Source organism: Pongo abelii, chromosome 9 (genome assembly GCF_028885655.2).
Source record: "Pongo abelii isolate AG06213 chromosome 9, NHGRI_mPonAbe1-v2.0_pri, whole genome shotgun sequence".
NCBI lineage: Eukaryota > Metazoa > Chordata > Mammalia > Primates > Hominidae > Pongo > Pongo abelii.
Window position 1 is genome coordinate 5,190,064 of NC_071994.2, and position 69,399 is coordinate 5,259,462.

At 51.9% G+C, this 69,399-nt stretch overlaps 4 protein-coding genes across 6 annotated transcripts in view; 3 read left to right on the forward strand and 1 right to left on the reverse strand.

The window, feature by feature from the left end:
* The window catches only part of FGF19 (fibroblast growth factor 19), a 5,865-nt gene extending 4,811 nt beyond the window's left edge, over window positions 1–1,054 (forward strand). The window contains exon 3 of the mRNA XM_002821413.4: window positions 1–1,054. This exon is cut by the window's left edge and continues 287 nt beyond it. Coding sequence (XP_002821459.2) covers window positions 1–28 — 28 coding nt within the window. The 3' untranslated portion in view covers window positions 29–1,054.
* Window positions 1,055–24,198: 23,144 nt separating this feature from the next.
* Window positions 24,199–34,379, forward strand: LTO1 (LTO1 maturation factor of ABCE1). Of its 2 annotated transcripts, XM_024254835.3 has the most exons (6): window positions 24,199–24,424; window positions 26,597–26,702; window positions 28,114–28,184; window positions 31,900–32,017; window positions 32,330–32,438; window positions 33,534–34,379. In XM_024254835.3, exons 1-5 carry the CDS (start codon window positions 24,375–24,377, stop codon window positions 32,396–32,398), a joined length of 414 nt encoding a protein of 137 aa, XP_024110603.1. In that variant the 5' UTR covers window positions 24,199–24,374; the 3' UTR covers window positions 32,399–32,438; window positions 33,534–34,379. The 2 variants fall into 2 exon arrangements, with proteins under 2 accessions (XP_024110603.1, XP_063584433.1); XM_063728363.1 differs by having other exon boundaries at window positions 24,238–24,424; window positions 32,330–34,379.
* A 6,693-nt stretch (window positions 34,380–41,072) lies between these two features.
* Window positions 41,073–43,463, forward strand: LOC100935998 (uncharacterized). Its single transcript, XM_054524188.2, is given in 2 exon segments — window positions 41,073–42,077; window positions 42,080–43,463. Coding segments are annotated over 2 exon segments (843 nt in total). The 5' UTR covers window positions 41,073–41,909; the 3' UTR covers window positions 42,755–43,463.
* A 2,024-nt stretch (window positions 43,464–45,487) lies between these two features.
* On the reverse strand, window positions 45,488–59,720 carry CCND1 (cyclin D1). 2 transcript variants are annotated; one of them, XM_063727832.1, is made up of 6 exons: window positions 59,546–59,720; window positions 58,448–58,840; window positions 56,711–56,926; window positions 55,966–56,125; window positions 51,827–51,975; window positions 45,488–48,861 (listed from the first exon to the last, which is right to left on the reverse strand). In XM_063727832.1, the coding sequence occupies exons 1-6, from the start codon at window positions 59,591–59,593 to the stop codon at window positions 48,697–48,699; spliced, it is 1,131 nt and encodes a 376-aa protein (XP_063583902.1). In that variant the 5' UTR covers window positions 59,594–59,720; the 3' UTR covers window positions 45,488–48,696.
* Window positions 59,721–69,399: the final 9,679 nt, after the last annotated feature.

Consider the following 69,399-nt stretch of genomic DNA (forward strand, 5'->3'; position numbering starts at 1 on the left):
CGTGAGGAGTCCCAGCTTTGAGAAATAACTGAGGCCATGCCCGGGCCTCTTCACTGCTGCCAGGGGCTGTGGTACCTGCAGAGTGGGGGCCGTGCTTCTACAAGAACAGTCCTGAGTCCACGTTCTGTTTAGCTTTAGGAAGAAACACCTAGAAGTTGTACATATTCAGAGTTTTCCATTGGCAGTGCCAGTTTCTAGCCAATAGACTTGTCTGATCATAACATTGTAAGCCTGTAGCTTGCCCAGCTGCTGCCCGGGCCCCCATTCTGCTCCCTCGATGTTGCTGGACCAGCTGCTGTGCTGTCTCAGTCCTGCTTGAATACCTCCATCAATGGGGAACTCACTTCCTTTGGAAAAATTCTTATGTCAAGCTGAAATTCTCTAATTTTTTCTCATCACTTCCCCAGGAGCAGCCAGAAGACAGGCAGTGGTTTTAATTTCAGGAACAGGTGATCCACTGTGTGAAACAGCAGGTAAATTTCACTCAACCCCCATGTGGGAATTGATCTATATCTCTACTTCCAGGGACTGTTTGCCCTTCCCAAATCCCTCCAGGCCAGAACTGACTGGAGCAGGCATGGCCCACCAGGCTTCAGGAGTAGGGGAAGCCTGGAGCCCCACTCCAGCCCTGGGACAACTTGAGAATTCCCCCTGAGGCCAGTTCTGCCATGGATGTTGTCCTGAGAATAACTTGCTGTCCCCGGTGTCACCTGCTTCCATCCCCCAGCCCACCAGCCCTCTGCCCACCTCACATGCCTCCCCATGGATTGGGGCCTCCCAGGCCCCACACCTTAAGTCAACCTGCACTTCTTGTTCAAAAATCAGGAAAAGAAAAGATTTGACGACCCCAAGTCTTGTCAATAACTTGCGATGTGGAAGCAGCGGGGGAAGACTTAGAACCCTTTCCCCAGCACTTGGTTTTCCAACATGATATTTATGAGTAATTTATTTTGATATGTACATCTCTTATTTTCTTACATTATTTATGCCCCCAAATTATATTTATGTATGTAAGTGAGGTTTGTTTTGTACATTAAAACGGAGTTTGTTTGTATCAAAAGATGCATTCTGTTATCCGCCTAGAATGTTAGGGAGGGTGGGGAAGGGGCTGGTGGGGGGCAGCACCGTCCACGGGAGGAAACCCTCGGTGTGTCTGCCCTGGACACCAAAAGCTCGGGTGGGAAGTTAACAGGTTTGGGCCAGCCAGCTCTAGTGGTGGAGGCTGGTTTGGGCCCTGCTGTCCTGCCCTTTGCTGGTGCCTAGGGGCTTGGCTTCCTCAGACCACCTTCTCTCCAGCAATCTCAGTGGTTAGGGCAGCCTCTCTGCCAGGGGTGTTTTTGGCTGTAAGAAACAGAAACACCAAGGAACAGCGGCCTAAGTCAGGGCCTCTCGCCCTCAGCACTCTTCCTTGGCGGAAGGTGTTCCTGCGTTTAGCAGCTCCCCCACCCCAACTAGATGCCTGTAGAAACCCCCAAGTTGTGACAACCAAAATACCTCCAGAAGTTGTTGCACGTTCTTAGGGGGCAAAATCACCCTTAACGGAGGACCACTGACCTGAGCAAATAGGATTTCTTTTTGTCCAGCCAAAAATCCAGAGGGACCCAATGACCCAGCGATGCCTGGGCTGTGCCCTCTGTGATTCCCTTGGTGTCCCTGTCCTGCTGGGGCCTCGTCTCACCAGGGCTGCTGTGGCTTCAGCTGAGCGTCCTGTACTCAGGGAGAGGGAATCATTTCAGGCTGGGCCCCTTTCATCAAGAAAGCCAAAACTTCCTTAGAACCTTTCAGCAAACTCTGGCTACATCCTGTGAACCAGGTTTGCATCACAGGACCAGGCCAGCCGCAGCTGCAAGGCAGGCTGGGAAGGCAAGAATTAGCGGTCAAAGTGACCAGATGTGGGTCCACATCCTGAGTGCAAGGAGGAGCAGGTGCAACCGGACACCAACGTGTGCATGAAACGTGATTCCAAGTGAGCGTTTGCCAGGGATTAGGGATGGTGGAGGGAGTCGGGGAGGAGGGTTGGGTCGCTCAGGGCAGTAGTTCCCAGGTGCTTACGTTGGCAGCGAGGGGGGTAATGTCGTTCAAGTCTACGAAGGCTATTTCAGGTGAAGCCTCCCCGCTCTCCAGTAAAAGGGACCTCCACTTGTCATTCTCACGGATGACATGCCCAGGACATCCAGAGTTAACCCTTGGGCCGTTCCCTGTCTCCATCTGCCAATCAAGATGCCCCTCTCACTCTTTGGTGTCCTTGTCATGTAACCACGCTGATTAGAGAGTTGGCAGGCAGGGCTGGATGATGCTTGTGGACACAGCCTTCTCTACCTGTGGCAGGGGCCAGACAGGAAAGGCACTCTCCTGGAACCACACAGCCTGGAGGCAGCTCAGGGGCTGTGGGCAGGGCCCTTTGATTGCTGTGTGACCTTGAGTAAGTCACATCACCTCTCTGAGCCTGCATCCTTCTGCAGACATGAGGTTAACAGGGTCTGCATGGTAGCGCTATACAGAAATCCAGTGAAATGATGTCTGCGGGATTCCTGGCACAGAGCCAGCTGCCTATCCACAGCAACCCTCACCAAGGATAGAACCATCTATCCTGAGCTATTATGCCCACTGGTTCTCAAATTTGGCTGCACATTGAAAAAAGATGATAGCTGGAACCCACTCATGGAGATTCTGGGTTTTTTGTTTGTCTTTCTTTCTTTTTTTTTCTTTTCTTTTTTTTTCTTTTTTTTGAGATAGTCTCACTCTGTCATCCAGGCTGGAGTACAGTGCACAATCACTGATCACCGCAGTCTTGACCTCCTGGGCTCAAGGGATCCTGCTGCCTCAGACTCTCAAGTAGCTGGGACCACAGACCCATGCCCAGCTCATTTTTTTTTTTTTAATTTGTAGCAATGGGATCTTGCTATGTTGCACTGGCTGGTCTCGATCTCTTGGGCTCAAGTGGTCCTCCTGCCTTAACCTTCCAAAATGCTGAGATTATAGGTATGAGCCACGGTGCCCAGCTAAGATTGTGATTTAATGGGAATGGGTGTGGTCTGGACACTGGGCTTTTTAAAAAGCTCCCCTGTGGGCCAGGCACAGTGGCTCACGCCTGTAATCCCAGCACTTTGGGAGGCCGAGGCGGGTGGATCACAAGGTCAGGAGATCGAGACCATCCTGGCTAACACGGTGAAACCCCGTCTCTACTAAAAATACAAAAAATTAGCCGGGCGTGGTGGCAGGCGCCTGTAGTCCCAGCTAGTCGGGAGGCTGAGGCAGGAGAATGGCGTGAACCTGGGAGGCAGAGCTTGCAGTGAGCCAAGATTGCGCCACTGCACGCCAGCCTGGGCAGCAGAGCAAGACTCTGTCTCAAAAAAAAAAAAAAAAAAAAAAAAGCTCCCTTGTGGTTCTAGTGTGCAGGGAACCACAGGGAACCAGTTCAAATTCCATCCTTTGTGCTCTGAAGACCAGCACTTCAGGGAGAAAATGAAGAAACAGGCTTATCAGCACCTCCCTCTCTGGAGTCGTCTTCCTTCTGCACAGCTGAGGATAACAAGTAAATGTACGTAAACTAATTCACACTAGACTGTTGATGGTTAATATGTTTGCTCTCCAGGCCACATTTTTACCGACCTGGCAGCTGCAAAACCCTGATGACAGACTGTGGGTGATGCGGGCATTCTGGCAGGAGATGGGGAAGATTATTTTTCTGAGGCTGCATCTTAGCATCCACCCTACCCTGACTCTTCCCCTGCTCCTCATAAAGAGGTAGCCTTGCACTCTTCCTGCACCCCCGTCCCTGCTTTAGATAGCGTTGCCAAATACATAAAAATATAGCATCCAGAGCTACATGTGAATTTCAGATGAGCAATGCATTTCTTTAGTAGGAATGTGTCCCATGCAATATTTGGAACATATGTATACTAAAAAGTTATTCACTGCCGATCTCAAATTCAAATCGAATCGGGTGTCCTGTGTTTTGTCTGGCAAGCCTAGCTTTAGGCCCACACCACTGACATGGAGTTAAAACTGAGAGAGGACTGGGGCAAGAAACTGTTTCCGTTGAACAAGACTCTCTGCTGGTGAGAGTCCAAAATGGAATTCAAAAGATCCCACGGGCAGGGAGGCCTTGAGTGAATCCCACTCTTTCTTCGGGCCCGTTTCTCCATCTGTAAAGTAAGAGCCTTTTCATCGCCTCAAGGCCTGTTGACTCCTGGGGATTCTGGCAAAGTGCCCAGGGGCTGGGAAAGGCCTCTCATCCAAGGAGGGGGCTGGAACCCAACACCCCGGCATTAGGACTCTCGTGGTTGCAGGTGACAGAAAACACAACTCAAACTGACTTGAGGTAGGAAAAACAAGAGAACCTACTGGCTCACCTTTACTGAGAAGTCCAGATGGTGCCGGGCTTTAGGCATGCAGGATCTGGGAACTGGCACCACACCAGACATCGTCTGTCTGTCTGTCCACTTTCAAGCATCTTTTCCCTTTGTAGTGACAAGATGGCCCCAGCAGCCTCAGCCGAGATGATGGACAATTCTCTTCTCTTACCAACAACTCCAGCAAGAGCCCCAGATCGGGTCTCAGGGATCCTTCCTGTGTCCCTTGTTCGTCCCAGCTGGGCACAGGAGGCTCTGACCAGCTGGCTGTGTCCCCTTCTGTAGCCCGGGGAAAAATCAGCCCTCGTGGGATGCTAGGACTAAGAAGGGGAGAGACACTTCCCCAGAGGAAAACCCAAGGCACAGGTATTCCCCCAGGTTCCTACAATTCACTATCCACTGGGCGACCTTCCCTCTTCGGATTGGGAAATGACAGCCAAAAATGTTCTACAAGACCAAAGAGGAGAGGGAGTGGGTGGGGACAGGGCCACCCAGATGCAGAAATTGTCCATTCAGTTATGGAGGACATGAGACAGCATCCTGCCTGCCTTAGTCTCAGACTCCCTCCCCCATTGTCAAGGTGACCAAAAAGGAACCTCAATTAGGGGAGTGAGGAGAGAAGGTGTACCTTTTGGCACTAGAGGCAAAGAAAGAGAGAGCGAGAGAGAGAGACAGACAGACAGACACTGGGTTTTACAATACAGCCATGCACCCCATAATGATGTTTCAGTTCATGGTGGACCACATATACAATGGTGGTCCCATAACGTTACAACTCCATATTTTTACTATGCCTTTTCTATGTTTTTAGATATGTTTAGATAAACAAATACTTACCATTGTGCAACCTTTGCCTGCAGTGTTCAGAGCAGTACCATGCTGTGCAGGTGTATAGCCTAGGAGCAATCAGCTGTACCACATAGCCCAGGTGTGCAGCAGGCGACAACATCTAGGGTTGTGCAAGCACACTCTATAATGTTCGCACAATGGTGAAATCACCCAGTGACGCATTTCTGAGGACGTATCCCCATCGTTAGCATTGCATGGTTGTGTACATACATGACTGTCTGCATAACGCACCATGGTCTGAGGCTATCAATAGCTCAACATTTTGAGTGAAATGCAAGAACATTACCTTTACTTAGGTCTCTTTCTCTCTCCACTTTTAAATTATCATTAAGTCTTTCCTCTACATATATTGGGCACCACATCAGATGCCATGATTTTTGGTGTCAGGCATCAAAGATGATTGTTAAAATGCATAAGAAGGACAATCTCATATTTTTACCCCTATTTTTAATCAGTCCGATATTCCTCTTTCCTTTCTGAACTTCAAAGCCTATTTAGAGAACTTCCTTTGACCATTTTCTTTTCTTTTCTTTTTTTTTTTTTTTTTTTAAGATGGAGTCTCACTGTGTCACCCAGGTTGGAGTGCAGTGGCACAATCTCAGCTCACTGCAGCCTCTCCATTCCTGGGCTCAAGAGATCTTCCCACCTTATCCTCCAGAGTAGCTGGGACCACAGGCATACACTACCATGCCTGGCTAATTTTGTTCAGAGATGAGGTTTCCCTATATTTCCCAAGCTGGTCTTGAACTCCTGGAATCAAGCGACCCTTCCACCTTGGCCTCCCAAAGTACTGGGATTGCAGGCATGAGCCACTGCACCCAACCCTTCAGGCTGGAGTGCAATGGCGTGATCTCAGTTCACTGCAACCTCCACTCCCTGGGTTCAAGCGATTCTCCTGCCTCAGCCTCCCGAGTAGCTGGGATTACAGGTGCCTGCCACTGCGCCTGGCTAATTTTTGTATTTTTTAGTACAGACGAAGTTTCACTATCTTGGCCAGGCTGGTCTTGAACTCCTGACCTCGTGATCCACCTCCCTCGGCCTCCCAAAGTGCTGGGATTACAGGCGTGAGCCACCATGCCCGGCCCCCTTCAACCATTTTTTAAACGATAAGTTTGCTAGCAACAAATTCTCTTAGTTTTCCTTCATCTGAGAATATCTGAATTGTCTCTTCAACCCTGAAGGATGTTTTCAGAAAGTTCTTCCCCTCTTCCCTGCTTTCTAAGTATTTGAAAGATGTGCCACTTCCTCTAGCTTCCATGATTTCCAATGCAAAATCCACTGTTGTTCCAACTGGTATTCCCTATAAGTAAAGGGTCATTTCTCTCTGAGCATTTTCGAGAGTTTGTCTTGAGTTTTCATAAGTTTAACTATGATGTGTCTTGCCATGTATTTCTTTGTTTTGTTCTTACTTGGGGTTGATTCAGCTTCTTGAATTTGTAGGTTTATGTCTTTCACCAAATTGGGGACGTTTTCAGCCTCTATTTTTCTGGCTACTTTTTCAGCCCCACTCGTCTATCTTCTCCTTCTGAGACTCCCATGATAGGAATTTTCACTGTTTTGCTGCTGTTCCACAGTCCCTGGGACTGCTCATTTTCTTTCTGGTCTGCTTTCTCTCTGTGGTTCATTACCACAACTTCTGCACAGCTGAGTTTTTTTTGATCACTCTGTTCTCAAGTTCACTGACTCCATCCCCCTCAACTCTACTTGACTGTTGAGCCCATCCAGAAAGGCTTTGTTTTTGTTATTGTTATTGGGGTTTGTGTGTGTGTGTGTGTGTGTGTGTGTGTGTGTGTGTGTGTGGTTGTTGTTGTTTTTGAGACGGAGTCTCGCTTTGTCACCAGGCTGGAGTGCAGTGCCATGATCTCAGCTCACTGCAACCTCCGCCTCCCAGATTCAAGCGATTCTTCTGCCTCAGCCTCCCGAGTAGCTGGGATTACAGGCACACGCCACCACGCTTGGCTGATTTTTGTATTTTTAGTAGAGACGGGGTTTCACCATGTTGGCCAGGATAGTCTTGATCTCCTGACCTCATGATGCACCCACCTCAGCCTCCCAAAGTGCTGGGATTACAGGCATGGGCCACCACGCCCGGCTGTATTTTTCAATCCTAAATTCTCCATTTGGGTCTTTTCTATAACTTCCATTTCTTTGCTCTGTCAAAGTCCAGTAAAACATAGAGACAAATCTCTGAAATTAAAACATTTTATTTAGGAAGAAAGAATTGCAATTTGGGGCACACATACAGACTAGGGAGTCTTCAATATGTCCAGAAAACAAAGGGAAGGTTAAAGGTTTTGTAAAAAGGAGAAATATTACCTATTGCTCTTCAAGAAAGTTCATTGGCGTGAAGGAGGTTTTGGGGAGCTGGCAAGCTCTGATTGGTGAGTGAGGGTGGTGAGTAAACCTAGTCTTAGGGCTGCAGCAGGTTGTGTCAGGAGCTATTGGGTAAAACTGATTTCAGGTTACAGCAGACAGTTTCAGCAGCCAGGCTTGCAGAGAATTACATTTTTGAAATACTGTTATGTATCGGGAGTGCTTTTTTCCCCCCTGGCTTCTGGACTTTGTTTAGTTGGGTATGACAAGAATAATCCAATTTGTAAGATCAGTTTTCACAGCTAAGTTTTTTTTTTTTTTTTTTTTTTTTTGAGACAGGGCCTAGCTCTGTCACCCAGGCTGGAGTGCAGTGGCCAATCACAGTTCCCTGCAACCTCTGCCTCCTGGGCTCAAGTTATCCTCCCACCTCAGCCTCTCTAGTACGAGTAGCTGGAACTACAGGCACATGCCACTACGCCTGGCTAATTTTTGTGTTTTTTGTAGAGACAGGGTCTCACTATTCTGTCCAGGCTGATCTCGGACTCCTGAGCTCAAGTGATCCACCTGCCTCAGCCTCACAAAGTGCTGGGATTACAGGTGTGAGCCACCGCGCCCGGCCGACAGCTGAGATTTTTAATGTGTTCATTTGTTTCAAGGGAATTCATAAGGGCAGTTGAAGCGTTTTTATGATGGCTGCTTTAAAATCCTTGTCCAACAATTTATTAATCATCCTGTCATCTCATTCATCTCCGCATTTGTGGATTGCTTATTCACACTGAAGTCGGAATTTTCCTTGTTCTTGATAATGATGTGTGAATTTTGATACCTTCCTTCTACCCCATCCTACTCGCTCTCCCTCCACCTTTCCTTCCTTCCTGGCCCTTCCTTGCTTTCTTCCATCTTCTTTTTCTCTTCCCTGCTAACGTCAAGACTGCCTGCTTGATCTCCCTTGCCTTCATTTATGGCTTAAGGCAAAGCATCACCCACTTTCATTCTTCCCTGTAAACCTCTCATGGTTCAGGTTTCCCCTTCGTGTCCTCTCTGAGCCACTCTCCTCCTGTGCAGTCTCATCACTAAAGTCGAAAATAAAGAGACCCAGGAGACAGAGCCAGCAACTCAACACATGGGCCTTGTTTGGTTTTCAGCTCAACAAAATAGGTGCAAAACCTTTTCTCTTAGTTGTAACCCTTTTCTTCAGTATGAATTTTTTTCAAAAACCATATATGTGTGTGTGTGTGTGTGTGTGTATAGGTGTGTATACACACACATAAATGACTGAATTGTGTCCCCAAAACTCATAAGTTAAAAACTTAGCCAGGTGCGGTGGCTCACGTCTGTAATCCCAGCACTTTGGGAGGCCAAGGCGAGTGGATCACCTAAGGTCAGGAGTTCGAGACCACCCTGACTAACATGGTGAAAGCCCGTCTCTACTAAATACAAAAAAATTAACCTGGCATAATGGTGCATGCCTGTAATCCCAGCTGCTTGGGAGGCTGAGGCAGGAGAACCACTTGAATACAGGAGGCAGAAGTTGCAGTGAGCTAAAATTCCGCCATTGCACTCCAGCCTGGGCAACAAGAGTGAAACTCCATCTCAAAAAAAAGAAAAAAAAAAAAACTTAACCTCCAGTGCACCTCAAAGTATGACTGTACTTGGAGATATGACCTTTGAAGAGTTGATTAAGGTTAAATGAGGTCATATGGGTGAGGCTGTTAAAAAAAAACTTTAAAAAGCAGTTTTTAACTATTGAAATAAACGGAAATGGTCTGGGTACTGAATTATATCGTTAATTTGCTAGGGGGATCATGTATTATGGTTACGTAAAAAATCTGTATCTGTTAGATATGCACTGAAGTATCTGCAGGTGAAATGATTCAGCAAGAAAAGGTGGGGGTGGGGAATGAGGTCATTGTTGGAACAAGAACAGTGAAATATTGATGCTTGCTGAGGCTGGGTATTGGTATATGGGGGTCTGTTTACACTACCTACACTTGGGTATGTTTGAAATGGCTATAATAGAAACTGAAAAGAAAACCAAAAGCCAAATGTGGATTCTTCACACTCTCTCTTTCTCTACCAAACCATGGGAAGAGGTTGCAGTGACTGTGTCACAACCTGGTGAACCTTCTAGGCCTGGGTCCCTGCATGACCATGTGGAGCAGAACCTCCAGTGACCTGTGCTGGACTTGGAGAAGAACAGTGGATAAATAAACCTTTGTTATATTGAGTCTTGGCAATTTCACTGTTGGTTTGTTTTTGAAGGTATATTGTGGAGTAGAAGAAGTAAATTCAGGACACCATCTATAGTGTAATATAATTTGTCATTTAAAAGGGTGTGTACCATTTTGGGAAGCTGAGGTGGGAGGATCACTTGAGGCCAGGAGTTTGAGACCAGCCTGGGCAATACAGCGAGATGTCATCTCTACAAAAAAATGTAAACATCAGCCAGGTGTGGTGACGCACGCCTGTAGTTCTAGCTTCTTGGGAAGTGAAGTGGGAGGATTCCTTGAGTCCAGGAGTTCAAGGCTGCAGTGAGCTATGATAGTGCAACTGTATTCCAGTCTGAGTGACAGAGTGAGGCCCCCATCTCAAAAAAAAAAAAAAAAAGAAAAAAAGGCATATACATATGTATGCTTACATATGCAGAGAAACTCTCTGGAAGGAAGTACAGAAAATGATAAAACTGTGGGTGCTTCTGGGGACAGGAATTAGAGGACTGGAGACAGGGTAGGAAGGAGAACTTTTACTATAACCTTTTTCTTCAGTTTGAGTTTGTTTTTTCCAAAACTGTGTGTGTGTGTACATACATGTATATGTGTGTGTATACACACACATGACTGAATTGTGTCCCCAAAACTCACATGTTAAAAACTTGACCTCTAGTACACCTCAGAGTATGACTGTGCTTGAAGATATGACCTTTGAAAGGTGATTAAAGTTAAATGAAGTCATATAAGTGAGGCTGTTAAAAAAAAATAAAACTTTAAAAAGACAGTTTTTAACTGTTGAAATAAATGGAAATGGTCTGGAAACCGAATTATATTGTTAATTGGCTAGGTGGGATCATGTATTATGGTTATGTAAAAAAAACTCTGTATCTGTTAGATAATGCACTGAAGTATGTACAGGTGAAATGACTCAGCAAAAATGGTGGGCGTGGGGAATGAGGTCATTGTTGGAACAAGAACAGTGAAATATTGATCCTTGCTGAGGCTGGGTATTGGTATATGGGGGTCTGATTACACTACCTACACTTGGGTATGTTTGAAATGTCTATGTAAAAAGGAAACCAAAAACCAATTGTGAATTCTTCACACTCTCTCTTTCTCTACCAAGCCAGGTGGAAGAGGTTGCAGTGACTGTGTCACAACCTGGAGAACCTTCTAGGCCTGGGTCCCTGCATGACCACGTGGAGCAGAACCCCCAGTGACCTTTGCTGGACTTGGAGGCGAACAGTGGATAAATAAACCTTTGTTATATTGAGTCTTGGCAATTTTGCAGTTGGTTTGTTTTTGAAGGTATATTGTGGAGTAGAAGAAGTAAATTCAGGACACTGTCTATAGTATAATATAATTTGTCATTTAAAAGAGTATGTACCACTTTGGGAGGCCGAGATGGGAGGATCACTTGAGGCCAGGAGTTTGAGACCAGCCTGGGCAATACAGTGAGATGTCATCTCTACAAAAAAATGTAAACATCAGCCAGGTGTGGTGACGCACGTCTGTAGTTCTAGCTTCTTGGGAAGTGAAGTGGGAGGATCCCTTGAGTCCAGGAGTTCAAGGCTGCAGTGAGCTATGATAGTGCAACTGCATTCCAGTCTGAGTGACAGAGTGAGGCCCCATCTCAAAATAATAATTAAAAAAAGGTATATATATATATATATATGCATGCTTATATATGCAGAGAACCTCTTTGGAAAGAAGTATAGAAAACAATAAAACTGTGGGTGCTTCTGGGGACAGGAATTGGAGGACTGGGGACACGGTAGGAAGGAGAACTTCTACTATAACCTTTTTCTTCAGTTTGAGTTTCTTTTTTTCAAAAACCGTGTATGTGTATATATATATGTGTGTGTGTGTATAGGTGTCTATATACATAGTCATATGTGCCTGAATTGTGCCCCTAAAATTTGTATGTTAAAAACTTAACCTCCAGTGTACCTCAAAGTATAACTGTACTTAAAGATATGATCTTTGAAGAGGTGATTAAGGTTAAATGAAGTCATATGGGTGAGGCTGTTTAAAAAAATTTTTTTAAGCCTTTTTTTTTTTTTTTTTTTTTTTGAGACGGAGTCTAACTGTGTAGCCCAGGCTGGAGGGCAATGGCGCAATCTTGGCTCACTGCAACCTCTGCCCCCTGGGTTCAAGTGATTCTCCTGCCTCAGCCTCCCAAGTAGCTGGGATTACAGGCATCTGCCACCACACCCTGCTAATTTTTGTATTTTTGCTAGAGATGGGGTTTCACCATGTTGACCGGGCAATGGAAAGACATAAGTGAACAGCAGCCACCTCTAAAATCTCCCCAGAGCCTGCCAAATTACTCTCTATTTTTCCCCAGGGAAATTTTAATGCACACTTGGGCATGGACCTGACTCATGGGCACCACGTATACTCACCTTACTTTGGGGAAGACTGAGAATGATGGTGATGGTGCCAGGCCTTGAGTTTTCCCCGCCACTGACACCTGCCAGTGCTGGGAGGCCCACCTGTCTCAGAGAGTCCTGCCTTCCCCAGACACTGGCGCTGGTGGGGTGCTCACCAGGTATGGGAGGCTCAAGGCAGGCTCGGGGTGAAGTGGGGGCCCCCTTCCTTGTCAGCTGTCCTGCCCTGTGGCTCCTGGGGTCCCAAGTGGAGTGACTGAGAATGATGGTGATGGTGCCAGGCCTTGAGTTTTCCCCGCCACTGACACCTGCCAGTGCTGGGAGGCCCACCTGTCTCAGAGAGTCCTGCCTTCCCCAGACACTGGGGCTGGTGGGGTGCTCACCAGGCATGGGAGGCTCAAGGCAGGCTCGGGGTGAAGTGGGGGCCCCCTTCCTTGTCAGCTGTCCTGCCCTGTGGCTCCTGGGGTCCCAAGTGGAGTGACTGATGCCTGAGTGGCTGGTGGGGAATCTAGACCTGGCTGAAGCCTGGGCCCCAATGCCAGCCCAGTGAAGAGCCTGAGACTCGGGGGACAGCCCAGACCCAAGCAGGCTGACAAACAGAAGCACCCAGAACAGGCAGGGCTCCACGACCTCGCTTTTCCCATCAGAGCCGGGTAACCTGTCACTGGGCCCATGTCTCCTTCTCCCCGTGAGCTGTGTGGGGCCTCTAAGCAGGGACCCAGGCAGTGGGCCAGGGCCCCTCTGATCAGCCTCAGCCTAATGGGGTGGAGGAGGCAGGGGCGGGTCTGGTGGGGACTGAGGTGGGAGGGGCACCTGCCCTTAGGAGCTGTGTCTCCCAGAGCGCAGTGTCTTCCCCAGTGAGGCCCGCGATGTCCATCTCCAAAGCAGACCGTTAGGATCGTCAAGTGAGGATCTAAGAAAACAGTCCGGGCCGGGCACAGTGGTTCATGCCTGTAATCCCAGCACTTTGGGAGGCCGAGAAGGGCGGATCACCTGAGGTCAGGAGTTCGAGACCAGCTGGCCAACATCGTGAAACCCCCATCTCTACTAAAAATACAAAATTAGCTGGGCGTGGTGGCGCATGCCTGTAATTCCAGCTACTCGGGAGGCTGAGGCAGGAGAATCACTTGAACCCGGGAGGTGGAGGTTGCAGTGAGGCAAGGTCGCGCCACTGCACTCCAGCCTGGGCAATAAGAGCAAAACTCCGTCTCAAAAAAAAAAAAAGAAAGAAAAAGTAAACGGTCCGATCTCTCGTAGGTCTGATTATCAGGATGATATCTGGCTGGGGCAGTGGAGATTCAGAAGAGAATTCTAGCGGCCGCAGAAACACCGTCCCAGAGCGGCGAAGAGAGGGCCCGGGAGGCAGGCGGCTCTGCGGCTCCCCAGAGGAGCGGGGCCGTCCGCGGCGCAATGGCGGCCCCCGGTGGCGGTGACTGGAATGGGCCCCGCGCAAGGCCGAGGGTCAGGGTGTGCAGGGCGCGGTCTGCAAGGTGGCTTCGGTGCCCCTTTACCCGCGCGGGGTCGGGGACTCGGAAGCCGCGAGGTTGCCCCAAGCGCACTCAGCAGCTGCGCGCTCACGCTCGCCCCTCCCGCAGTCTGATCTGATGGTTGACCAGCTGCCCTCCGCCCCGCCCCCTGCAACTTTTGCAGATAAGCCCCCAGGAAGCAAAAGAACATCGGATACACACAAACATCAACAAAGCCCCTACTGTGTGTGCCTGGACCTCAGCAAAGGGCAAGAGAGAGGCAGGCTCCACCACCTCCACGACTTCCTGTTCTTGTGTTAGGAATTTATTATGTTCACTATATTTATCTATCAATACATTTATTCTGTTTCCTATATGCAAGTATTCATCCTCATGTTGATTCTGAAAAGGGGGTACCAATATCACTCCCATTTTACAGACGAGCAAACTGAGGTGCAGGAACGTGAATTTCACTAACGCTGTCGAGAAACGTTTGGAATTTGGCAGGGCACAGTGGCTCACGCCTGTAGCCCTAGCACTTTGGGAGGCCAAGGTGGGTGGATCACTTGAGCCCAGGAATTCGAAACCCCATCTTTACTGAAAAATATAAAAATTATCCAGGTGTGGTGGCATGCACCTGTAGTCCCAGCTACTTGGGAGGCTGAGGTGGGAGGATCGCTTGAGCCTAGGAGGCAGAGGTTGCAGTGAGCTGTGATCATGCCACTGCCCTCCAGCCTGGGCGACAGAACGCGACTCTGTCTCAAAACAAACCAAAAACCAAAAAAACATGTGGAGTGGTGGAGACTGCATCTCAGAAGCCAAAAATCCCTGGCTTCCTGGACCAGCACAGCCCACTGACCAGAGGAGGACATGGGAAGGCGGGTAAGGAGAGCTGCTCACCCTTTATTGCACCAGACTTCATGCCGGAGACCCCATACTGGGCATAGCTGGGGGCACCAAGGTTTAGAAGGAGCCACAGTCCTGCCTCTGGGATGCTGCTGTCCAGTTGGGAAGGGGGAACGGTCAGTGCAGAAGAAAGAAGATGGAAACAGCAAGGCCACTCCTCACAGCCCTCCTGGTGTGGGGGAAGGAGCCCAGCAAGAATTTCTGCTCCACCAAGGGCAGAAAGCAGGAAGCTCCCCTAGGCTGCAGGGATGAGAGGGAACATGTGGAGGAGGAGGGGCTACAGCCTCGGGAGGGGAGGCGGAGGGCAGAAGAGAGGAAAAGCCAGGGAGGAGCCCGAGGCCGGATGAAGACCACAGCCCTTCGAAGACAGACACTGGAGCCCCAGGGCTAGGGCCTTCTTCTTCTTCTTCTTTTTTTTTTGTTTAGACTCGGTCTGTTGCCCAGGCTGGAGTGCAATGGCGCATTCTTGGCTCACTGCAACCTCTGACTCCAGGGTTCAATTGATCCTCCTGCCTCAACCTCCTGAGTAGCTGGGACTACAAGCGCCCGCCACCACACCCAGCTAATTTCTGTATTTTTAATAGAGACAGAGTTTCACCATGTTGGCCCTAGGCTGGTCTTGAACTCCTGACCTCAGGTGATCCACCTGTCTCGGCCTCCCAAAGTGCTGGGATACAGGTGTGAGCCATCATGCCCAGCCGGGCTAGGGCCTTCTAAGAAATAAGGGGTGTCGGTCAAATGGGGGACTCTCTTAGAGCCTCCCTGGGGGAGTGCATGAGTCCTACACGCTCCCACCTAGAGGAACAATGCCTCAGGCCATGGCAGGGCTGGGTCCCCGGTAGCCACTATGCATCCCCGGCTGCCTCACTTCCCTCTCCAGGGTTTCGCTGTGCTGGCCAGGCTGGTCTCAAACTCTTGACCTCAGGTGATCCACCCGCCTTGGCCTCCCAAGGTGCTGAGATTACAGGCATGAGCCACTGATTCCAGCAGGTGGCAGCCCCAAGCCCAGGTTGGATCCCTCATTCCCCCTTTCCTCGACATAAACAGGGAAATACAGCTAGCCCTGAGGGGCTGGGCCCAGTTTTGGAAAATGGTCTTTGAGCTCTGGAAAGAAAACTGTTTATCCAGGCACCCTCTCTACTGAGATGACCCAAAAGCCATGGGCAAACACCACGGCAAACACGGCCTGTTCCCCCTCCCACAGCTCAGAGGGGCCTTCTCCTCCCGCTGCCACACTGCATTCTCACTTATTCACTCAACAACCATTTACTGAGCACCTGTTATGTGCTAAACCCTGTGCAAAGTAAGATCTACACTTTCGGTATCTGCTAAGATTCAAACTTTCATCATTTATTTTTAATCTTTATTTACTTCAGGAACCACAATTTTGGAGAAATTGTTATTATTTTTAGTAAAATGTGGATATGACATATCTCTTTGACAGCATCTATTGTGTTTTGCATTTTGTTCAATTGGGTGAGGCGAGGTGACTGATATATTCCACCTGTTACACACATAGAATATATAACATAATATCTAATATACACATTAGATAACAACTCTCCCTTCTCTTTTCTTTCTTTTTACATTGGAGAAGCCACATATTTACAGGGTTCACGATAAAATCCTAACAGCATTAAAGCATTGTGGCAGAGACAGAGTTGACCAAACGTCTGTGGGCTCATCTCTATTTCCCAGACTCCCCTACAGTTTGGTTAGGGCCTTGGGACTGGTTCTGGTCAATGGAATGGAAATAAAGTGTTCTCCTGGGACAAGGCAGCTAGGAGCTAGCCTGCTTCCTCTGTCTCTTCCCCTACTGGGGCAATCAGGGGGCCTTGGTTCCTGCAAGGTGGAGGAGAACTGCCCCACACATAGTGGACTCCGTGGAAGTGGGAAATGGCCCTTCCTGATTAAGCCACTGAGATGTCAGGGCTTATTTCTTATCACAGCACAGCCTGGCCTAACCTGACTAATGCAAGTTAGACAGTGAAAAGTAGGCCTCCTCTCAGACTTTCAGTCCGCTCCCAATACAGGTACTGTTGCCAGGTCTTTGTGTCACTTTCCCAAAATGTTATCTCTTCTCTAGAAGCCTGAAAAAGACTCCCCTGGGAGCCTTAGGGATGGGCAGAGGCTGAGCCCTGCTGGCCAGAGCCCTTCAGCAGCCAGGTGGGTGCCCAGAGGAGCCCCGTTCGCGGTTCCTGCTCACAGCGCCAGACCTCCACCCCAACCCAGGTCTCCTGCGCTATGGCCACCGGGGAAGCAGGTGGAAAATGGCATTTGACAGGCTCCCAAACCCAAGCACACCTAATAGAGAAGGAGCAGAGAGGAGGCTCAGCTGGAAAGATTGAGTGTGACTCAAGCCTCGCATTCTTCTCCTCCTGCCTGCCCCACGGGATCAAACTTGGATTTGAGGCCTGCCTGTAACTTGCCTCCTTTTCCAAATGTGTTATTTATTTGTGATGAATAGAGCATGAGATGAAACTTTGGTTCCTTGAAGTGAACTGTCTTTTAATGACTTCCTTTTCAGAATTTAAAACTGCTTCTTTTTCTTCCGGATTATGAAAGCCACACTTGCTTCATGCTTTTTTTTTGAAACAGGGTCTTGCTCTGTCACCCAGGCTGGAGTGCAGTGACGTGATCATGATTCACTGCAGCCTGGACCTCCTGGGCACAAGTGATCCTCCCAAGTCAGCCTCCTGAGTAGCTGGGACTACAGGCTCATGCCACCATGCCTGGCTAAGTTTTGTATTTTTTGTAGAGACAGAGTTTCACCATGGTGGCCAGGCTGGTCTCAAACTCTTGACCTCTGGTGATCCACTCGCCTCGGCCTCCCAAGGTGCTGGGATTACAGGCATGAGCCACCACATCCAGCAGCTTCATGCTGTAAAAAAAATAAACCCGAATCACAAAATACAGAAACATTCAAAGGAAAATAATTAAGATGACACATAATCCATCACCCAAACGTGACCACTGCAACCTCAGGGGTGCGGTCCTTGCAGACTATTCTATACATAGATAAAAACCTGTTGCTATGCTTGAGGGCCTTTTTCTTGAACCAAAATAAGAACAAATGATATTTTGTTTTTAACTTGTTTTTTTTTCCTAATAAAATGGATGTGTTTCCAGGTTAACAACTGTAGAATTATATTGTCAGGTTTGGTTTGGTCTGGTTTGAAAACTACCTAATATTTTGCTGCTAGAAGAAAGTCCACCAAAATGTTAATGGACACTATATCTAGATTTTGGAATTGTCATAATTTTTTTAATGTCCTCATTTTTTTTTTGAGCATGGGACTACAGGCTAAAAACTTAAATATAAAATTTAAAAAAGTGTATTCTCACAAGTAAACACTGTTTAATATTAAACTTCAGTGAATTTGTTTTTCACTTTAATTATATTGACCTGGTTTTTCTTTGAACTCTCACAAGAATGTAAGCAATATTTCTACTTTGTTTACTTACTTATTTATTTATTTATTTATTTATTTTGAGACAGAGTTTTGCTCTTGTTGCCCAGGCTAGAGTGCAATGGCGAAGTCTTGGCTCACTGCAACCTCCACCTCCTAGGTTCAAGCGATCCTCCTGCCTCAGCCTCCCAAGTAGCTGGGATTACAGGCGCCCACTACCATGCCTGGGTAATTTTTGTATTTTTAGGAGAGACGGAGTTTCACCATGTTGGCCAGGCTGGTCTCGAACTCCTGACCTTAGGTGATCCACCCGCCTTGGCCTCCTAAAGTGCTGGGATTACAGGCATGAGTCACTGTGCCCGGCCAACATTTCTATTTTAAAAATGTTTTTTTTCTTAATGTGGTAGATTCCTGGGAGGTGATTATATTATCTCCTTTATACCTTTTGTTATAAGTTAAATATTTACTAATAGTGTTTTGAAACCACTGAAATAAATACAATTAGTGAGCCACCACGCCCAGCCAAGGGGAGATATTAATTCAGATTCTTTGTACGCTTTTTATGTGTTCAGTTGCTAAAACATAACATTTACAGCTTATTTAAGGACGTTGGCGTGAATATTTGGACTTTAAAACTGACTTTTTCTACTTTCAAAGGCGTGTATGTGTGCATGTGTGTGTGTGCACGTGTGTGTCAGTGTGTGTGTGTGTCTGTGTATGCGTGTGTGTGTCAGTGTGTGTGTGTCTGTGTATGCATGTGTATGTGTCAGTGTGTGTCTGTGTGTGTGTGCATTGTGTGTGTGTCAGTGTGTGTGTGTCTGTGTGTGTGTCTGTGTGTATGTGTGCATGTGTGTGTGTCGGTGTGTGTCTCTGTGTCTGCGTGTGTGCATGTGTGTGTGTCTGTGTGTGTGTGCGTGTGTGTGTCGGTGTGTGCATGTGTTTTTAAACAGCATCTCCCCTTTGTTGCTCAGGCTAAAGAGCAGTGGCACAATCATAGCTCAATGAAGCCTCAGCCTCCCAAGTAGCTAAGACTGCAGGTGTGAGCCACCATACCCAGCTAATTTTTAAATGTTTTGTAGAGATGGGGTCTCACTATGTTGCCCAGGGTGGTTTCAAATTCCTAGTCTCGAGCAATCCTCCTGCCTCGGCTTCCCAAAGTGCTGGGATTACAAGAGTGTGCCACTGCATGCAGCCCCAATGGCCCTATTTTAACAATCTGGTCCTTATTTGAAAATAAAGCAAGTTATAAATAGACTATTGGAAATCCAGGATAATGGAATCAGGCTCTTTGCCTTTATTTTTTATTTTATTTATTTATTTTTTATTTGAGACAGAATTTCACTCTTGTTGCCCAGGCTGGAGTGCAATGGCACGATCTTGGCTCACTACAACCTCCACCTCCCAGGTTCAAGCCATTCTCCTGCCTCAGCCTCCTAACTAGCTGGGATTACAGGCATGAGCCACCATGCCCAGCTAATTTTGTATTTTTAGTAGAGACAGGGTTTCACCATGTTGGCCAGGTTGGTTTCGACTCCTGACCTCAGATGATCCACCCACCTCGGCCTCCTAAAGTGCTGGGATTACAGGCGTGAGCCACCACACCTGGCCCTTCTTTGTCTTTAATGCTAAGACAGTCTGGCTTCAAAATAAATATTTTAGGAACAAACCAGATGAACAAATTGATGATTGGGGACAGAAAATCTCCCCAAAGCTTTATTTCAGATTAATAGTTTGAATCAATAGTGTTGATTTTTGTAGCACATATAATCGTTCAGTGCCTTGCAAATATTTTTAAAGTTAGAAATTAAAACCTATGCTATTCTGTATAAGCCTCCATGTCCACGGGCTTTATTCTGTAAGTGGTCATTTATTTTTCTCACCACGTTGTGTATTTTCCTATGCCGAAAGATATATTTATTTTATTTTATTTCAGCTAATGAAATTTATGCTCAAAAATGTGTTTTAAATATGTACTGATAAGAGAACAGTTCCCTTATTTGGGAGGTGTTTGTAATCTAATGTTAAATGGGCAGGGAGAAGGACATTACATTGTTTATATATTAAATTATGTTTATATGAAAATTCAAGGGAAAAATAACAAAATTAGCAAAAATCAGTTGGTGGACAGGGTGAACTTTTTTTTTTTGTTTGGCTTGCCGTCTTTCCCTTTTTCCTATATTCCAAGTGTTTTGTGATTTCATTTGCTTATTAAAAAAACCTAAAAATTAAAGACATCTTCCAAAATAATATAAAGTCTATTTAATTTCATCCACCAAAAACATTTTTTTATGCTTATAACGACTTATGTTCATTGTGCAAACAAAGATGAGATGTTCCAAAAAATATACATGAGGACATTAAAAAATCACTGTCATTCCAAAATCTAGCTATATTCTCTATTAACATTTTGCTGTATTTGCTTTCACTCTTTTTTCTCTTTTCCTTTTTTCTTTTCTGTTTTTTTTTTGGTTTGTTTTTGTTTGTTTTGTTCGAGATAGGGTCTGGTTCTGTTGCCCAGGCTGGAGTGCAGTGGCACGATCACGGTTCACTGCAGCCTCAATTTCCTGAGAACAAGCAATCCTCTCGCCTTAGCCTCCCAAGTAGCTGGGACTACAGGTGCGCACTACCGCGCCTGGCTAATTTTTTTCTATTTTTTTTGTAGAGATGGAGTCTCAGTATGTTACCTAGCTTGGTCTTGAACTCTGGGCTCAAGCAATGCTTCCAAAACCTTGGCCTCCCGAGTTGTCGGATTATACATGTGAGTCACCTCACCTGGCTACTCTCATTCTTTAAAAGCAGTGTTTAGTGTGATTGGAATTCGAGTATATGTAGAGTTTTTTTTTTTTCTTTTTCTTTCTTTTTATGTTTTTGAGATGAGATTTCACTCTGTTGCCCTGGCATAGCTGCAGTGAAGTGGCATGATCATAGCTCACTGCAGCCTCAGATAAAGGGTTTTTTTTTTCTTTTTCTTGAAATATCATGAGCATTTTACATGATGTTACTTTTGTTGAAATATTATTTGTAATGCTTGCTTAGGAGTCTTCAACATGAATAGCCTACAATACATGTCATAATTCTACATTTTGTCAATGTAGCTGCTTTCCTTGCCTTGCCTTTTACAAATCGTGTTGCACTGAACAACACCGTACACAATATTTTTACTTGTCTTTGATTATTTCCTAGAGATGAAGTCTTAGAAGTGAAATGACTAGGTCCAGGGGCAAAAAACTTTTTTATTTTATTTTATTTTTGAGACAGAGTCTCATTCTGTCGCCCAGTCTGGAGTGCAGTGGCACGATCTTGGCTCGCTGCAACCTCCACCTCCCAGGTTCAAGCAATTCTCCTGCCTCAGCCTCCAGAATAGCTGGGACTACAGGTGCACGCCACCACACCCGGCTATTTTTTGTTTTTAGTAGAGACGAAGTTTCACTGTTTGGCCAGGCTGATCTGGAACTGGTGACCTCACGTGATCCGCCCACCTTGACTTCCCAAAGTGCTGGGATTACTGGCGTGACCCACCACGTCCAGCTAGTAAAAACAAACAAACAAACAAACAAACAATATACATATATATAATGCTCTTCCTATGTTTTTGAACTGCCTGACCAAGAAGTGTCTTCAATGTATGCACTTGTGCTCAATAAGAATATCTTTTAATTCTAAAAAAGGAGAAAAAGAACTTAAACTATTTTAAAAGGTAAAAAATGCATCTCATTATTCTTTCTTAGCATTGCTTTGGTTACTAGTAAGGTTGCGTCTGCTTTTCCTGATTGGCCAGCTGTTGCTCTTTCTGTGAATAATGTTTCAAGTCTTTTTTTTTTCGCCCGTTAGGATGTATTTATTTAAATAAATACATGTATTTAAATAAACTCTTTACCAGAAATATTATTTCTTTAGTTACAATATTTATGACAAATATTTCCCCATATTGTTCTGTAACTTTAAATTTTGTTTTTTATCACTTTTGGTACACACAAGTTTGCATTTTTACATGGTAAAATGTTGGTTTTGCTTGCTGAGAATTCCTTCATGGCTTTTATGTGTTAAAAGAGCATCTTCATACTTGTCTGAATGTTCCACCTAGATTTTTTAATGTATTTTATTTAATTTATTTATTTATTTATTTTTATTTTATTTTTTTTTGAGATGGAGTCTTGCTCTGTCACCCAGGCTGGAGTAGAGTAGCGCGATCTCGGCTCACTGCAAGCTCCACCTCCCAGGTTCACGCCATTCTCCTGCCTCAGCCTCCCAAGTAGCTGGGACTACAGGTACGCGTCACCACGCCCCACTAATTTTTTTTTTTTTTTTTTTTTGGTATTTTTTTGGTAGATACGGGGTTTCACCATGTTAGCCAGGATGGTCTCCATCTCCTGACCTCGTGATCCGCCCGCCTCGGCCTCCCAAAGTGCTGGGATTACAGGCATAATGTGCTTTATTCATTTATTTATTTAGAGACGGAGTTTCGCTCTTGTTGCCCAGGCTGGGGTGCAATGGTGCGATCTCGGCTCACTGCAACCTCTGTCTCCCGGGCTCTCCTGCCTCAGCCTCCCGAGTAGCTGGGCTTACAGGCATGCGCCACCACGCCAGGCTAATTTTGTAGTTTTAGTATAGACGGGGTTTCTCCATGTTGGTCAGGCTGGTCTCAAACCCCCTAACTCTGGTGATCCGCCTGCCTCGGCCTCCCAAAGTGCTGGGATTACAGGCGTGAGCCACCGTGCCCAGCCAATGTGCTTAATTTTTTTAAGTTAACTCTTTAACTCATCTGGAATTATTTTGATGAATGGTGTGAGGCATACATGGAACCAAGCTTTTCCCAAACAACCAATTTTCCAGTATAGTTATTAATTAATATTCCCTTTCTCCAATTAATTTGTAATTCTTCTTTTTACCACATGAGAAGGCTTTACATCTATGAGAGTCCATTGTCTGGGCCATTTACTTTATTTCACTGGTCTGTCACTTCTTGAACCAACATACCACAATATTTATATTGATACTTTATCTTTTCATATCTGATATGAAAATCATTCTTTTTTTTTCAAAAACATCTCAAGTTATTTTTATTAGTTTATTCATACGGATGAAAAAGTTTAGGATTTTGACACATTTTACCAGATCTCATGGAATTTTCTTTGGTACTGCACTTGTTCAGTTTTCCAATCCTCAATCATGGTAGAGCTGTAGTTTTCCTTATATGGGCCCTGCTCAAATTGTTAGAAATTCTTATTTCTAAGAAATGTATTATGACTATCATAAGGCGATTTTCCCATCCCACCCCTGCTCAGGTTACTACCAATTATTGTTGGAATAACAGAAAGTGTTTTTTTCCCTATTCATCATACACATAGCTACTTGCTGCAATTATGGATTCTGAGAATGTCTTAGGTGACTATTTGGGTTTTCTAGGTAGGCCCTCACATCTGCAAATAGTAGTATTTCTGCCTTTTTTTTTTTTTTTGGTATTTACACTTCTTGCTTCATGTTTTACTGCATTGGCCAGGGCTGGCAGAAAGATGTTCAGTGGTCACGTGAGGTTTTACTACTGACTTTATTAGAAATGCTTCTGGTGTTTCTCATCTGAGTTCCGTTGTCGCTTAGATTTTGAAATCGCTTTTTAAAAATCGTGTTCAGAAAGCACATCTCATGGAAATGACAAATATGAGAACTAAAACCGACAAATTTCTCCCCAAAATCCCACATGCAGAGCCTCCTGGCCCGGAGCCTCCTGAGGCGTCGGTTCTTTGATGACTTCCCATTTCTTTTCCTTTTTTTTTTTTTTTTTTTTTTTTTTTTTTGACGGAGTCTGGCTCTGTCGCCAGGCTGGAGTGCAATGGCGCGATCTCGGCTCACTGCAATCTCCGCCTCCCGGGTTCCAGTGATTCTCCTGCCTCAGCCTCCCAGGTAGCTGGGATTACAGGCGCCTGCCACTATGCCCGGCTAATTTTTGTATTTTCAGTAAAGACGAGGTTTCACCATGTTGGCCAGGCTGGTCTCGAACTCCCGACCTCAGGTGATCCGCCCGCCTCGGCCTCCGAAAGTGCTGGGATTACAGGCGTGAGCCACCGCGCCCAGCTCATGACTTCTCATTTCTTCCTTGGTTCTTTCGGAGCCACTTTGGGAAATTCGGTTCTATCTGCAGTGGTAAAATACAGGTCGGCTCTCCCCGTGCGCGGCCAATGGACGCTCCCAGCGCGGACAGACAGGCCCTTTGCTGGAGCTGGGCAGGGCGAAGGGACCCTGGGCGGGGCTTCATTCGAGTCCGGCCCCGCCCACCGCTGCAGCTGCGCATGCGCCATGTACAGGCTGCTTTGGACCCTCCCGCGTGCCGTTCTTACCCGGCCTGCCCCGCGCCGCCGCTTCCGGAAGTGGGTCTCGTCTCCTCCCAAGCGGAGCGTTTGTTCCTGAACCTGCCGGGTCTGCTACGGCACCGCAGGGCTGCAGAAACCCGGGGGCCAAGGGCGGGCTGCTTGCCGCTATGGCTGGCAGTCAGGACATATTCGATGCCATCGTGATGGCGGATGAGAGGTGGGTGGCGAGGCTGGGCCCGCACCCCGCCCTGTCTGGTCCTTTCCCAGCGGCTTCGCCGCCGGCTGCGGCCCAGGGCGGCTCTGCTGGAGCCTGGCGTCCCTTGGGCGTGCGCATTGGGGAGCGCCTGGTGGCCGTGGACGCAGGGACAAGTGTGGGCCTGATGCTCTGGTCCTCTTCTCCTGGCCCGCTCCGGCGGGGCACGTGCCCAGCTGCTCTTCCAGACCCGCCTTCCCTGTCAGGGCTGCCCCCAAGCATCTGCTCAGCCTGGTGGTTCTCCTCCTCCGAGGCCACCCCGTCCTCTGGGAGGATAGACCTTTGCCATCTGGGAGCTGCCTTTTTTTCTGGTTCCTTAATCATAGGACATACGGCAGTATTCATGGATGTGCTGATAGATGTGCCCGACCACACCCCTTTCCCTCCAGAGCCCCTGGGGAGCCCCTCGTGCTGCAACAGTGGGGGAGTTGTGAGTTGCCTCCTGGCTGACTTCCAATGCCCGGCCCAGAGGACACGTCCATAGATGTTAGTTAAGAAATCGGCCGAACATTTAGCAGTCAGTCGCTGACGTTTATTTAGCTCGCGCAGTGAGTCAGACACTGAGCTAAACGTTCCACCCTGGTTATCTACTTCAGCCCTACTTAGTAAGTGGATTCTATTATTCCTCGGAATTTACAGACTAGGAGGCACAGTCACTTTCCAGGGTCACACAACTAATAAGTGGGGAGCTGTGCACCCTGCTTCATGGGGCGCTGCAGCCCACTCCTTGCATGTTTGGTGACTGCAGGTTAAGATAGTGCCAGTTCCACTGTTGGGCCTCAGGGTCAGTGCTACTCCGGGTACCAGTCGGAGTACATTTTGTGGTGATCTGATGCCATTTCTCTCTGTTGCCCTACCGATGTGATGTCAAATCCTGTGTATGTTGCAGTTTTTTGGAAGCGGTTGACTTGGACTAGTGCTACTTGAACACTCACAGAACTTTGGCCCCCTAACTCTGGCTGCAAACCAGACTTACCTAGGAGACTTTGAAAAGTAGATTCCGGGCCAGATGCGGTGCCTCACGCCTGTAATCCCAGCACTTTGGGAGGCCAAGGCGGGCAGATCACCTGAGGTCGGGAATTCGATACCAGCCTGACAAACATGGAGAAACCCTGTCTCTACTAAAAATACAAAATTAGCCGGGTGTGGTGGCGCAAGCCTGTACTGTAATCCCAGCTACCTGGGAGGCTGAGGCAGGAGAATTGCTTGAAACTGGGAGGCGAAGTTTTCGGTGAGCTGAGATCACACCATTGCACTCCAGCCTGGGCAGCAAGAGCGAAACTACGTCTCAAAAAAAAAAAAAAAAAGGCTGGGCGCGGTGGCTCATGCCTGTAATCCCAGCACTTTGGGAGGCCAAGGCGGGCAGATCACGAGGTCAGGAGATTGAGACCATCCTAGCTAACACGGTGAAATCCTGTCTCTACTAAAAATACAAAAAATTAGCTGGATGTGGTGGTGGGCGCCTGTAGTCCCAGCTACTTGGGAGGCTGAGGCAGGAGAGCGTGAACCAGGAAGCAGAGCTTGCAGTGAGCCGAGATCGCACCACTGCACTCCATCCTGGGCGACAAAGCGAGACTCCATCTCAAGAAAAGAAAGTGGATTGCAGGCCAGGTGCGGTGGCCCTCACTTGTAATCCCAACACTTTGAGTGGCCAAAGCTGGAGGATCGCTTGAGCCCAGGAGTTTGAGGCTATAGTGAGCTGTGATCGTACCATTGCACTCCAGGCAGGGCAACAGAGACCCTGTCTCAAAAAAAAAAAGAAAAAAAAGGAAGGAAGAAAGAAAAGTAGATTCCAGGGCCTTGCTCCAGACATACTGAATCTCTGGGGGTGAGGCTTTTGAGTTAATATCTTTGAATTTTCCTTGCTTCTAGTACCCTATCAGGTTTGGGAATCCCTAATTTAGTCCTTTGTTGTAGATGAAGAAACTGGGCTACAAGAGGTACAATGACTTCCAGAGGCAAATAGGAAGTGGTAGATCTGGGACTGGAATCTGTGCCTTCTGACTTGAATTTTAGGCTTTTCCTCCTTTACTCTGGCTTGTCTTACTGGGTCCGGGTAATACAAGAGAGAGAAGTTTTCCTGGAAAAAGTATTCTTTCTCCTGTTGATTTGATGAAGCATGCTTCTTCTTCACAGGTTTCATGGGGAAGGGTATCGGGAAGGCTATGAAGAAGGCAGTAGTTTGGGTGTGATGGAGGGAAGGCAGCATGGCACGCTGCATGGAGCCAAAATCGGGTCTGAGGTAAGTGGGAACCCCCATCTGGAAATGAAGCCTCTTCATTTACAATTTATAATTTATTTCAATATTCAGTGTGATGGAGTAAGAATTGTCAGGCCTTTTAAAATCACAGTGCCGGATGGGTGCGGTGACTCACGCCTGTAATCCCAGCACTTTGGGAGTCTGAGGTGGGCGGATCACCTTGAAGTCAGGAGTTGGAGACCAGCCTGACCGACATGGTGAAACCCCGTCTCTACAAAAAATACAGAATTAGCTGGGCATGGTGGTGCATGCCTGTAATCCCAGCCACTTGGGAGGCTGAGGTATGAGACTCGCTTGAACCTGGGAGGCGGAGGTTGCAGTGAGCCAGGATCGCACCATTGCACTGCAGCCTGGGCGACGAGAGGGAAACTCCATCTCCAACAAACAACAAAAAAAAATCACAGTGCCTTTGTGTGGGAGTTAATGGACTAGATGGACTGTTGCTGGAGAAATATTCTTAGTACAGAACCGAGAGTGCATTTTGCTGTGGGTAGATACAATTAAGTTATGCAGGCTGGGTAAGAGAAAACAAGTTCCTGGTGTCCTTAGTTTACTTGAGAGTGTCATGGTGCTGGCTCATGTACTAAGCCAGCTGAATCATTGTCCAAAGAATGGGTGCCCTCTGTCATGTGAAAATATTCCATTTATGTTTACGTTGAAATTTCATCAACTTTATGATTTTTTTTTTCTCTTCTTGCCCTTTGTCCTAGATTGGCCCTTACAGATAAGTGGCCCTTAGTGGCAAAGTCTGAGTTGAGGCAGTTATGACTATATTGGATGTTTGATGCTGCGAAACAGATCACCACAAAATGCATGGGCTTATCGCAGCAAATATTGATGGTCTCACATGTTTCTGAGGGTTGGGAACTCAGGAGCAGCTTTGCTGGGTGGTCCTGGCTCAGGGTGTCAGCCAGAGCCATGTCACCTGAAGGCTTGACTGGGCTTGGAGGATCTGCCTCCAAGGTGGTGCTGTCACCTGACTGTGGGCATGGATGTCTCCATGGGGCTGCTTGTGTGTCCTCGTGACATTCAAGAGCGAGTGGTCCAAGAGAGCTGGTGAGGCAAGTGACATTGGCTTTTATCCCTAGACTCAGGAGCTTTGTGCTGTTCCTCCACATTCTGTTGGTTACGAAAGCCACCCTGGTGGAGTGTCGAGGGACCTGCACAGGGCATGGGTACTAGGAGATGAGGACTGGGGCATCTGGGAGGCTGGCTGCCCCACCGACGACCTAATCTCCTAGTTTCCATTGCCTAATGCTCAACAGGTGCTTCCAGAAAATAGTGCGAGAAGCACCGCTGCCTTCTGCCCCCACCTTTTGTTTTGAGATCTTGGTAATGAAAGCGTAGCTAGTTGCGTATTAATTTCACTCTTAAATATTTTTCACATTCACAGATCGGGTGCTACCAAGGTTTTGCTTTTGCATGGAAATGTCTACTGCACAGTTGCACCACTGAGAAGGACAGGTAAAGGTGGAGATGTCTTTCTTTCTCAGCGTAGGAACCAGGAGTTCTAGTTCCATGGGTTACCAACATGCCCTTGAGTAATGAATCTGTGTTCCTCATGTGTAAAATGGAGACAATTATCAGTGTTAAGCTTGAGTGTTGTTAGGAGATGTAACGGAAATACTAAATAGAAAGTGCCAGGCACATTTTAGGTGTTTGGTGGACACTGGCTGTTGTTGCTTCTCAAGAGTTCTATGCTCCTTCCTTTTACCTGGAGTCATTAGTGCACCACGTGGCTTTTAGATACCCTACCAATAAAATAATGTTGACATTGATCATATTTTCTCATTCACCTTTCCCCTGAGCTTCTAATAAACAAATTATAACAGTTTTATATGACTTGGACTCAGAGATGAGGACACCATTGTCATCAGTTTTTTAATGTAGCCAACTAAGTCTGTTAACAACAAAATGCATTTAAATGTGTTTAACTCCTTTCTGGAACTTGTCAACACTCAGTAAGTGTTAGCTGTCATTTGAATTGTTTTTAGCCTTTAAAAACTCTTCTCAGCCGGGCGCAGTGGCTCACGCCTATGATCCCAGCAGTTTGGGAGGCCGAGGCGGGCAGATCACGAGATCAGGAGTTCGAGACCAGCCTGGCCAATATGGTGAAACCCTGTCTCTACTAAAAATACAAAAATTAGCTGGGCATGGTGCCGTGTGTTTGTAGTCCCAGCTACTTGGGAGGCTGAGGTTGAAGAATTGCCTGAACCCAGGAGGCAGAGGTTGCAGTGAACTGAGATCATGCCACTGCGCTCCAGCCTGGGCGACAGAGCAAGACTCCTTCTCAAAAACAAACAAACAAACAAACAAAAACTCTTCTTCCTGCATTGTACTTACTGAAGCCCCATGTGACCCTGCTTTATCTATCTTCATTCTGAAGCTGGAAGTGAACCCTTGAGATGGTTTGGATACTCTGCTGTTCATGGGTGGCAGCAAGTGTGGGACCTGAGCTGGTGCTCTGTGTCATTCTGACACCTGGTGGCCTCGCCTAGCATGGGAGGGGCACAAGGAGAGTGGATAGCTCTCTCCCTGACCACGTGACTTGTGCTTTTATTTGAAATCTCTTGAATTTCTAGAAATACTTTGAATATCTTGAATATTCAGATGTTTAAGAATGAGGATGCTTGCAACTGATACGGGTGGTTCTTTCTGCTCCGTTTGTACCAGCAGTTGGGAGTCGATGGGATTCTGGGTTAGCAGAGGGGCACTTGAGGACATTTTCCTCTTGGTTCTCGGGCAGCGGCCGGCAGCTGGGGATCCCAGGGGAATCGCTGTTGGCAGCCTGTGCTGCCACTAGGTGGCAGTCAAAGCTGAGCCTGGCTCTCAACTCCAGGCCACAAAAGGATGTGTGTTCTTGGAGTTCTCTGCCTGTCTCCCTTCTCCCGCAGCGGCAGAATCTGCCAGCTCCTGGAGAAGTGCTCCGCTGTGTGCCAGTGGTCCCATCCCAGGAGGTTGCCAGCCCTTACCCCAGAGCAGGGGTTTGCTGACGTCTGAAAGCAGCACACTCAGTCTAGCTAACACAGAAGAACCACTTTGGTTGACAAGGGGCTGGTGGCAGCCCTGCCAGACCCCCCTCGCAGCCGCCCTCATCCCATCCAGTAGTACCCAGAGGTCTCTTTGGAACCTAAGGCTTTATTGTAGAGCAGTGGTTCATGGAGGTTTGGATCTTATATGTCAGGTTTTTTTTTTTTAAATGGTGAAGGGCTGATATCGCATGTTTTACCTGTAAATTTTTCCAAATAAGGATGTTAAGAGAAAAACACCTGCCACCGCACTGTCATTCAGCAAAATGCTGGGCATTGTAACACCAAAGAAACCATGGAGAGCGGCATCTCAGGCCAAAAGATGGAGCTTTCCGTTGAGTAACTAGCTTTCCAGTAAACTGCGTGACACTTCTGTCCCCAGCTTCAGCAGTCTGGTGAAACCCTCCTGCAGACCAGCGCGCGCCAGGGCTGAGCACGGGGGCTCTGGCACCATCACTTTTGTTTCATTAGCCCTGAGCTGCTGACACCTGCCTGATATGTGCCGCCTCTGATGGTGCACCCGGCTGGGTGTGTCTGAGCAGCATCGCTGACCAGAGAAGTCACCGCTTGCCAAGTGGAAAGTGGGTGGTCCTCTGCATCGGGTTAGCATACAGCCACCTCCCACGTTTTGGCATCTCCCTTTGGTTTCCCTGGAAACCAGGTGCTTTGTTGCTAAAACTGACTTGCTTTGACCTTTCACAGTTTTGTATTTTCTCAGAGAGGTAGCCATCGTTAGCTCTTGTAAACTGGATGCTGCTGGCATACTTGCTCTTCTCTGTATCCAGGAGCACCAGCTGTTTGCACGTACACAGGAGGTCTTGGTTGCTTTGAATTGCTGTTGATTCATCCTAACCGTCAGTTCTTTAAAATTCCCTGAGTGGCCAGAGTATCTTGCCTACTCTGGCTACTCACATGGTCCAGTGCGGCATCGGGGCAGCATGCTTCTCAGGACCACCTGTGGTTCATTGAAAAGACCTGGCCCCACGAGATGTACACATGTGTGGACTATTTTTAAATCCCTGCAGGTGAGAGCCCTGGTCTCTAGGATCCAGAGGAAACCAAGAGACTAACATTTATTGAGCACCTACTCTGTGCTAGAGTCCAAGCTTCATGTCAATTTTTTTTTTTTTTTTTTTTTTTGAGACGGAGTCTCACTCTGTCCCCTAGGCTGAAGTGCAGTGGTGCAATCTTGGCTCCCTGCAACCTCCACCTCCCAGGTTCCAGCAATGCTCCTGTCTCAGCCTCCCGGGTAACTGGGACTACAGGCACACACCATCACGCCCATCTAATTTTTGTATTTTTAGTGGAGACAGGGTTTCACCATATTGGTCAGGCTGGTCTTGAACTCCTGACCTCAGGTGATCCACCCTCCTTGGCCTCCCAAAGTGCTGGGATTACAGGCGTGAGCCACCGGGCCCGGCCCATGTCAGTTATTTAATCCTCTTGAAAGTCTGTGAGGTTGCTGTTACTCTCCCCATTTAAAAAAAAAAAACAAAAATTAATTTCTCACCATCTGGAGGCTGGGATGCCCCCCATTTTACAGATGAGGCCAGCAGGGTTGAAAGCAGGTAGCGAGGTGTTGGGGAGACGTCATGCCCAGGGCTGCTGTCTCCTGAGTGCACAGCCTTTCTGCAGAACCTCCTTGCCTCCCCAGCAAAGATCTGCCCTCCCTGGGTAGGGGACAGTACTGATTTCCGCCTTTGGAGGGAGGGGTTTGCTGGTTTACCTGCAGCTGAACTCTGGAAGGCTTTGAGCACAAAGATTCCAGATCCTGGAAAATCCCCAGACCCAGAGCAGGCCCGCTCGTGCCCAGCCCCAGTCCCTCTTGCCCAGTTCTGTCTGTTTCTGCGTGTGTGACCTCGAGAGTCAGCAGGGCTTCAGGCTGCCTCAGCCACTCAGCCCCGTGGTCGGGATGGAGGCATGTCTGTAAGCTAGGCACACACTTGCTGTCGAGGCACTGGGTATGGGCCTAAGCACGTTGCTAGGTAAATAAATATGATTTCGTGTAATGAGAAAATAATCATCCAGCTTTTGAACGAAGGCATTCTTAGCGCACCTGCTGGGTTTCGGTAAGCCAGCAGCATAGCTGTTGCGTAAGTTGAGCCTGTTGTGTGCACATGACTGAGGGTCTGTATTTCTGTGCTTTACAGCAGAAAGATGAAGGTCTTAGAATCATTAATTGGAATGATCCAGAAATTCCCTTATGATGACCCTACTTATGATAAACTCCATGAAGACTTAGACAAAATCAGAGGAAAATTTAAACAGGTGCGTGCACTGTGTGTTTCCTCCTGCTGGGAGCGCCTAATTGTGCCTTTCCCAGGCGGGGCGGCACACTCCCGGGGCCACTGCACCAATGGCCTGGGGCTGTGTGTGCCGCGGAACTGTCCGTAGAGGCGCCTCATCCTTGAGTCGCAGTACAGGAAAACTGAAGACAGTCCAGAGAATAGGAGTTAGGACTCATTTATGGGCTGGCCACGTAGACAGGGAAAGCTATAGCTGGATACAGAGTTATCTTCTCATTTTTCAGTAAAAATGCACAAGATTAAAAATACCATCTCTTTTCTTTTGTGTTTTCAGTTTTGTTCATTACTCAACGTTCAGCCAGACTTTAAAATTAGTGCAGAAGGTTCTGGACTTTCATTTTGAGGAGGATGGATGAACAGAGACCGAACGTCGAGGAACAGATGTGTGTGTGATGTGTTTAGAAATGCGGTCAAGGGCCAGACGGTGCTGGGAAGGCCGTTGTTCAGTGGGAGGGTGAGGGTTCCGGTTCAGCCGTGGGAGGGCCTCCTTCCCTGGGGTTTTCTGCCTGTGTCACCTGGGTGCCCGCCTTGGGGCCTCTTCACACATGCCCTTTGTTGGGCTGAAGCCGTCCCTGGCAGAGCCCTCGTGCGGCTGCTCCCTGCTGCGCCCATGTGCATTGACTTGACGGCCTCTCCGGCAGCACAGGCCTAGCTGGTTCTGGGTTGGGGTTGGCTCTGGATAGGGTCAGTCACCGGGCCTGGACTCGAGGCAGTTATTTTTATTATTATTATTTTTTTTTTTGCAATGAGAGAGATGGTTGGCCCTGAATGAGGCTCGTGGGAGGTTTGGACGGGTGCTGTGCCGCAGGTCGAGGCCGCTTGTGTGCCAGGCGCTGCAGGACGTGCCTCCCATGTTTTATTCAATCCCTTCAGGAGCCCACTAGGTGGGTGTTATTCTCATTTTACAGAAGAGGAAGGTGAGACGCGAAGGGATTGCGTGGTCTAAGGGCACCCAGCAGCAGAGCTAGGACTTCCGCCCCAAGGCCGTGCCTCACTGCCACCAGGCACAGCCACCTCCAGAATGCACAGGGAGTCCCTGCCCTCCCTCCCAGGCCGCACGGGTCCTGCCGAGCCTCACGGAGCACAGGGGAGTCCGTGGTGGCCAGTTTGCCTGGGCATCTGGCTGAGAGGAAGAAAGGCCAGCCTGATCCTGAGGGGACCCAGACATATCCTTCGCACTGTCCCTAGAGGGGCGATGAGCTCTGCAGCATTAAAAAATGGTGAAGGGGGGAAATATTTTGAACCAAAGACCAAATGTTAGGCCGCCGTTATATTTGTAGAAACTTTGAGAACCATGCGTACAGGCTCCTGCATTCTCCCCTCTCCTAGGAGCTCTTTTGTCTCTGTCCTTACGAGGTGTCATACAGAGGCAGTGGGGTGGGCACTGATGAGCAGAGTGGATGGTTCAGTGGGTCCCCACGAGGCGAGTGGTCATATGCGATGGCACGTGTTCACGCATCCTCCTCTGTGCACCCCAGGGTCACCGACGTCCCCACACGCTGGCTCTCCACACCCCTCCTGTTCCAGAAAGCATGTCTGAAAGCAGTCCAGGAGATGATTAAGGAGTCGCCATGAATCCACTTTGGTTTTAAAACCATTCCTGAATGTCCCAGTGGATTGTGCTGTGCTCCCTAAGCTGCTGACTGCGGGAGCCAGAGCAGTGACCCCTGCGGGAGCAGCGGCAGGTGGACCTCCACGGTGGCTAGCTTTGTTTTTTTTCGTTTTTTCTTTTGAGGCGGAGTCTCACTCTGTCGCCGAGACTGGGGTGTATTGGCACGATCTCGGCTCACTGTAACCTCCGCCTCCTGAATTCAAGTGATTCTCCTGCCTCAGCCTCCCTAATAGCTGGGATTACAGGCGCCCGCCACCACGCCCAAGTAACTTTTGTATTTTTAATAGAGATGGGGTTTTGCCATGTTGGCCAGGCTGGTCTTGAATTCCTAGCCTGAAATGATCCACCCATCTCCACCTACCAAAGTGCTGGAATTGCAGGCATGAGCCACCACTCCCGGCCTGCTTTTTGTTTTTGAAGACAAGACTTAGGTCTCCTCCTCCCGAACTCTAAACCTGCGTGTGTGGCTGTGCACCCCTCATTTGTAGCCTCACCTCAGGTCTGGGGAAGTCTGCGCTGGCATCTCCTCATCGTGCCTTCATCACAGCCGGTGCCTTCGGGTCAGAAAGACTCTCGTTCTTTCTAGATGGTGGGATCAGGGGCCTTTGTTGTGTTTCCCTTGGTGGATTTTTGTGTTTTGTAAGTTGTCTATTTTGATAATGTATTATTTTTATAATTGGAAAAAAAGTAAATAGCATATTTTAAAGTGAAAGTTTGTCTGGGACCATTTGTAACACATCATCATTTATAACACAACATCTAGCCAGTTTATTTCTTCCTCCAGGGCATTTAGGATCTGGATATGAAGGAAGACATGTGCCTTAGATTTCTGCCAGCTCGTCTCCTTAACCCAGCGTAGACACAGCCGCTGCGAGAGTAGTCCCACTGTGTTGGGGACTGATCAGCTCCTGCTCACCTGGCCCAGCCACCTGTCAGCAGCTATTACTAATCCACCCTCCCCGAGACATCTCTATCCCCACTCTCCCCCACCTTCTCTCCCCTCCTCTCCTCTTTTTTCTTCTTCCGTCTCTGTCTCCTATTCTCTCTCCCTATTCCCTCTCTGCCTCTGGCACAGCTGGCTGAGCAGCAGACTGCCACTTCCTTCTCTGGTTTGCCTCACATGGAGCCAGGGCTGCCTCCTCATCTTCAAGATTCTCACACACTCTGCTGACCTGCGCCTGCCTGGCCCCTTTCTAGAGGACGAGACCCAGTTTCCAGGAGCCCTTGGTCACCCCCAACATTGCAGTACAGAGCCCACTGTAACAGGTGCTTCCATCGTATTCAGGCAACGCCATCCTTAGCCTTTACCCCGGGAATGAGCATGTCTGTGTCTCCTCTTCTGCTAATGAGGTGTTAGTAGAGGGTCCGACCAGTCCCCAACACAGTGGACCCACTCTTAGAATGGCTGTGTCTGTGCTGGGTTAAGGAGATGAGTTGGCAGAAGGTCCTGCGGGGGCTTCTGGGAAAGGTTACGTCATTCCGAAGGAAAGGTGCTGGTGCTATTTTGGACATCATCCTGTTGGGATGCGACAGCTAGAATTGCTCCAGGCATCTTGCAGGCTGGCTACAGCTGAAGCCACCCCTGAGCCTGACAGAGCGAAGAGCTAGGAAGAACCTGCGTCCTTGGTGCCACTGCTTGCTGTTCCCACCAGCCCTGAGCCACTTTGCTCGCACCTGTAAGCGCTACCCGTCCCAGTCATGCAAGGCTGTGGCCCTGGGTTTCCATTGCTTGCAGACAAAGTCTGCTTGCTGTCTTCATCATCCCTGCCAGGCCCATCCCGTCCCGCTAGTTCTGGACGTCAGCCTTTGTCCAGAGTGGCTTTGAGTTTGGGAGCTCCTGGGGTTGGATTGCATCCCTTCCGGTTGGTTTCCCAAGGCTTTGGCCTGCTCCTTCTTTCCTGTCAGAAGCTCCCAGCGTGTCGTCTGCCACTGTCTCAGCTCGGGCTGCCACCACAGCACCACTGATGGGTGGCTTCAACAGCGGTCCATCTTCTCTCGGTTCTGGAGGCTGGAGTCCGAGATCAAGGCATCACAGGGCTGCTCCCTCCTGAGGCCTCTCTCCTTGCCTTGCAGACAGCTACCTTCCCCCCGTGTCCTCACGTGGTCGTTCCTCTGTGTGTGTCCTCATCTCTTATAAGGACCCCAGTCAGATTGCATTGGGGCCCACCCTTACAGCCTCATCTGAACTTAGTTGCCTGTTAAAGACTTTGCTCTCCAAACAGTCACATTCTGAGGCATGGGGGGCTAAGGCTTCCACACGAGTTTTGTGGGGACACAGTTCAGCCCCTAACAGGACCCTGGCTGTGGCTGCTGGATAGACTGTTGAATTGGGACTCGGGAGAAGAGAAAGCCATTTCATGTAAAAGTTGAAGTTATTTCAATTAGTTTTTCTAGAATGTTAACAGCTAGGCACAAGCAAGAGTAGTCAGTCCTCCACCGAACTCTCCACTTTGGAATCACCTCTCAGAGTCACTGGATGGCCAAAAGGGAACTGCCCAAGGGCCACACTGCTGTCCTAAAATACGACCACATTTCACTTTATTTTACATTCACCCCTTGACATTTTTTTCTCTAACCAGTGGCAAAAAAAGAATGAGGAGATATTTCTCTAACCAGTGGCAAAAAAAGAATGAGGAAGAAGGGACGAGAGGCCTATTTGCTGAGTGGCTGCTGGTGGCCCGCCCTTTACCGGGATTATCCACCAGTGCTGGAGGCAGGGCTACCACCCTCACTTTGCAGAGATATGAGGCCCGACTGAGGACAAGTCCAGTGGTCACAGTAAGTGGCCAACTTCAGGCTTGATGGGGCACAGCAGCACTTGAGCAGGTTGCATGAATGATTCGCTTCCTGAGGCCGTTATTTTAGATATGTCGTCTTTGCCGAAGTGGAGGCTTTTTTTTTCTTGGAATTTGCAGCCTGTCTTCAGGACCAGTCTTGCATCTGGCACAGCAGTCCCCAGCCTTTTTGACACCAGGGACTGGTTTTGTGGAAGACAGTTTTTCCATGGACAGGGCTTGGTGGGGGGGGGATGGTTTGGGGATGAAACTGTTCCACCTCAGATCATCAGGCATTAGATTCTCATAAGGAGCACGCACCTTAGATCCCTCACATGCGCAGTTCACAACAGCGTTCCCGCTCCTATGAGAATCTAATGCCGCTGCTGATCTAATAGGAGACGGAGCTTGGGCAGTGATCTTCTCTCGTCCGCTGCTCACCTCCTGTTGTGGGGCCCAGTTCCTAATAGGTGATGGACTGGTGTCGGTCCACAGCCTGGGGATGGGGGACCCCCTGATCTAGCAGATTGAGGCCAGATTGAGGCAAAAGCAGATGAATTTATGGAAAAGGATCCATGCTGGCTGCCTGTAGGAGAGGCAGTGCCTGGATGAGTCTTTAGCTGCCCCAGACCCCGTGAGCAGATCTCTCCTAGGGACGCCTCTGGCACTTTGGGAGCCCAGGGGAGGGGAGGGAATGAGAAGGTGGGCAAAGGAGGAGAAGACCTTCGTACTGAGCTTTGCGAGCATTCATCTGGCCTCACAACACCGCGGAGAAGTCTCTCCCACTCTACCTGAAAACACCAATGTAATCTGGAGATACCAAAAAGTGTCATGAACACTCAGGTTTATCCTAATTCCCACTGTTATTCTGGTCCTTAATGAATCAAATGAGGAATTGGTTTGTGACTCAGGAAACTGAAGTCACAGAGTTCTTATGATCTGAGAAAAATGGGTCACTGTGTTTGGTGCTTCACAGGACACGGGGCCTGCAGGCAAGGAGCCAGGCCTCAAGGGTTCAGTGAGTTGTCCAAGCCAGCATGACTAAGGGTTCTGCTGGGACCTCTCAGATTAACTTCCAAGAAGGAAAGTCGCTCCTTGCTCATACACTTTTTCATAACTCTCTCTGGCTGGTAAGCTCAGGTGGCATCGAGGCCTTGGCGTCTACCCCTTGTGACACCCCCATCAGGATAGCGCCTTGGCTGTATCTCCCTGGCACCCTTTCCCAGAGCAGCTGGGCCTTCGGTTGCAGGGATGGAAGCCTTTATCTCGGGCGATACCTGAATATGTAGAGTATGTGATGCTTGCTGAGCTAGAGGCTCACAGATTGATGTCCCTCTGCTGGTTCCAGTGAATATGTGCCCCTGAAATTCGAGGGGACTGTGGAGCCTGCTTCCAGGCTGTGAGAGCCCAAGTCTATTGCAAATTGCATTGTATCCGCAAAAGGAAATGTTGAAGTCCTAGCTTCTGGTACTTTAGCTTCTGTGACTTTATTTGGAAATAGGAAATAGGGTCTTTGTAGATTTTTTAAAGATGTAAATTGGGCCAGGCACAGTGGCTCATGCCTGTAATCCCAGCACTTTGGGAGGCTGAGGTGGGTGGATCACGAAGTCAGGAGTTCAAGACCAGCCTGGCCAACACAGTGAAACCCTCTCTCTACTAAAAAGAATAACAATAAAAAAATTATCCAGGCATGATGGCAGTGCCTGTATTTCCCAGCTACTTGGGAGGCTGAGTGAGGCAGGAGAATCACTTAAACCCGGGAGGCGGAGGTTGCAGTGAGCTGCGATCGCGTCACTGCACTCCAGCTTGGGCAGCAGAGTGAGACTGTCTCCAAAAAAAAAAAAAAAAAAAAAAAAAGATGTAAGTTAAGGTGAGGTCATACTAGAGTAGGGTGGCCCCTTTGTCCAATATGACTGGTGTCCTTTTAAGGAGACGGGAGCCATGGCACAGAGGACAGACTGCCACGTGAAGACACGGGGCCGATGGCCCTGTGAGGACAGAGGGCGGGTTTGGAGCTGCACATGGACCAGCTGAGAAGAGCCGAAGGTCGCCCGAAACCACCAGAAGCTGGGAGAGAACGGGCACTGCAGACACTGCTGGCCTCTGGAACTATGAGAGAAATGTTGGTTGTTTTAAGCTACTGAGTTTGTGAAAATTCATTACAGCAGCCACAGAAAACTACAAGGCTCCTCTCCCTGCCTGGGCTTCGTTTGCTGGTCTGGAGGGTAAGGGTGCCGGCCGCATCATCCAGACACTTCCCGCCTTGCTCGTGGGGCCTCCTCAGGGATTTGCCAGGACACCCCCCGGTCTCAGCCGCCACTGAGGGCAAGTGGCGGGAGCCCCCGAAAGGCGCTTGTTACCGCAAGGCTCCCCTCCCCAAGAGGCCTCTGCCTTCTGGGAGGCGTAGCTGCCCTGCACAGACGACTGAGTCAGGGTCCACCAGAGAAGGCTGGCTTGAGCCTCTCCCCTGATTTCAGCCCCTGCAGGCACTATCCGGCCTCGGAACTTGGGAGGTGGATGTGGTCAGGCCCTTTCTCCAAGTCAGTTTGGTCACACGTGTGCTTTGTTACACACAGAGTGTGCCGTGGAAGAGGGACCTGTCCCTTCAGACAGAGCAGTTCTAGGCATACCTCTGGGCACTGGTGGCCCCAAGAGGAGTCATTCCCTGACCCTGTGGAACTCCCAGCTAAGCAAGACAGGCATGTTGAAATTCCAAGATCACATGGCAACTTTGTCAGTCGCTCCTGTTGTTTATATCAGTCATAACACGTTAGATCTAGAAGAGGTAGAAAACACAAGCAGCCGGGCGCGGTGGCTTACGCCTGTAATCCCAGCACTTTGGGAGGCCGAGGCGGGCGGATCACGAGGTCAGGAGATCAAGACCATCCTGGCCAACATGGTGAAACTCTGTCTCTACTAAAATACAAAAAATTAGCCGGGTGTGGTAGCGGGCGCCTGTAGTCCCAGCTACTCGGGAGGCTGAGGCAGGAGAATGGCGTGAACCCGGGAGGCAGAGCTTGCAGTGAGCCGAGAGCAGGCCACTGCACTCTAGCCTAGGCGAGAGTGAGACTCTGTCTCAAAAAAGAAAAAAAAAAGAAAACACACACAAGCTGTAACAGTTAAGGGTCTTTGAAAACCAAATGACACAGTGCCCATATCAAACTGACTTAATAAAGGACAGTGATTGGCTTCTGGAATAAAAGGGGGATGACTTCAAGAGAGGCTTGATCCAGCAGTTTATCTGGAGACCCATTCCCTGCTTTCCCTCAGGGCTGGCCTTATGCTCAGGCTCCCCTGTGAGGCCCTGGGAGCAGCTCAGTCTTCCCTTGGGGCTGCAGGGGGGCAGTGCCACCCCTGGGCTCATGTTTCCCTGCTGGGAATCCTAAGGAAGAGGGGGAAGCATTCTCTTTTTCAGAAACCCCAGAAAATGTCTCCTCAAGACTCAGTGGCTCCATTTGATTTCTCACCCATCCATTAACTTGCTGCTCTTCTGGTGGGTGTGGATGTGCAGTTGGGTTTCAGCCTATGAAGACCTGGCCTGGAGCTGGGGATGGGGTCGGTCCCACTCAAACCACAGATCTGGGAATGGTGGTTCCCCTGGAGCAAAATCTGGGTGCTGTCAACACCAGGAGGGGGCATCCGTGGTGGCAAGAAAACCCAGAACTGTCTACTTAATGCGCCAAAGGAGGGAAGTAAGATCGGCTTTGGTGCCACCACCCAGGCGGCCACCGTGGCATGGGGGCCTGTGCTTCCAGACCTGGGCGGTGTGTGGAATGGTGATGGTGATTATGTGGATGCGCCGAGGGGATGATGGAGTTCCCTGAGTGATCACTGCACCCCAAGCTCGGCGCTCAGCAGTGCTCCACACACATTGAGCCATTGAATCCTCAGCACCCCAGAAAGAATTCAGTTGTTGGACAGAGATTTATGGAGCCCCCATTCTGTGCTCGTCGTTGTCGTGGGTAGGAGATGGAGACGACTCTGCATCATGCGCTGTGTTCTTGCAGGCTTTCCCCATGTTACAGGTGTGAACATTGAGGCCCAGAGAAATGAGGCTGCACAGCTGGAAAGTTGCAGATCTGAGATCCAACCCCAGGGCCCTTTACTCCAAAACGTGTGTGCTTAATGTGTGTCTATACGTGCTGGTGAGTTTTCTTTTTGAAGAGCTGATCACCCTCAGATGTCCACTGTCGGCCTGTTTGGCTGCCCTTCTTCAGGCCAGCAGCCAAGACACAGTGCCGCCCGCAGGGGCGACCGACTGGGAGCCTCGAAACAGGTGGAGCTGGCAAAGCAGGGCCCTGAGCTGTGTGCGTGGGGCCTGGCTGCAAATGGCCCAATGGCGGCTCCGTGCATTTCCCTTTTGGAAGCTTGAACCCTTTCTTCTCCATGAGGCTGACCCACCAGGCTGGCTTGGTCACACACTAGCTGTGCAGTCCTGGCTCAGTTACTTTACCTCTCTGGGCCTCGGTTTACTCATCTATAACAGGGGTCGGCAAACCACCACCCTCAGCCCGAATCCAGTCTGCTGCCTGTTTTTGTAAATAAAGTTTTATTGGCACACAGTCATGCTCATTCATTCAGAGCGGCTGCAGCTGCTTTTGCACAGGGCAAGAGACCCTGTGGCCCGCAGAGCCTGAAGCCTCTCTCTGTGGCCCTTTCCGGAAAACCCGCCAATCCCTGACCTAGCAGATGGGATGATTGTGTGCGGGAGAGCATGGGCTCTGGGAGGGCAGGGCTGTGGCTGTGGCTGTCACCAGAGTGTCCCCTCCCTGGGGTCGTTGCAAGACTTGGAGAGAAACTGTGTTCGGTGTTGAGCATAAGGCACACAGTGCGTGCTCAGTAACCTCCAGCTGCGGTTCCTCCCGTGATTAAACAAAGGCAAGGAGGACTGCCCCGACAGGCTCAGAGGGCCCGGGGTCTGGAGTAGGAGCTGATCCTCGGGTTAGACCACTCGGCTCTTAAAGTGGCTGCCAGTTGAGAGGCTTGTCTCAGCTGCCGCTAGGTGCAAATTAAAAGGATTAATGGACACCGCCGTCTTTGAAAGGCTCAAGGCCCACCGAAGCCCCTTCAGCAGAGGGCTCTGCATTCTCTCTTCCCCAGTCCTCCTTGTGTGCCCTCGTGAGTGGCGGTGACAATGCTCCCGGATGTGGGCCCCAAGGCCAGCGGCCCCGGAGCTGCCCGCCCACCCGTCCGCCTGCTATTGTCTGCTCTGGCCTGGCGGTGTGGCGCTGGGCTTGTGGGGCCCCGGCGGGCAGGGGACTGTGGGAACGGATTAGAGGTCCTGGGCTTGCTTTCCTCGTCTTGCATAAACTCTTGATCAAAGACATTCCTGGGATGACAGAGCCCTGTGAGCTGCGAGGCTGGCCCAGCGTGCGGGACGCACACCCCACGCTGCAGCCCCTGCACAGGCCTGCCCTTGCTGGCCCTCGCTGGCCCTGGCTGCAGCGCTGACTTTGGGGACTAGCCTTATGGTGGGACTGGTGATGGAGCGGGTGCCAGGAGGCAACACAGCCTTCCCCACCAGATTCAGAGGCCAGGCCCTCAATGCCTGGCAGAGCAAGGCTGTGACTCTGCTTCCTGGGGTGCTTCAAGGAGGGTCACGCTGCATGCGGGGTAGCCGGAGGGATTGCCAGATGCATATGCCACTGCCGCTGGGCCTGGCTTCTCTGGACTCCCACGGGCACTGCCCCACCCTTTGCACAGCCCTACCCACTGTTATCCCACAAGTGTGGTCTGAAGTCCAGGTGCCCGCTCTGCCCAGCCTCCTTCCTCTGTCCCCTCAGGGCCTTTCACTCCTCGTGACAACTCTAGGTGCTGTCTGGGCTCCTGGGGAACCCCCGACCCTTCCAGCCTTGGAGTCAGCTCCCGGCATGCGGGTCAGGCTGGACCCATGGCTCTGCAACTCAGCCCAGCAGCTTGGGGCTGCCCTGTAGGAGCCGACGCAACCTCCTTTCCATTCGGCCCCCTTCCTGGGACCCACTGTGTGCCAGGGTGGGGAGATGGAGGCAGAGAGGAATCTGGGAGATTTCCGTCCTGGAGGGGCTCAGCCAGAGCAGGAAGGTGCCCAGGCATGACAATCCTGGACTCCCAGAACCACCTGCCTGGTGTGGGGTGGGGAAGCCTTCAGAGAGCCCGTCCTTACAGCGAGAGCAGAGATGAAGGTTCCTGTGGACCGAGGCGGTGGGCCAAGCACAGAACAGGAAGCTTGATGCGGTCTGATGTGTCAGGAGCTCCTGGGCAAAGACATCGAGCTTATTGGGGTCAAGGCTGGGGAGAGATGGGGCTGAGTCCCAGGGACCTTGGACAGAGCTGAAGGGAGATAGGAAGGCTGGGGGTTGGGGGCAGAGGATGAAGAATGGATGAGGACTGTCTGGCTGCAGGGAGATGGGCCAGGAGGCAGGGCAGGGCCCCTCATGAGCGGGTAGGGGTGGCGGGCACGTGAGAACAGGCTTCTGAGAAGGGGCTGCAGGGAGAGCTGACGGCGGAAGGCTTTGTCTCTGAAGTTCCTCAAAGGTCAGTTTTTACCATCACCCTCTGGGCAGTGCAGGTACTCCAACAAGGGACGAGGTCTTCACTGAATCCCAGGAGGGGTTGCAGGCACAGAGGTGATGTCAGTGGAGTTTGAGAGTTGGGAACAAGGGCCTAGAGTGGTCAGACGATGCCTTTGATGTGGTTTGACTGTGTCCCCACCCAAATCTCATCTTGAATTGTAGCTCCCATAATTCCCGTGTGTTGTGGGAGGTAATGGAATCATGGGGCGATTTCCCCCATACTGTCCCCATGGTAGTGAACAAGTCTCAGCAGGTCTGAGGGTTTTATAGGGCTTTCCCCTTTCCCCTGGCTGTCATTCCCTCTTGCCTGCCTCCACGGAAGACGGGCCTGTCGCCTTCTGCCGTGATTGTGAGGCTTCTCCAGCTGCGTAGAACTGTGAGTCTATTAAACCTCTTTCTCTTTATAAATTACCGAGTCTTGGGTATGTCTTTGTTAGCAGTGTGAAAACGGACTAATACAGCCTTGGAGCTCGTGGCATAACCACGATGTATAGACCCACCCATCACTGGGGGGTGTACAGAACCCCCCATCGTGGCACAGCCAGGGGTGGGGGGTGTACAGACACCCCCACTGTGGCACACCTGGGGTGGAGGGTATACAGACCCACCCGTCACAGGATGCCATAGATGCCGAGACAGAGAGTATGGGCTGTGGGAGAGCTTGCAACTGCTTCACTCTGGGCCCAAGCCCTCTCTACACACTTGGCTGTGAACCCACCTGACCCACTCAGGGCCCCTGCCCTGCCCTGCCAGCCTGCCTGAGCCCCGCGCTCGGCTCCATCTCTCCCAGTAGACACGTCGCTGCCTTTTGGCTCTGCCAGACCTATCAGCCTACACATCCCTCTTTCATCTTAAAAAACTTCCAAACACTAAAGTAGATCCCTAGACCCATGTGCTCCTCTCCCTGAGCAGCAAAGTGGCTCTCCAGCTTCTTCCCCACGTCCTCGCTTTAACCTAACAGGATCCGATGGCTCCCTTGCCTGCTCCGTGAAACAACCAAAGGTACCCTGTGCGACGGTCGGAGCTCTCCACACAGGCCTCCTGCTACACCCATGTGCTCTCAGGGGATGAATGTAAACCCAGCTGCAGGCAGGAGGTGGGGACATGGCTTCCCTAGGACCCCAGCCCTGACACAGAACCTGGCCATTGCCTGGAACTGGATAGCTGCAATGGTGCAGACCTGGTCCCTGCCTTCAGAGTAATTTGCCCAGGAGCAAGGAGGAGCTGGGCCTTGTGAGCCACCCGAGTGGCCACCAGTGTCACCTCTGGCTCCAACTGTCCCTTGAGCTCTTGCTGATGTGACCTGTCAGGGGCACCCTGCAGGCTCCCCCACCCACTCAATATGGGGCTTCCTCGGGGAAGGCTCCCGGAGCCCCCATCCTCAGGGGACAGGCTGGTGGAGACCTATAGGGGCCAAGTGTTTCCCTCCACACCCCACCTTCCTCCCAGGGCAGGCGCCTGGGGAGCCAACACACCGACCACCCCGGCCCCACTGTGAGCCCTGGGAGGAGTGCTCTACAAGGCAGGAAGGGTAGACAGCAGGTGCTTCATAAAGGCCACGGAGATTCGACCTGCAGCTGACAAGTAGCACCCATTGGTGGCATGGGACCTGAGCTTCCACTTAGCTTGGGATGAGGACAAACCAGCCTCACAGATGGGTTCAGGAGCAGTGACCAAGGTTCGCGGACACCTTCCCAGGGCACTCCCGCTACCCACCTCCACCCCGGGGTTTGAAGTTAAGTCCAGTCACGTGCACCTGAAATCCAGAGGTGGGCGTCATGGGTGTCCTATAAGGCGGCCTCCAGGTCCCCACGATCCCAGTGAAAGGCCACCCCGGATCATGGCCCTGACACGGTGCTTTGCTCTCCCGGAGCCTGGCGTCGCCAAAGGACCATGATTCATCCAGAGCAAACAGCAGTTTGCGCCAGAAGAGGGTTAACGAATGCCAGCTTTATTTATTTTCCTATCTGCAAATAACCCGGGAAGACAAACTGGTGGGGCCAGCAAGGAGTGGAAGATGTTCCCGATCAATGGGCACTGCTCACGTCACCCAGGCCGGAGCTGTCGTCTCGCGTGGTTGGAGGTGGGCTCACCCAGCCAGGCAGCCTGCAAACTATTCTCTGGAGCCTCCCGGGGACAGGACACCGCCTCCCACCTCACACACCTGTGCTGAGGGCTTCCTCCCAGTTGGGAGGGGTGTGCCTGCTCCTGGCTGGATTCTGTCCCCACCCCCGGGGATGTGGCAGTGTCAGGAGACATTCTTGATTGTCACGGTGGGTGCCGTGACTGTCATCCCGTGGATGGAGGTCAGGATGCTGACCTCCAGTCATCACTGTGAGATGAACTTCTCACGGTGCACAGGACAAGACAGTGCACAGGACAGGCTGCGGCCTCCCGCATCCGCCGAGCCTGCCACCCTGCCCTGGTTCTAGGGCACCAGGACACGCGTCCCTGGCTCACGGCCAGCCCAGGAAGCAAAGAGGCAGGCACCACGCTGGGGCTTTACCAGTTTTATTTCTAGACTTTCATGTTTGTCTTTTTGTCTTCTGCTGGAAACATGCCGGTTACATGTTGGTGCTGGGAAGCGCCGCGGTGCAACCAGAAACGCGCAGACCCAGCCGCCCGCCGCCCAGACCCTCAGACTTGCGCGTCACAGGACAGACTCTGCTGTGCCCCGTGCACTTGCCACCAGCCTTTGGCCTCTCGATACACACAACATCCAGGACTTGTGCCCTTGCCCCGTCACAACAGACAAAGCGTCCCTCAAGGCCCCCGCGTGGTTCAGACAGACGCCGCAGCCAGGATGGTTGAGGTAAGCGTGAGCCATGTTCTGGAGGGGTGGGGCGGGATGGGCCTGTGCCCGAGATGGCCTCGAAGCACAGGATGACCCTGCCAGGGCAGGGCCCCAGCCACGCGGGCCCGCAGTGGGGTGCAAATTCTTTTGGTTCGGCAGCTTGCTAGGTGACCCGGGCACACAGCACTGTGAGCTGGCTTCATTGAGATTTGGAGTCTCTTTAAATTAGCATTATGCTGTAATTAACAAAACAATAACAAACAGAACACTAGTACATAACAGATTAAACATACCCAAAACTTGAACAAATTCCAGAAGCTATTCCAATCATCCCGAATGAGAGTCCTACAGGTACAACGCCGTGGTGGCACGTAAGACACACTTGTTATAATAATAATAATAATAATTATGCAACTTCCATAGCTACACGCAAAGAATAACACAGCTGTAAAAACTACTATGATGCTATGCCCCCGATCAGATGAAGTGCCCAGCATCACAGGCGCAGGGAAGAGAATATGGACACGGCCTGCTCTCCACAGACACCGGCACGGTTGTCACGCACGTGGCCTCGGGGCCGGCCCCCGCCAGCCTGTGTGGGATCACGCCCGAGTGTCTGCCCGCCAAAGCAGGCGGGCTTTGGTGAACCTGCCCGCTGGGTCCACCATGGTCCATCCACCATGGCTAAGTGAAGCATGAGGTATTGTGAAACAGCAACCTTTTTGGAATAGAGCAGTAATCACATTAAGTCAAAATTGATCACATAAAAAAAAAAAAAAACTACAAAAAAGGCATCTGTAATACAACGTTCTAAGAGAAAACTAAAACTAGTACATGGCAGTATATGACATTGTAAAACAAAAAACTGATCCTCCAATAGCAGCAAACAATGTGAAAGAGATACACAGAAGCGATGTGAATATTTCCAAACCGTGCCTGGAAGTCAACGGTAGCAGCGCAATAAGAAAATGGAGCTGCGGCCTGTCCCCAGTGTGGGCACCGCCCCGTCCCCTCGGGAGCCTCTTCCTCACACCTCCTCCCGCCTGTCCTCCCTCACACATCAGCCTCCACACTCTTGCCACCTCCCTTCAACACTTCCTAAATAAAAATTACAAGAATTACATAGCCAAGATGTGCAAATTGTCTATTTTGTCACTAAGTTTTTTAAAGGAAGGGGCAGGGGATAAGAATATATCGGAACCGAACTTACGTCGAGTACCCTAATTTTCCTTGTGACACCCATGCCTTTCCAATCAGATGACTTTGGGAAACGCCAAACAGGCTGAATCAATGTCTTTGTGTGGTTTTTTTCTTCCAGATTGTTTTTTTCTCACCTATAAAAGGATCTATCTTTAAAAATAAACTGTATTAAATCTGCAACATCAAAGGCAGAAGGTTTGTGTGTGTGTGTGTGTATCTATGTGTTTAAATCAAGGGGAGATTGCATTTATAAATCATACTGGCCTTATGAACATCCTCTGCAATAAATATACTTTTTAGCCTTAACTATAAATTATATATTTTAGTGTTTAAAAACCTTCCGGTGTGAAACATCTAAGATAACCCTTAAAAACCACCTGTTCTCCAGGTAAACCTCTGAGGTCCCTACTTTCAAACACCAGTTGGCACCAAAGGATTCCTAAACTTCAACTTCTTTAAAGAAAAGGAAAGGAACTTATCATCCTGGCAATGTGAGAATGCAAATCTTTTTCTTCTTGACTGGCACGCAGCCTCCCAAACACCCCACCTCCACTGCCACCAGAGTGGCCCACACTTGCCTCAAAGTCCTGCTTGCACACAAGTACATGGATATTCCCAAACCATTCCATTAGAAAACTGCCCTCCCTCCACACACAACAAAAACAGCGCTATCTCCTACACCTATTGGACTGAAAGTGCTTGGAAATGGAATGGTTTTAGAATATGGAGAAGAACACAAACCAAGTAGCTGTGGGTTGAACCTGGACGTGAGCTGGCTGCAGGGCCGTTGGGTAGAAAACCAGCATCTCATAAACAGGTCACTACAAAAATAGGAAGAGTATAAAAATAGAATATATTATGTCACTATTTCGTCTTCTCTTTATAGTAGCGTATCGCAGGAGTGGGACAGGTGGCCTTTCCCGACCCTGCTACGCTGGCTGGTGCCCGACAAACCTCCACTGGATGGTTTGTCACTGGATGGTTTGTCACTGGATGGCGGTCACAGGTGCAAAGGACATGCACACAGGCACGCTATGCTACTGTAACCAAGAGGTGACTTCAGCCATGAATAAGGTGAAGAGGTTACACATCTACCTACGGAATATAATAGCATACAACGACTTATAAAGTGACTACATGCATATGAGCAAGCAAAGTACAGAGATGCCTAGAACCACACTACAGCTGTGCTTTTCAAGAAAAGCACAAGAATACGTTTTTCTACCTAAAACCCTCTTCTACTTTAAAAATGGTTTGCTGAATTTTTCTATGTTTTTAAAATGTTTTTATGCTTTTTTTTAAACACGTAAAGGATCGAACCTAATCCTCTCCCGAGACTCCTCCTTTGTGTTAATGCCTATTCTTACAACAGAGAAACAAGTACATTAATATAAAAACGAGTTGATTATTGGGGTATAAAATCCTCTATTGTTTGTAGCACAACCCTCCTCCCCCACCGCTCAGGGTTATGCAAATACTATTTTTTTCTCTCTCTCTCTTTGAAAGACAGTTTTTGGGTAATCTTTTTCTTTTGCTTAAGTCAGAGATGGAAGGGAGAAAGAGCAAAGGAAAAAACAACCAACAACAAGGAGAATGAAGCTTTCCCTTCTGGTATCAAAATGCTCCGGAGAGGAGGGACTGTCAGGGGAGCACCTGGGGCCGGCTCCGCCCTCGCTGCGGGTGGCGGTGGCGCCCACCTGCCTGGCGCCCTCAGATGTCCACGTCCCGCACGTCGGTGGGTGTGCAAGCCAGGTCCACCTCCTCCTCCTCCTCTTCCTCCTCCTCGGCGGCCTTGGGGTCCATGTTCTGCTGGGCCTGGCGCAGGCTTGACTCCAGCAGGGCTTCGATCTGCTCCTGGCAGGCCCGGAGGCAGTCCTGAGAGAGAGAGGGTGGAGAGAGGCGGGAAGAGGTGGTCCTTAGAAGGGGCCTGCAGCGAGGGCCCCTTCCCAGGTGCCATGACCGGGAAGTCTTTATAAGAGCAAGACTAAGCCAAAAACTCCCTCGGCCCATGCTGCCTCCTCTGAACCTGAGTGAGATGTGGGAGCTGCCATCGCCTGTCAGGACACTCAGGACCAAACGCCTCCACCTCCCCGCTGGTCTCTGGAGCCACAAGACACCAGATGCTCGCCCGCCCACCCCGCACACCCCCTGCCGGTCCCCATGCCCAACAGCGCCTTCACCTCCTGTTCCAACTGGCTCTGCCAGCTCCCTGGGGAATTCAGTGCCATCTGATCTGGACAGGAGGCCCTTTGAACCCTGCCTTTTCAGACTTAACCTCTCCATGTGGCAGCCCTCAAGGTGAACCTGGCCTTCCATGATCAATGGCTGTCGAAGCCTTAGGCCGTGCATGACTGAGGATGAATGCTGGGTGGCCGGGGGGACCTGGACCATTGATCCCTCCCCTCCATCCTCTCCCGCTCAGGCCTGTGCCCCGGGGCCACCCATCAGCCTGGCACAGCATGCATCCACCCACTGCGGCCACAGAGGTGCTCGCCCTCAGGCGGAGTGCGACGGAAGCTCCTGGAAGTCCTGCACCTCCACCCTCTGGGGCTCCAGACTCCCTTGGCAGTGTCCACGCCACACTGTCAGTGGGAAAGAGCAGCCGTGAAATCTGGAACCCTGCGCCCAGCCAGGGGCCTCTCCTAGGCTCCACCATGGGCAAGTCCCAGGCAGCCCGAAGCAGCTGCTTACTGCCCGGGGGCTTCTGGATGGAGAACCGGCTCCATGTGTTGGGGCTGTGTGTGTCCCAACTGCCAGGAAGCCACATTAGGGCTTCAAGCCAAGTCTCTAGGCAGCCCAGGAAACAGACCTTCCACAAGGAGCAAGACTGGGCCACAGCCCCACCCTGTGCCGCACAGGTGCCACTTAACTCCCAACCAGAAGGGGCTGGACAAAGGCATAGCACGACAGGTGATGACCCAGGCCAGGACTTTTAGGTGGACCCCTGAGGTCATGACATTTTAGCGCCTGTGCCTTTATAGGGAGGGCTTTCCTCTCCCACCTTTCAGATAAATTCTCATCATGGCAAATGAAGCTGGCCGGGCCGGCACCACAAACAGTCCCACTGTACAGATGGGGAAACTGAGGCCAGAGGCCTGGGGTGAGATCCAAGACTCCTGACGTTCAACCTAAAACACCAGCCACCTTCAATTCTCAGCCCCAGGGGCCTGGCAGCTCCATCCAGGGATTCTTCACCTGCGGCCCCCCCACCCGCCCCACTCATGACCCACTCCAGGGTCACACATGCAGCTAGACTCCAGAACCTTCCCTCATTCCTCCGGCCCCACAGCTGCCTGCAAGGCTAACCCAGTGGACAAAGCTGTTCTCCCACAGCCAGAAGCTCCAAGGAGGCAGCACGCTCCTCCGCGAAAAGTCACTGGTGTGCGGCACTGTGCACCCGATTCACACAGATAGATATTCCACCCACCAAAGAAAATTCTAGAACACGCCCTAGAAAATGCAGGGGCCTCTGCCGTGGACGGTTTTTCTGAGTCTGGGCTTGGCTACGTTGGTCACTAGCTAATCAGGCAGAGTGGACTCCACCTCGGGTAACTTCACCCCTTGTGTCAGCTGTGAGGCGTGTGCCTCCGATCCAGTTAAGATGGTCTCTACTGAAATAAGGGCCAGCGCCCGACTTCCCACAACTGCCTGAAGACAGCAACATCCTAGGGCAGTCACCCCTGGCGGGGAAGCAGTTTTCACTCAGGGTGTGGAGTTCGAAATGAAAAATGCAGATGTGAGTTTCATTTTGATGGAGGGGCTTTCTCTTTGCTGGGCTTCTGGAGGCCTCGATGGCATTTCTGAGCCATTTTCCTGAGACAGGTGCGGGCTGCTGGCCTCCACCCTACAGCGGGTGAGGACACCTCACCACCCCCAAAGGATAACACGGGGCAGGGTGCAAGGGAGGCCATGGCCGAGAACACAGAAGGGAGGCCCCTGCCAACTTCAGTGTCCCGTGGCAAAAACGCTTCTTCCTCTTCCGAGACACACATGGGCTGGGCAGCCGCTACTCCCGGTGTCCCTGGGACAGAGGCACCACTAGGCAGGGGACAGGCAGGTGGACCCTAGATAGCATCTGCTGAGACCCGTGCGGAGTCCCCGGGAGGCTCGAGGGCAGACCACGAAGAGGCGGCCCAGGCCAGAGCCAAAACGGGTCTCGCAGGCCCACCCGGCCCCAAGCTGGGGTCAGGCGGTCACTCCCTCACACACCGCGGGGCCGGCGGCTGACCCGGCCACCTCTCTGCTCTAATTTGGTAAATGCCACAAACCCTTTTGATTGTCATTTTAATTCTTTCTTTAAGAAAAGACTCGGGAATAAAACAATGGCATTTTTAAGAAGAAAGACACAGTCATCCCAGGGTTTAACAGCAGCAGCCTCTCAAAGAGGCCATAAACAACAAGGCTGTCTCTATCCGCCCGTTGTCCAGTGTCTCGGACCTCACAGGAGCCCTTTTCAAGCATCTATTTATTGGCCACGCACATTGTGAACCAAACAAAGCTCGCCTGGGCCTAACCCCACACGCCATCACCACACGGACCATTGGCTGGGGCCGCCTGGGGCCTTCGTCCCGGACGCTTCGCCCAGAAAGCCTTTGCGGCTCCTGGACGCCCCAGGGGACGTGAGAAGCCTGTGAGGACCTCCCGGCCGGTCAGTGAGTTCTAGGAGCAGTGGAAGAAGCCGGCACCCTGTCAGTCCGTGGCTTGGGGTCTGAGGGGCCCAGCCCCAGCCCCAACCTTGTCACCTTTGGGGGCCTTGGCACCAACCTTGGCATTTCCGTGGCACTAGGTGTCTCCCCCCGTGAGCCCCAGCCAGGCTGCCTGGGACATCACCCTCACTTACCGGGTCACATTTGATCACTCTGGAGAGGAAGCGTGTGAGGCGGTAGTAGGACAGGAAGCTGTTGGGGCTCCTCAGGTTCAGGCCTTGCACTGCGGCCACCACGCTCCCCGCTGCTACCATGGAGGGTGGATTGGAAATGAACTTCACATCTGCAGCAGAAGGAGAGAAGGAAGGAGGCTGTGAGCAGGCGACCCTCTCAGGGCCCGTGTTCTGGGCATCCCTGCATGCTGGCTCCCAGCAAGCAGCCCAGCCTGAAGGGAACCACATCCAGGCCCTCCCCAGCCTCCAGCCATCCCTGGGCACTCGGAGAGCAAGAGCCTGGCCCAGGGACCCTCCCGGAACGTCAGCCCCGCTGTTGACGCAAACGTAACCAAGCAAAGAGAAAGCCACGGGAAGACATAGGACAGGTGACAGGGACATCACTGCCTTCTCACCCTTTTAGCATCTTGGGCCTTGTGAATGTTATCACTTATTCACAGAAACAAAATTAGATGACGCAAATATGAGGACGTAGAGATGTCGCTTCTATGACCCTAACCCTAACCCCAAGTACCTGCCACCCCCCAGCAGCAGGGATTGGAGACAAGTCATAATCTGAAGGGACATCGCATGGCTGATGCCTAGGCCTCCACCCGGGCCAGGCCATGGGGTTGCAGAGTACTGATGAAGCCATTCCCTGTGTCCCTTGAGGGGCAAGCCCTGGCCAGCAGCCTTCAGGGCGGCTGTGATGGTGTGGCTGCGGCTCAGGCCCTGGCTCCAGGAGAGCCCGGCTTGGCTCACTCGGGAAGGAAGAGCTGTTCCAGCAACCCGTGCCCCTTACCACGGGACCATGACTGTCACAGTGACCTTCAGAGCACAGACCAAGTACACCCCAACTCCACCCGGGCCCTCTACTCACAACTCTCCTATTTCTGGCCGATGACAAAAACACTTTTCTGGGCCGTCTGATGTAGCCCAACAATTCCAGCGACTTCCCAAGTAAGGGAAGAGGTGTGGGGTTCCCAGCACCAGTCACCATGGGACACCCCTGGAGGACTGGGCCGGGAGCCGGGCCCCAGGAGGGAGCAGCTTTCCCAAGAAGGCACCAGTCCCCTCACCTGGGGCTTCCTGGGGACTGTCCCGCACATCTGGGCCCACTTCCAAGAGGGACACCAATCTAGGGCGTCCCATCAGCCTTTGTGGTCTGCACAAAACTCCCTCTGGTCACTGTCAGATACTGGGGCTCATCCGCCTGCCAGACTGCAGTAGTGGGCGTCTCAGGGCCTCTGTGACTGACCTCCTAGACAAACAGCAGACCGGCTCTTTCCAGAGAGCCTCGCCACCAATTACATCCCGGTTTGTGGCGGGGAACGCCGGCCTCCCCTCCTCGGGGCAGTCATGCACCTACCGTGGACAGGTGGGCCAGCGTGGGATGTGCCTCTCGGCCTGGCCCCCACCCCAGCGGAGCCTGGGGGCAGCCTTTTGTCACACCCACGAGGAATTCTGCACGGGAACCAGGGGCCCTGGGCTGGGAGCCGGAGGTCGGCAGGGATGAGTGTGGCATCTTTGTCGGCCCCATCGCCTCATCTCGCGCCACTGAGCGCCCGGGAACAAGGGGGGTCGGGGGAGCTGAATGGGAGCCGACCCAGGCACAAAGGGAGAGGGGCCCCCACGGGCCGCCAGGGGTGCGGCGGCCCATCCGAGACTTCATCCCGAGAGAATAAACAACTTCGGCCTTGTTAAAGAGAGAGGGGCGCCGGCGAGGGGCTGGGAAGAAAGGCAGCCACCCTGAAGGGGAGACAAAGCCGGCTGCTGGGCGCCGTAACAACTTAGAAAAAGAAATCCTTAACGAGCCGAGCCACCTCTTTTCCCCTTTAAATGGGAGCAGTTCCACCCAGTCTGAGAGCCGGGAGCCATGAATGAAAACCTTTTCATTGAGGCAAATCAGAACCGCACACAGAAACCGCTTCTGCAGGGAGGGACAGGTTCTAGCTGGCCTCGCACCTTGTGCTCCCCCCACCGTCTCCAGGGGCACACGCAGAGCAGAGTTACTGGGGCCACGTTGTTTCAGAAGCTCATGTCCCCACCCGAGTGTGTGGTGCTGCCTGTGTTTAGATTAGGAGCCACCCAGAATTAGACACCAAAGCTCCAGGATTTGACCCTATCCGCTGCCTGTTTGTAAAGGGAAATGATAGCTGTCCTGGAAGCTCTGCGGCACTGGACGTTCCTCACCTGGCCTCCCGCGGAGCCAAGGGCACACCTGCCCTGAAACCCCCATGCGTGAGTGTATGCGGCGTGTGCACACCTGCTGGGGACCTGGGGCCAGGGATGCCTGGTGCAGGGAGAACCCCCAGCATCATCTTTAAATGTAATCTTGCCACGTGGAGGGCAGAAACACCTTCCTAGACTCTTTCCCATGCCTCCACCTCCTTCAACTTGTTTCTGACTTTAAGCAGCCGTAAGTCACTCTTGTCTCCACAGATGTCCAGCAGGACCAAGGCACTGGCTGCTCAGTTACGTTCCATGGGGTGGCCACGGGTCAGGACCTGGAGCACTTTGCAGGGGTGGGTCCCCTGGCCTCCTGCCCCTCCCTCGGGGCCCACCCTGGAGTGGACTCCACAGCCACTGAGAGCACGTGCACAGCTGGGTCCCCAAGTGTCCCTCCTCCTTCACCCACCGCTGGGGGCGCCTTCGCAGACAAAGGGTGTGCAGTAGCGGGAAGGACGGGACTCTGCACCTGCCCACTGCGTCCCCCCAGCACCCAGGGGTCCTGGGAGGGGAGCTCCGCCGCTGGAGCCACCCTGTAGGGAGGCTGTGCAAGAACCACGCCCCACGTTCTCTCCAGGAAACTTTGCATTTCTCTGAAGCCACTTTCAGCTCCATAAAAGGCTGTCTGGAGTCTCCGGAGGCCTCTCCTCTGAGGAGCACAAGCCAGAGAATGCCTCCCTGTCTGCCGCATGCCCCCCCACCCCAGACCCATCCAGGCTGGTCGACATCCTTGGCATCTTCATCTGCCCACCTTGGGGACTCGCTTGGAAACATGTGGGGGAGGGGTTCATGCCCCAAGCAGGTGGAGGAGGTGGGGGAGGCCTCACGCCTAAACCAGAAACCATTCTGGAATACCGACTGCGGGCTACCGGTGTCAGAAGGGAGCTCTGAAGTAGGCTTGGGGGGCTCTGCCCTCTGGGGAGGAGAGAAGAGCTACTGCCTCTTTGATGCCCCGTGGGCCTTGTGGCCTAGATCACCCAGAGTGAGCCCCCAAACAGACGTGACAACTGAGGCTTGACCAAAGGTAGGCCACAGCAGAGCTGGGTGGGATGGGGGCATGCACCCCCATGAAGGTAACCAGGCCTCCTGGGCCAGGGAAGGAGGCGGTCACGGGGGGGGGGTCAGAGGCAGGGCTGGGGACAGCAGGAGGTGGCACCCTGTGTATGTGCGTGTCTGTCCCCACTGGGTTCTGGGGCCAAGGCCATGTCAGGGAGGGGCCTCTGGGGCCCTGCCAGGGGAAGTGAGGACTGGGTGCTTCTGCTGCCCACGGTGGCGGCCCAAGCTGAGACTGCTCTGAAGCGCCCCCCCAGGGCTCAGCTGAGCCCGGCTGGCTGGCGGCACCCCTGGCAGGGCCTCAGGCAGCCGAGCTCCTCTGCTGGACACCCCTGCACTCGGCTGCCCAGAGCACGTGGTGCAGGCAGGCCGACAGCTCTCCCCGCCCCTGGAGCCGCGTCTGGCAGGTGGCCCAGCCTGGGAGAGGCCAGGAGGGAGCCTCTGCAGCTCAGGCTCCTTAAGGACACAAGAAGGGCTGGAGGTGGGTGGAGAAAGGAGGAGGCCCTGTGGCTAAGGTAAACCCCTTTCAGCATGGAGTGGCCACAGGCTGCCTGGACTGAAGGATGAGGCCAGAGCAGCGGGACACAGGCAGGCTGAGCCGTCCACACCAATGCCCAAGGTACTGCATGGTGGCCGTGAGGGAGCAAATCCCCCTCCATCCAGCGCGACAAACAATCCAGGGCCTCTGCTCACCAGAGCTGGAAGAGCGCTTTCCAGCGCAGGAGGGGGCCTGGGGACATCTTCCCAGACAGCACCCAGGTGGAGAGCAAGAAGCCGGCCAGGGTCACCTAAGGAGCCGGCTGTCAAGGGGAGGCCGGGGGCTGCCGGGCCTGCCCTACCTGTGGCACAGAGGGCAACGAAGGTCTGCGCGTGTTTGCGGATGATCTGTTTGTTCTCCTCCGCCTCTGGCATTTTGGAGAGGAAGTGTTCAATGAAATCGTGCGGGGTCAAGGCGGCCAGGTTCCACTTGAGCTTGTTCACCAGGAGCAGCTCCATTTGCTGCGAACACAGGGTGAGCGGCCATCAGGCGAGGTGCGGGCCGGCCCGGGGGCGCGGGGAAGCCGGCAGCACGGGGGCCGGGCCACGCCGCACCTCCGGCTCAGAGCACTGGCCCCTGCGTCTCGTGCTGTCCTGGAGGTTGGAGGGGAGGGCTGGCGAATGCTGGGGGGTCAAGGGAGCTGGGGCAACACGCAATCCCAGATCAAAACAGAAAAGGCGCCCGCCGCGTGAAAAGACTCTGCAAGTGGAAACAAAAAGACCTCCCACCACCTGGAACTGGAGGCTCAGCGCCGAGCGCGGCGCTCCTCGTGCAGCCGCTGGAGGGCGCGCGCCGCCCACTTTTCGGCCACACCGCGGGGCGCGAACGCGGTGGGAGTCGCAGGCAAGCGCACACGGGGCGGCGGGACCGGGGCGGCCAGGATCCCGCCCGCTCCCCGGACAGGGACGCCCGGCGGCGGGGCCGCCCTCCCTCGGAGGAGCAGATATGTCAGAGGCGGGCCGGCCGCCACCGCCTGCACCTTCCCCGGCCCCGTGGTCCTGCGCGCGGCTCGCGGGGGGCGGAGAGCGGCGGGGTCCCGTGGTTACCAGCAGCTCCTCGGGCCGGATGGAGTTGTCGGTGTAGATGCATAGCTTCTCGGCCGTCAGGGGGATGGTCTCCTTCATCTTAGAGGCCACGAACATGCAAGTGGCCCCTAGCAGCTGCAGTCGGCTCTTCTTCACGGGCTCCAGCGACAGGAAGCGGTCCAGGTAGTTCATGGCCAGCGGGAAGACCTCCTCCTCGCACTTCTGCTCCTCGCAGACCTACGGAGGCACGGGGCCCGTGACCGCCGCCGCCAGGTCGCGCCGCCCCCCCGCACTCCCCCGCACCCCCCCATCGCGCTCGGCAGGGCAGCCAGGTCTGGAGGGCGCCGAGGGGTCGGGGCTGGGGGCGGCAGGAGCTTCCTGTGATGCGCCCCCTCCCCCGCGCGTCCCCAGTACCCACCCTCCCCGAAACTGAAAGGGAAAGTCCCCGCGAGGCTGGCACGGTGGGGGCGGGAGCGGGCACAGCTGGGCGGCGTGCGCGGCGGCGCAGGCTGCCGGCCCCGGGGACCCCGGCCCGTCCTGGAGCTCCGTGGTCCCTCTGACTGGGGGTCGACACCCACTGGGGTGCGGGGCCGCGGGGTTGGGCGCCGCGCCTGCGAGACACAAAGGTGGCGTCCCAGGCCGCCGCGCCGCATTTCCCCAGACGTCATCTTTTCAAAAAATATTTAAAAATATTTAAAAAATAACTAAGTGCATAAAAAAACCCTGAAAATGACCCTCGGGCGACCCTTTACCCAGACCGGGGGTTGGGAGTTCGTTACAGGCTCCGGGGGGAGCCCCAGGAATTCAAACTCCGGGGCCCCCCCTTCCCCCTGGGCGCGGGCGGCGTTTCCCTCTCGCAAGGACACCACGCCGCACTTTCAAAAATTATTTTAAAATACTTGCGGGCCACTCAGGCGCCCACCGAAGGTCTGAAAATGTGCTCCCAGGCCCCCGGCTCGCTCGGAGAAGATCCCCCAAGCCGAGATCCCTGCAGACGGGGATCAAGCCCTGGCGTCTTGGGGGCCACGCGACCTTGCAGCTCGCCGTGCTCTCCGGCCCAGGCTGCCCGTTCGGGGCGCCCCGGGACTCGCTGCTTGAACAAAGGCCCCACCTTCCCGAGCGGGGTCCCCCCAAAACTACCCATGCCGCGTCCCTGCGCCCCTCCCGCGGGCTCCCGGCGGCCGCGCGGCCCCTAGCTGCGGCCCCAGCGCCCGGCGGCCGCTCCCCGCCCCCACCCTGCCCCCAATTATTAATAAACACTTTTGCTTTGCAATAAAAGAGCAAAGATGGCGCATAATACTGGCACGAGCGGCCCTTGCATACGTGTCCATGGATATTAATTTAAAAATCAAATCTATGCCCCCTCCCCCCGGAGTTGGCGACTCCCGGCCGCAGCGGCCGGGAGAGGAGGCGCAGCCGGGCTGGGGCGCAGGCGGGGGGCACAAAGCGCACCCAGCCTGCCAGCCCGCACCCTCGGGCCCATTGGGGTGCCCCTGGCACTGGCTTCTCCCGAAGGCACCCCTCCCCGACCCCCTTCTCCCCTCCCACGAAACGCAACTCCTAGCACCCCCACCCCCACCCCTTCCTCCTTCAGAAAATACCCACAATTTTTATTTTGAAAATACGGATCCCTAGCAACACCATGGCAAACTTCAAAGTTCTAGCGGGAGAGAAGGGAGGGGGGTGAGGAGCAAAGAAACGTGGGTCTGGGCAACAAGTTGCAGGAAAGTCTTAGGAGAGCCGCCCGAAGCCCCGCACCTCCAGCATCCAGGTGGCGACGATCTTCCGCATGGACGGCAGGACCTCCTTCTGCACACATTTGAAGTAGGACACCGAGGGCGCGCAGGTCTCCTCCGCCTTCAGCATGGCCCGCAGCACCCGGTCGTTGAGGAGGTTGGCATCGGGGTACGCGCGGCGGATGGTTTCCACTTCGCAGCACAGGAGCTGGTGTTCCATGGCTGGGGCTCTTCCTGGGCAGCTGGGGAGGGCTGTGGGTCCTGGCTGGGTCCGCGCTCGGCTCTCGCTTCTGCTGCCCCGCGCTCCCTCGCGCTCTTCTGCCCCTCGCCGGAGCGTGCGGACTCTGCTGCTCGCTGCTACTGCGCCGACAGCCCTCTGGAGGCTCCAGGACTTTGCAACTTCAACAAAACTCCCCTGTAGTCCGTGTGACGTTACTGTTGTTAAGCAGAGATCAAAGCCGGGCAGAGAATGGGAGCGGGAGGGGGGCGGGGGCGGGCTCAGGGGGAGGGGGCGCGGGCGCCAAACGCCGGGAGCAGCGAGGGGCAGAGCCCAAAAGCCATCCCTGAGGCGCCGCGCCTGCCCTGCGGCGGAGTTGCCCCTGTAGTCCGGTTTTCATAGAAATGCAAATCGCCCCGCTGCAGCCTTTCTCCCCGCCAGGGAAGAGGGGTGCAGGGGGCCCCGTCCGCCTCGAGTGGGTCTCCCGGGATTTAGGGGGTGAGGTGGAGGTGGCTCTGCAGTAGGGGACAACTAGGAAGGCCGGCAGGCCACACGCAGCCTGGGGAGACCACGAGAAGGGGTGACTCTGGGGCGCGGCGACACCCCATATCCAAGCCGGCAGAATGGGCGCATTTCCAAGAACGCCACGAGGGCACCCACGGGCGGACAGACGGCCAAAGAATCTCAGCGACTGCATCTTGTTTCATTTTCATTAACACGTGTAAATTTCAAGAACTATTTCGCAGGCAGGGACGGGGAGGACCGGGCACACAACCCCTGTGCAAGTTTCATTCCGGCGCACAGGGGCGTCGTTGCAAATGCCCAAGGGGGTAACCCTAAAAGTTAAAGGGATTTCAGCTTAGCATGCGCTCGCTCAAAAAATAAAATAAAATAAATAAATACCCGAAAATTCCAGCAGCAGCCCAAGATGGTGGCCAGCATTTCCTTCATCTTGTCCTTCTAGCCTGGAGACTCTTCGGGTGCCTTCCTACCTTGACCAGTCGGTCCTTGCGGGGGTCCCCAACTGCACCCCCTCCCTTCCCGTGCCGGCAGTTTAACCGGGAGAAACACACCTCTGAATGGAAAGCTGAGAAACAGTGATCTCCGTTCTGACTCATTTTTTTTAATTAAAAAAGAAATTAAATTGCTGGAAATATTAGTCCCCTCTGCCTGGAACAAGACCACCGGAAGGTTCCTAATGGGTTTTGTTGGGGGTGTAGACGTCCCTTCACCTTTAGAATTTGCCCTGGGACTGAATTCGTGAGCGTGAGGGGGCTGTCAGGAGCCGGCATAATTCAGAACACTTATCAATTAAACAAACGAGTGTACTGATCTGATTTTTAGCAAAATCGATAGGTGTTCGTGGTTACATGAGAAGGTCCCCAATATTATCGCAAACTTAAGCAGATGTAAATTAAAATACATAGTTTTTAAAATTACAGGTTCTGTCTCTTTGGCGCATTAGAAAATAAAAGGACATTTTACTGTCTTAACTTTTGTTTTTGTTTTTATTTTTATAGTACCTGCCCCAAATTAAGAAAACTGTTCGTTTACTTCCTTTTGAACATAGTTTAGTGTCATCAAACCACCGTACCCTCTTAACAGTAAAAGCTCAAAGAAAACGGATAGAAAAAGCCCTCGCCCCTTCGCCAGGGTGCTCACAGCAAGATGCGACCCCCCCCCCCCACCCCCACCCTTCAGGGTGAATTCCTCCCGCGCCCCCTCCCGCGCCGGGAATTAGGATTACTAATATTCCGGGTCCTGGGGGGTAATTACCCCCAGATTCCGCATGGGGAGCGATGGGTGGCCCCAGCAGGGAGCACCCACGGTCGTGCCCCCCCACTCCCCGAGCACCCACAATCGCGTTGGCCCCGGCATAGCCAAGCCTCAGAGCATCAGCCCGCGCACGAGGGCGGCCCAGCTGCTTTTTCATTCATAAAATCCCGACCCGGCGGCCGCCTGGATGATTTATGGGGCCCGGAGCTATCACCCGGCCTCTCCCATCCCGGGGGCCGAGGGGCCCCGAGCCCCGCGTGCGCCCTGGCCCAGCCCGAGGCGCGAAGCGGGCCGAAGTCGGCTAGGGGCAGCAGGGCATAAAGAGGCTCGCCCACTCCGGCAAAACCGGCTCTGGGTCCAGGAGGGAGCTTTACCCCCCCGATCCCGGGCGCAAGGCAGAGGAAACTGGAATTAGCATGAGCCAATGGGGGCGCGGCGCTGTTACTAGGCGGACCGGGCAGATCTCGACTAGGAACTTCGTTGATTTCCCGGCTCAGGGACGAGCGCAAAATTGCAAGTCTGGTTAGCGAGCGTAAAGAGCCGTCCAGGAACCCTTGGGGGAGGCGCTGGAATTTGGGGCCCGGCGGGGAGCGCCAGCTGCCCAGCCCCCACCTGGGGGAACCCTGCTTGGCGGCCCCCGGGTCCCCCGAGGGGGCCAATACCTTGGGCTTTTGAGGGTCATTGCTTCAAGAAGCGCAGAGAAAGCATTTTGATTTTATTTTTTCCAAAGAGAAAAGCAACTTTAAAAAACTTTTCCGTTGCAGTTTTACTTTACACTGTCTTCTTAAAACCCACCACGAAGCAGGAACTGCGGATTCTGGGCTCATTTAAAGTGCTCTGTTCTTATTTCTTGGTGACCATTTGGAGACAAAGGGCAAGTGGCCCAGTCGGGAGGGTAACCACGTTGTTTGAAGGAAAATCCAAAATTAACTGAAATCACCTTCACGCTTTCCTCGCCCCCTGGCCCCCGCCCCGGTGACCGCGGCCTGGGCTGATGGTCGGCCGGGAGAAAGCGAATTCCGCTGCAGGCGCGTGTTCGCCACCGTCCCTGGCTGTGGGAACCTTCATTCAGGCGGGGGAAGGGAGCGCGTTCATTCAGGAACCGGCGCGCGGCGGCGCAGACCCTGGGACTCAGCGCGGCTGCGCGCCGCGGGGCTCCGGGCTTGGATTGGGGGCGGGTGGTGTAGGGACCAGTCCCGACCTTTCGCCAGCGACCTCCCGCACCCGCCTTTCCACCAGGGCGGCTGGCGGGCGGGCGCACCCAGGTGGGGTCACCTGCAGCCGCATACCTGGCGGCGACTTGAAAGGACTTGGCTCAGGCTCCGCGAGTTTTCCATTGTTAAGCCCTTAAGTCGCCCGGGAAAACGCTTCCGAAAGCCGGCCCCTGGGCTCCGAAGGCGCTCGAGCTCCCCTTCCCCCCACACTGCTCGCTTTTGGGGTGCGCGTGACGGCCCACGTGCTATGGCAGCTCTGCTTCGGTTACGTAGCGCCGATCCCGGGCGCCCTAAAACTGCGAGGTGGGCCGGGGCTAACTCCGGCCCCAGTGCCCACCCGAGACAGTCACACGCTCGGCACTTGGACAGCCGCACCCCCCCCATCGCCCCAACCGCAGACGTGCGTTTCCGCTCCAGATCAATTAGTTTCAGCCACATATAGACCACCCTGACACCGCCCCTCCCGTGCCCCAGTCGTCTGTCCGGCGGGCTGCGGGGAAACGAGACCCCTCCCCTAGCTCCGAAGGCTGCGGGCAAGGTGTGCGCTGGAGTTAAAACGCAAACCCAATAGGTAGGGGGGCGGCCCTGGCTCCAACGACGCATCTGGGATCCCGAGGCTGAAGGCGCAACTCTTGAGGGTTAAAGGCGATTCTAATTCCTCGACTCCCGCCCCTCAAAACGCATCGCCTGGTACCCTGAGCAATATGAATCCCCAAATCCACCAGGGATTCCCTGGCCTTCCGGCTGGCCCCAGGCCCTCTCAGACCAAGTGGTGGGGAGCAGGCGCCCAGATCGAGAAGAAAACCACCTCCGACCACAGGAGAGAAAGCGGGCTGGGGGTGACCTCGGAGGTCATGTTCGGCCCTCTCCCCCGCAGTCAGGCATGGCCGCGGCCCACCCGAGGCTGAGCAGACCCCCGCGTCGGAGACGCAGGGCTTCGCTGCGGGACTCGCGGGGCCTAGGAAACCTGCGGCGGCGGCTCGCAGGAGCCGGTTTTCCGGCGGAGGATCCGCGCTGAGGCCCTCGTGGGCCCCCACGGCATGCCCCACTCCGGAACTTGCCGCGCCCTCCCCTGCCCTTTCCGGAAGACTGCGGGGAGGACCCCGCATCCCCGCGCCTCTCCAGCTGGCTCCTTAATGCCCTCGGAACGCTTGAAAGCGCTTCCATCCCTCGCCTTGGCACTTGGGGGTGGGTGGAGGGACAGCGGGGTCGTTATTACGGGGCGCCTTAGAGTTCTGGTTATCCGGACACTCAACAAGCAGGGGAGGGGAGGGAAAGGGAGTTTTTTTTCCAGGTGCGGGAAAACGGGTTCCGTACCTAATACCCCGCGCCCTTCCCCCGGGGTCCCTGGAGCCCGTGCCTTAAGGGCTGGGGGCAGGACTCGGATTCGGACCCCTTAGGGAATTCTGGGTTCTCAGGGTCTGAGGGACTGATGGGCCGCGCTCGGTCCCCAAGCCCCTCCTGGGTGTTCACGCGGGGCACGACTTGCCCAGAGAGTTCTGGGTGGCAGGGCCAGGGCCGGGGTGCGGCTGGGAGAGGTGAGGGGGGAGGCGAGAGCGCGCGCCGCCGGACCCTGGGCCGTAGCTTGGGAGCCGCGCGAGGCCGCGCCGCGCATTCCGCGCATTCCCGCCGGGCCTCGGTTCCACCGCCACGTGGTTGCCCTGCGTCCGCGTTTACCGTAAGGCTTAGAAAAAGCGCGCATCACGGTTCCGGAGCGCATGCGGACCTCCCAGGACGCTGAACTCGAGCGCCCGTCCAGCTGTGGTGCCGAACATACTCCTTCCCTGCGGGTAGATAGGGGCTGCTTTTTTACGTAATAAGGCGGGTTGCACTGCTGGAGCGATGGCATGTTCATCTGTAAAGACGGGCAGGAAGGAGTGTGCTCTGCCCTACTGGAATCTGTAATAGGGCGACTGTCCGGCTGAAGAAAGTGACAGAACCGGGCCGTGACCATTCCACTTTCTCAGCGGTGTTAAAACACCAAATAGCAGCTGCAGCCTTCCGATGGCGTCCAGTGCACTGTGGCTGGAAAGCTCGGAGCAAGAAGGTGCTTAACAAATAGGAAAACCTCCAGAAACTGCCTATAGCTACCTTTTATTTATTTGTTTATTTTTTCCTGAGGGTCACTTTAAGATAAAGAATCTAGTGCATCCCTGGACCCTGAGGCCGACCTTAACCAACAGGTTGCCTGCCTGGGCTCATGAGGTTCAGGGCATGATTGGGGCCCCCTGAGACCCAGGCTAGGTTGTGTTGCCTCCCCAGGCTTGGATAAGTCAGAGGAATCCTTAGGCCCCCCCTCGACCATCTCGCTGAATCCTGACTTAGAGAGCTGTCCCTGCTATCCTGCGGGAGAGAGACAGGTTATGTGCCCTAGGGTGGAGGGGGTTGCATTGGTCCCCATGCTTCTAGACACACCTCTAGCCCTGAGCAGCACCAGTTCACCCAGTCTAAGGGAAGCATAGCCATTTGCTTTGAGGTCCATCTCCTGTAGGGTTTGGAGAAAAAGCCTTCACTCACCACCCATCCTCATCTTCTCACTTCTATGAGGTGTTTCCTCCAGCCAACTTACAGTTTCACACACTTAATCTCAGGGAAGTGCATTTAATGGTAAGGAAACCGAGGCACAGAGAAACCAGGTGCCTTGTTCAGATTCACAACATTGGCAACGGTGATGGTCTGTAGCTATGTCATGGACACTGTCAGAATAAATCCAGCTTGCTTAGAAGCTGATAAAGATAAAAATCTGCTTTTTCAAGAATTCATGCAAAGCCAAATCACTTTTTTTTTTCCTCAAAATTTCAGGCAGGTGGCAGCCACATTTATGAAACTGAACAAGAGTGTCACATACAGACCTACATCTGCCACTAGTTGTGTGGCCTTGGACAAATCTCTGTCCCCATCTGTAAAACGGGCTATGATCATTTTCTTCGCAAGGCCATGGTGAGGCGTAATTAAGGTAATAAGTGGAAAGCATTTAGCACAGGGCCTGGCCAGTGTCAAGGCCTGCTCGATTTATTCATTCATGTATTTGTTCTTATGCAGGATGAAGGCCATGTGCCACAGGCAGTATGTGGAATTAATTACACATTTCAGTTTATATTCAGAAAGAGGATTTTACAAATGACTTTATAATCTGTCAGCTTGCTTCTCTATGCTGACTTCTCCTGAGCTGTTTGTGGACATGAGATTTAAATCACGGAACAAACTCTTACATGAAAAAAAAAATTAACCGCATTAATCCTTCCTTCTTTCTTCTCCCCTAATTCTTCTTTCTCTTACTCTGCAAAAGGAGTAGAAATGTTGATTTAAAAAAGAAGCACTTTAATTAAGGGCACAAGTGTCAATGCCAGGACGAGAGGCAGAGCCATAGGGAGGGTTTCTGCTGGCCCAAGAGGGTCAGTAGCCCAGGGCTCTGCCCTGTCTCTGGATGGACTGGCAGGTTCCTGGCACCCATTGCATAATAGGAGCCATTCTGCTCAAGCGGGAGGGGGCAGTCACAAGGGACGCTGGCCAAACGTGTGGGTCAGTGAGTGTCACTGCTGGAAACAAAAAGACACGACTGTCAAGAAGCTGCCAAGGCCATGTGAGCTCAGGGCCTCGACACGCCTGCCAGGTCAGCCTCTGCTCTTAGTATCTTGCTATAGGGAAGGGAGAGGGGGCTCCTGGGACCGCCCGTCTGGAAAGCATTCCTTGGGCCCCCAGGCTCTGAGCGTTGGTTCTCTGCTGGCCCTCTGGGCTGCGGATTGGTATACTTCCAGGCAAAGGCAAAGGAAGCCTGAAGCCTTCCCTTAGCTGCCTTGTCCTGGGCAAATATATTGTTTACTCCATCCCTTTTGAGTTATTGAAAAAAAAAAAAAAAATCTCTGGAATCCCTTTAGTAGCATCCCAAGAGGGGAATTACAGCTGCACGAAGGGAGCCACTGAAGGTTATTGAGGGCCAGGGGCGCGAGGGCTGGAGGGGCCATGGTGGTGAGGCCGGAGCAGCTTTCTGGGAAGGTGAACCTGGGCTTCTCCAAAGGGAGACAGATCCTGGAGCTCCCTTGCCCCCCGAGGCCTCTGCCCTTTGGTTGCCATCTGATGAAGCCCAGCTTGGAATCCACCCACCATGAATTCCCAGGCAAGCTCCAAGGTGCTAGACAGAGGCTGTTTGGAAAGAAGAGATGAGAGATAAGGACGGTAACTGGGGAGATGTAATATAGGGGAGTCGCAGGAGGAGGCAGCGAGTCACACTTCCAGGAGTGGGGGGACGGGCAGGGGAGAAACAGGGAGGAGATGGGAAAGTTAGGAGCCTCCACAGGGAAGCAGCCTTTCTCCCTAGACCCCAGCTGCTCCCTAGACCCCAGCTGTTCTCTGGGCAAAGATACCGGTGAGTCCTGCTGGCGGTGATGGCGTGGCCCCCCGAGACGCTTACTGTGCTCTCCACCTGCCCCGCATCTTCACAGACGGTATCTAATTCAATCTTCGTGGCAGCTCCAAGGAGAGGCCCTTTATCCCCATTTTACAGATGAGACAACCGAAGCCCACCGCATCATTCAGCAGTGGTAGAGCTGAGATGCCTTCTCACTCTGACTCCAAAATGCAAGGAGAAAAACGGTAAACTCCAAAGCATCTAGAAATGGCAGGGTTCACCTTTTTATTTTTATTTTTTTAAAACAACTTTATTGAAAAATAATTTACATACCATAAAGTTCACCCATGTAGAGTATATAGTTCGATGGAGTTTGTTACATTGGACAGCCGCCATACCATCTGGGAACATTTTCATCATCTGCCAAAGAAACCCTGTACCCATTTGTAGTTATTCACCCTTTTCTTCCCCCTTTTCCCCAGCCCCTGGCAACCACTAATCTGCTTTCTCTGTGGATCTGCCTTTTCTGGACATTTCCAACAGATGGAATCGTATGCTATGTGGCCTCTTGCATCTGGCTTTTTCCACTTAGCATCACGTTTTCAAGGCCCACATGTGGCATGTGTCCATGGTTCATTCCTCTTTATGGTTGAATACTATCAGTCGTATTGATAGACCACACTTTGTTTATCCATTCATCAGTTGATGGGCCTTAGGATGGTTTCTACCTTTGGTTACCGTGGACAGTGCTGCCAGTGAACACGGAGGTACAAGTTTATGTGTGGATGCTCTTTTCATTTCTCTTTCACAAGGCTCATCTTTTTTTTTCCCCCTAGTCTTGCTCCATTGCCCAGGCTGGAGTGCAGTGGCACGATCATACCTTACTATAGCCTTGACCTCCTGGTCTCAAGCAATCCTCCTGCCTTCACCTCCCAAGTAGCTGGGACTATAGGCACTTGTCACTTCACCCAGCTAATTTTTTTAATTTTTGTAAACATGGAGTCTCACTATGTTGCCCAGGCTGGTCTCAAACTCCTGGGCTCAAGTAATCCTCTGGCCTTGGCCTCCCAAAGTGCTGGGGTTACAGGCATGAGCCACCGCACCTGGCCTTAATTCTTCTTCTTCTTATTATTAACCGGTTTCCCCTTTGAGGAATAAAGTTTCTGTACTTTAAAAAAATAGAATTTTTCCACTTTTTGGCTGTTATGAATAACGGTACTAAGATTTTATTTAAAATTTATTTTTGAAATAAACTTGACAGCGTGGTGTTATAAGACACATATACATAGTAAAATGGTTACCATAGTGAATCACTTTAACATACCTGTCATCTCACATAGTTACTTTTCTTTTGTGAGAAGAGCAGCTAAAATCTGCTCACTTAACACAAATCTCTTGTTTGTGGACTTTCTATCCGGTTCCACTGGTCTCTTTTTCAGTCCTTACCCCAGAAGCATCATGGAAGCTGTACACTATGAATTCTTGATATCTGGTGGGCTAAATCCTCCAACCCACTTCTCTTTTATGATTGCCCTGGCTACTCCTGGCCTTTAGGGCTCCATAAACATTTCAGAATCAACTTACACGCGTGCACACACACGATGCTGGAATTTTGATTGGGATTGTATTGGATCTATAGATCAATTTTGAGGGAATTGACACTTTTACTAACAGAGTCATTCAATTCATGGGCATGATATAGACCTCTGTTTATTTAGATTGTCCTTAATTTAATTGCAGCTGTGTGTGTGTGAGTGTGTGTGTGTGTTGGGTGTTGTGCATCTTTTATTAGATTTCTTAAGTACTTGATATTTTGATGTCATTATAAATAGTATTATTTATACATTTCATCTTTTTTGATCAAGATTTTGAATTGGGAGCTGGTGGTGGGAAGAATCAGAAAAGGTAGGAAATGTCTTCTAGTGTAGAACTGGGTGAGGCATCCAGGTTTATGAGCAGCAGTATCTGTGGTGCCCATCATAGAGCCATGGGCTCTGGTGACAAGGTCTGGGCTGCTGCAGTTTTACTGGAGGGTCTGGTGTTGGGGTGGGGAGGGGTGGCCCTGGCTTCTCATCAGAGAAGATCTGCAGCATGCTTCCATTGTGATTCATGCCGTCTTGCCTCCCTTGTTCCTGCCTATCTTCTGCATCTGATTTTCCTTTTCTGCTGAAATCTGCCAGCGTTGGTTTGTGTTGCTTGGAACCAAAAACTAGGATGAGGAGGACACCAAGACTGATCACTTTTGCAAGTTGCGTAGAGACCCGTTATATCATTGACAATTACCGTATTTGCAAGAGATACCCTAGAAACAATCTCATGTTCAAGAAGAAGGGAATGGTAAATTAGGGTGTGTTCACTGGATGGAAGAACATTAAATGAAAAAAGCAAGATACAAAAGATAAAACCAGCATCAGTTCAGCAAAATAAATACATAGCTGGTTTGAAGGACATATAGCAAAAGAGTAGGAGCTGAGACTTGGGATGATTGGAGTGATTTTTCCCTTTTTTGTTGTTGTTGTTGTTGTTGTTGTTGAGACAGAGGCTTGCTCTGTCGCCCAGGCTGGAGTGCAGTGGCGCGGTCTCAGCTCACTGCAAACTTCACCTCCTGGGTTCAAATGATTCTCCTGCCTCAGCCTCCCAAGTAGCTGGGATTACAGGCATGCGCCACCATGCCCAGCTATTTTTCTTTTTTTTTTTTTTTTTGTATTTTTACAAAAATACAAGACGGGTTTCACCATGTTGGCCAGGCTGGTCTCGAACTCCTGACCTCAGGTGATCCGCCTGCCTCGGCCTCCCAAAGCTCTGGGATGACAGGCATCAACCACCACACCCGGCCAATTTTTTCCTTTTCTATACTCTGTTTTGTACTTTCACATACTGTATTCTATTATGAACAAATACTACCTTTATAGTAGAGAAAAGAATCCAACCAGAAACAACTTCAAAAGACAGCCAGGTATTTTCCAGGTCCCAGGCTGCCTGGCTTTCCTGGGAACACCTGAGCCAAATCTCTTGTGGTTTATTGGGCAGTAGCTACATGGGATTCTCTCCGTCATGGAGGGAGGAGCCCCTTGCCCAGCCCCCAGTTACCAGGCTCAGGAGGATCCTAAATTCCCCATGACCTCTTTTCCAGCATGCAGTGGAATGGGAGGCTGGTGTTTCAGGTAGAGTTTAATTGGTCTGGTCCCAGGGCAGATGCTGCATGTAAATACAAAGGCAGGCCTTCGTGTCACTGGATGATGACAACTTAGGAGCACAGGAGGCCTGGATTCTGCCTCCTAAGATGCAGGGCGTGGGCCAAAAGCAGGAGCAAATGGAAAGAGAAATGACAGTTATAGCATCAACATACAATGCTTTCAGCACAGGGCCGGTGGGGTGGCTGCTGAGTAAGAAGCAGTAAGGCAGCCATGTTTTCCTTA

What these genes read in the sequence shown, in the direction of transcription:
- CCND1 (XM_063727832.1), bottom strand. Translation starts at nt 59,593, where the DNA reads ATGAAGGAAATGCTGGCCACCATCTTGGGCTGCTGCTGGAATTTTCGG. An exon ending in CGTTGCCCTCTGTGCCACAG is followed by an intron (nt 51,976 to 55,965) that starts GTAGGGCAGGCC and finishes CTTCTGCTGCAG; the next exon opens with ATGTGAAGTTCATTTCCAAT. An exon ending in GAGTGATCAAATGTGACCCG is followed by an intron (nt 48,862 to 51,826) that starts GTAAGTGAGGGT and finishes TCTCTCTCTCAG; the next exon opens with GACTGCCTCCGGGCCTGCCA.
- LTO1 (XM_024254835.3), top strand. Translation starts at nt 24,375, where the DNA reads ATGGCTGGCAGTCAGGACATATTCGATGCCATCGTGATGGCGGATGAG. An exon ending in ATCGTGATGGCGGATGAGAG is followed by an intron (nt 24,425 to 26,596) that starts GTGGGTGGCGAG and finishes TCTTCTTCACAG; the next exon opens with GTTTCATGGGGAAGGGTATC. An exon ending in GAGCCAAAATCGGGTCTGAG is followed by an intron (nt 26,703 to 28,113) that starts GTAAGTGGGAAC and finishes TCACATTCACAG; the next exon opens with ATCGGGTGCTACCAAGGTTT.